The 72,089-nt window shown below is 38.9% G+C and overlaps 1 pseudogene; it reads left to right on the top strand.

Annotated features, from left to right (window-relative positions):
- The first annotated feature begins 10,836 nt into the window (after positions 1–10,836).
- Positions 10,837–59,690, top strand: LOC144578842 (uncharacterized; annotated as a pseudogene).
- The last annotated feature ends 12,399 nt before the right edge of the window (positions 59,691–72,089 follow it).

Raw genomic sequence — 72,089 nt, forward strand, 5'->3', positions numbered from 1 at the left:
CAAGAAAATCCTTAATCAGTAACACTGTCATCCAAAAAAAGCACCTTCTCGTAACTGCCTGTTTGACAGATTCTGGAGGACAAAGAGAGCCTGCAGACAGGAACCTGTCAATCCTGCTGCACAGAACATCAGAGAACCCCCGCCCCGAATACGGTGAGTGAGCCTGAGTATGCAACTATATGTGTATGTGTGTATGATGTGGTGTGTTTGCAGAGTGTATATTCATTTTCCCTTTTGCTTCTTACCCTTTGTCCTTGAGGATTCTTTCCTCTCATTCTCTAAAACAGATTGACAATACTGCCCGCCCCCGCTCCTCCCCGCCCCACGTTTGCTCCATTGCACTTTCTCTTCTTTCTCTTCTCAATGCCTTCTGCTCACTGTTTTCCCCAGAAGGTTTTAGTCATCCTCACGGTCAGCTTCCAAGGGAGCCATTTTATTTATTCTTAAGCCATGGTTTCTTTCCAGTATGCCCTTCCACCCTGTCTTCATCTAATCTCAGAATAGAAGCTTCGACACCAGGTGCATAGGTTGAGAAGTAGTTAGAGGCCGCCTGCCTTGCCCAGATACCCGCAGCCAGGACCCGTACTGGCTAACAGGTCAGATTTTAATTGGTCTCTTGCTGATTCCTGCCATATCTCTCCTCCTCACCAGCCAGGCAAGATGGCAGGTAGTTCACCAGACACACACAAATCATTCACCTCTGCTGGCTTGCAATCCACTATTCTATATCAACAGCCATTTCTTGTTCCCTCCTCACTTCTGTCAGCTCACAGTCTTAAAAAGTAACCTAGTGATTTGGAATTTTAATTTTGAAAGTTTATACTAACACTGGAGCTAAGCCGTCAAGATGGGAGTGGCCGTGATGGAGAGGGGAGCATGGGCAAAAATTGAAAGATCATGAGTGGCAAAAGAGGCGGGAAATAGCTCTCGGTCACCCATGAGGGCATTAGAACAATGAAATGAGACTGAGAGAAAGAAAATACAAGGCTTGTTGCAAGAGAAGAGTTCCTAACCAAGAGTCAATACGACTGTGGAATGGCTTCCTTGGGGAAATGGCCAGAATTGCAGTAGCAGTCATTGAAACTGAACCCAGAATAAACTAGAAGAAACATTCTACATGAAGAGTCCAATTTTTTCAGCACATGGTAATGACAGACTTCTCAGTTTGAACATCTGGCATTGTTAGACTTTAACCGGAGGAAAAACTGCAATTCGTTCCCTGTACATTTGAGGAAGAATCCCTGATACTTGTGAGAGGTGAAATGTTTCTTGCTACCGTCTTCCAAAAATATATTTTTAAGATAAAGTCTTGGTTTATCACAGAATCAGAGGTCTTTGCTGGTTCTTCGCTTTATTTGAACTCATAAGACACTTGACAGTTAATCATACTGTGGCTTGTACCATCTTTTCAGTAACAAATATTTTACATTATATTGTTGGTTATTTGTATTTCTTAGCTCTTTCGCAAGTTAGTAAGTTCTCTGAAGACAGAGGGCACTTTAATTCCTCAAAACTTTCAGCACTGACATTTTTGTATAGCAGCCAATCACAAATATATTCATAAAATCAGCATCATCAAATGCTGTTGTGAATCAAAATAAATACACCTTATTGTCCATGTGCTGTATATCAGATACTGTGCTAAGAAATTTATGTCAATGTAATAGGTTTTATTGTTGCCATATTATTTTTTTAAAAGAAGGCCAACCTATAGAACTAAGAAAAAAAATTACTTAGGATCACCCAGTTAGTCAGTACAAGATCCATAATTTAAACCCATCTAAGGCCATTGTTTCAACTCCAAAGGTCAGAGAGTACAAACTTTATAATTTTGTGGCACCTACTAATAGCTAACTTTTTTGAATGTTATGCAAGAGGCATTGGGCTAAGTGCTTCACATGTATTAATTAGTACATGATGCAAGCACTATTATTAAATGAACTACATCCATTTATAGATGAGGAAACTGATGCACAGAGACATTGAAGAACAAGGCCATACAGGTAGTAAGGAGTAGAGCTGGGATTCGCACCTTGGTGTTCTCCTTCTGGTGCTCAGACTCTTCGCCATTTGGTATACCACCGCTCAGATGAAGGGACTGAAAATTCAAGAGGAAAACCCTCTGCCTTCAGGCATCCAACCCCATGCCATGTTCACAACAGTATTATTTATTGATTCAATCGCTGTTTAGAAGTGGCTTTCCCTTGAATCTCATTTAATATCTGCCCCTGAGTCCAGAAAAGCCTCACCCAACCTTGTCAAAACAAATCAACATTGTACCCGTACTTTTTGAATTCCAAGGTAGAAACATTAGAAGTGGCCTTTGATGAGGACCAGCAGCAATGCTGCAGCCCAAGTATTCCTTCCAGGAATTGGTGGTGAGCCTGGTGAGGCCATTCCTGAAGCCCTGGTCAGGTTGCATGAGAGGAGGTGGAATGAAGAGTGCATAAACTGAAAGACTGTGTTTGAAGGGTCTAGTTACAAACTAAATCTATAATTCAAAAAAGCACGAAGCCTATTTTCCAATGTTTCTTACCATTTCCTTTATTGAGTCATATCATGAATTAATATTGAATCCTTACAGAGAAAACTTTAAAAATAATACTCTGTAGAAAGAGTATTCCATTGAACAAAAACCAAGCCACAAACTCCTTCAGGGAAGGCATCATGTTCTCTGGTTCTCTTTTGCACCCGTGAGAGTCTGGGCATAGCAATAAACACATAGAAAATGCTTGACCAATAAAGACTGCATTTAGCTGAATCTTTCAGGAGTCTTTTTCTGACTCTCTCACCAGATAAGCAGGCAATAAGGAACTCATGGGACTCAGTGGAGGCAAAAGGACCTGAGGCCCAGGATAAAGGAGGACATACTCCTCTTCAATTCATGCAAGGAGATCACAAATCTATTGGTACTAGCATTGGCTATAGCCTGAATAAATAATTTGTTTCATATATGTTTTATGATCATTTTTCTTGAAGATAATATGGATGTGGGAATAAATAAAATTCAGATGCATTTGGCAACATCACTAAAATTCACAGTTGCTTTTTGTAGTTATGAATTTTTTTTTTTTTTTGAGAAATAGTCTCTCTCTGTTGCCCAGGCTGGAGTGCAGTGGTAGAATCTCTGCTCACTGCAGCTTCAACCTCCCAGGCTCAGGTGATTCTCCCACCTCAGCTGCCCAAGTACCTGGGACTACAGGTGCGTGCCACCATGCCTGGCTAATTTTTGTATTTTTAGTAGAGACAGTTTCACCATGTTGCCCAGGCTGGATGTTGCCTAGGCTGGTCTCCAACTCCTAGACTCAAGTGATCCTCCCACCTTGGCCTCCCAAAGTGCTGAATTTACAAGCATGAGCCACAGTGCCTGGCCATAATTATGAACTTTTAAATCAGTGAATGCAACTGTTATGTGGGGAATCTGGGACATTTTGTGGCATTTTTACAGAAGCTTCATATTGGAATATTGGACTAGACAACTCATATGGTTCTTTTCTATTCTAAACTTCTTTTTTAATGATTCTCTGGCTTAAAGTAGGATGAAATGATTTGACAGTGCTTTCCACAAGTCAGATTCTTAGAAATTGCCATGCCGTGGTGACAAACTCTGCAACTTACCATCAAAACATCAGGAATTTTTCATATTTCGGTATCTGGTTCTTTAAACGTTTTCTGAAAATTTCCTGAATTAGAAAAATAATTATGATCTTTAATTAGATTTCCTTGTCTTCTTCCAAAAGAGCTAGGTCTCTGAAAGGATACAATGAGGTTTTCAACAGTGGATGTAAATTTATCAGTACCATCTGTCATTATCTTCCTCTACACATTATTTGCTCTTATCACACAAAACCATTGTTTTTCTTTTTTCTTGCAATTGCCATTCACCTTCACACTCCTGCTGATCCATTAGCTGGGGATACACCTTCCCCTCTTCTCAGCCCGACCTCATTGCCCTTGATTTTTTTCCCATCGCAGCACCACTATTAGCCACTCTTTCCCATGGCTCAGTGGTGTGTGTCTCACCAAGGTGCCAGGTGTTTTAGTTCTTCCTTTGTACGGCTCTGCAATCTCTGGCCTGAAAGCCACTTGAGCACTAGAACTGTCTCTCATGTATCTTCTTTCCTCCAGATAACCAGGTTAAGGTGATCTCTAAGTGCTCATTAAATGTCCTGAATGAATGAAATGATAGATGCAGTCACCATGGAAGGCAAATATCTTTGATTAGGAAAATACTACATTTGAATTCAAAAAGTTTAAATTGGTTTCCAACTGGTACCTGACATGGTTTAAAATAACTTTAAATGTAAAAAAAAAAAAAAATCTTAACCTCCTACTCCTAATTATCTGATGTTCTTTACACTTTATCAAAAGGAAAGTGAAAGGAAATAGATTCTTTCTCCAGAGTTTCTAGGCCCTGCTTCTATACTCTACAGAAAGAATTAATAAACCAACATTATTCCTGGAACTGGAATGATATAAATTGATGGCTCCAGTACCCAGTCCAGGATGTGCTGGTAGGATAAGACTCTGAGAGCATACATTTTTGCTAAAGAGAGAAACTACCTTAACTCTATCACCACATAGAACAAACTAAAAATATTTTAAAAATAGAAAAGAAAGAAAATTACATTTCCTTTGTGGGGGTGAGTGTAGACAAGGGAGAAAAAATGTATTTGTTCTTTTATTTCTAAACTAAGTAGAAGAAATTAAAATATGCATACAAGAATGAAGACATTTGCTAAAACAAAGGATATTGCATTGTTTGTTCTCCTTGAGAAATTTTTTCTTCTCTAACCTGCAGAGGGATAGTACACCATTCAGCAGAGAGCCCAGGACATAGGGTTGATAACTGCTAACATGGACAGATTACTTCATCTTGGTCAGGTACTGTGCTAAGCTCTTTACCTGCTTATAATATTTAATCCTTACAATACTGCTATGAGCTGTAAATTGAGTACTCTTATTATCTCTATTTTACAGGCGATGCTTAATAAGATTAGTTTGCCCAAGACGTCAGAGTTACTAAGCAGTGAAGCCAGGATTCAGACTCAAGTAGTCCGATTTCAAAGTCCTAACCACTTTTTGTTTCTAGTGTGGCTAGAGAATAGAAAATGTGAAATCTAATCTCAATTTTATATTTAATCTAGATTTTGAATATTAGGCAGAATATTGACAAAACTGGATGAAGGATAAGATTTTCTAGCTTGAGAGACCAATGTCTTCATAGATGTGTGTATTGTGTGTGTATTTTCAAATTTTCTATGTATTATAATATGTTGATATTTTTATGAAAAATTTCTGGTTGAGGAAGAGACTGCCCATCCAGGAGCCCACCAACTATTACAGATAACAAAGCATCAAACAATTATGGACCACCTCCGAAGCCCACAGGTGCACAGTGCAAACTGTCAGTGGATCTACCATTCTGGGATCAGGAGGACAGTGACCCTCTTCTCACAGCCCCACCAGGCAGTGCCCCAGTAGGGACTTCGTGTTGGGGCTCCAACCCCACATTTCTCTTCTGCATTGCCCTAACAGAGGTTCTTCATGAGAGCCCTACCCCTGAGACTTCTGCCTGAGCATCCAGGCATTTGTATACATCCTCTGAAATCTGAGTGGAAGTTCCCAAACCTCAAATCTTGACGTCTATGCACTTGCAGGCTCAATATCACATGGAAGCTCCCAAGGCTTGGGGCTTGCACCCTCTGAAGCCATGACCCAAACTCTATGTTGACCCCTTGCAGCCATGTCTGGAGTGGCTAGGACGCAGGACACCGAGTCCCTAGGCTGCACACAGCATGAGCACCCTGGGCCTAGCCCACCACACCATTTTCTTGTCCTAGGCCTCTGCACCTGTGATGGGAGGGACTGCCATGAAGACCTCTGACATGCCTTGGAGACATTTTCCCCACTGTGTTGGGTATTAATATTTGGCTTCTCACTACTTATGCAAATTTCTATAGCCAACTTGAATTTCTCCTTAGAAAATGGGATTTTCTTTTTTATCACATTGTCAGGCTGCAGATTTTCTGAACTTTCATGCTCTCCTTCCCTTTTAAAACTGGATGCTTTTAACAGCACCTAAGTCATCTCTTGAATGCTTTGCTGCTTTGAAATTTCTTCTGCCAGATTTCCTAAATCATCTTCCTCAAATTCAAAGTTCCACACACCTCCAGGGCAGGGGAAAAATGCTGCCAGTCTCTGCTAAAACATAACAAGAGTCTCCTTTGTTCCAGTTCCCAACAAGTTTCCCATCTCTATCTGAGAGCACCTCCGCCTGGATTTCATTGTCCATATCATTACCAGCATTTTGGTCAAAGCCATTCAACAAGTCTCTAGAGAGTTCCAAACATTCCCACATTTTCCTGCCTTCTTCTGAGTCCTCCAAACTGTTCCAAACCTCTTCCTGTTACCCCGTTCCAAGGTTGCTTCCACATTTTGGGGTATCTTTCAGCAGTACCCCACTACTGGTACTAATCTACTGTATTAGTCCATTTTCATGCTGCTTATCAAGACAAACCCATTTAATGGATTTACAGTTCCACATGGCTGGGGAGGCCTCACAATTATGGCAGAAGGTGAAAGGCATGTTTCACATAGCAACAGGCAAAAGAAGAGAGCTTGTGCAGAGAAACTCCTCATTATAATAACCATCAGATCTTGTGAGACTTACTCACTATCACAAGAACAGCATGGGAAAGACCTGCTCCTGTGAGTCAATTACTTCCAACCCAGTCCCTCCCATGACACATGGGAATTGAAGATGAGATTTGGGTGGGAACACAGCTAAGCCATATCAGTAGGTAAAAGCTTCAGCTTTGAATTCTAATGTTATATCTTTAAAACCTAGTCTGCTTTATCTATTGCTTTAGCATTCTGTGCCTTTTAATGCAGATACTTCTATTCTTTTTCAAAAAAAAAAGGAACTGAAATGAAGGAGAAAGGAAGAGAGTAAGAGAGGGAGGTAGGGAGGGAAGAAGGAAGGAGAAAAGGAGAAAGAAAGGAAAGAAGGAAGAAGGGAATGAAGGGAAGGAAGGAAGAGAGAAAGAGAGAGAGAGAGATGCCCTTGAGAATGTATCTCTCCATTGGCAATGAAAAACTGTCAGGGAGTTGGTCATTTATCCTTCTCTGAAGATCTTTATTTGTGTCATACTTACTTTGAATAAAATAGTAAAAGATTATCTTTTTAACTAGCTCAGCAAGTCCCAACAGTTTTCAAATCTGGGTTTCTGAAAAATCTTTGTCCTTCTCTTTTTCTAAAACATTTAAATTATTTGAACAGAGTAGCCAGAAACCAGAGTTTTTTAGGAAACTTAAAACCTGGAAAATTAAGCCGTTCTTATATAGTTGGCAGGGCCCCTGTATGGAGTGTTGAGAATTACAGATCATGTTCTTCTACTATTTTCTTAGCCACGGACAGGCTAAGCACACAGGAGGCCAGCCACAATACCTTGTGGAATAAGGCATGCTCTATGTTAGAGGGTGATACATCAACCCAACCAGACAGTCTCTGTTGGTGGTTGCCCTGATGTCATGAGGAGTCCTGCAGTGGATGAGCTACTTTTCTTGGGGCATAGAATTCCTGGAACTCAGAGTGGCTCCACTCCCCCTGAGTCAGTTGTCTTGCTTTCCCACTTCCACAGATGGAGAAAATGGCAAAATGAACCTGGTGAAATAACCAGGGAGAGAACCTGAATTTTGATCCTTCCTCCATCATTCAACCTGTGAGATCTTGAGTGAGTCAAAAGCCCTCACAGTCTCTAATTGTTCACATAGGAGATATGAATAATAACAGTTCTGTCACATACATCACAGGTGGCATTGGAGGTCAAGTGGAAATATATACATTCCAGGCTTTAGAAATTGCCAAATATAGGATAAATGAAAATAAAGGATATAAACATTAGTATGCAAAATGATATGGTTTGGCTACATCCCCACCCAAATCTCATCCTGAATTGTAGTTCACATAACCTCCATGTGTTGTGAAATGGACTTGGTGGGACGTAATCAAATCATGGGGGCAGGTTTTTCCCATGCTGTTCTCATGATAGTGAATAAGTCTCAGTAGCTCTGATGGTTTTGTAAAGTGCAATTCCCCTGCACACGCTCTCTTGCCTATCACCATGTAAGACGTGCTTTTGTTTCTCCTTCACCTTTTGCCATGATTGGGAGGCATCCCCAGTTATGTGGAACTGTGAGTCTATTAAACCTCTTTTTCTTTATTAATTACCCAATCTCAGGTATGTCTTTATTAGCAGAATAAGAATGAACTAATACACGGAATAAATGTGACTGCATTCATATTGCCAGAGTAAATGTTCTTGGCTGCAGAAGAACGAGCCCTCATGCCAGTCCAGATTGATGAAGAGTTTACTTTGTGATAATTTCGAGTTTCATGAGGGTGTTGAAGATGAGAGAAAGAGAAAGCATTCTAGGCTACAAGAAAGATGTGGAAATAAACATGGAAGCCAAAATGTTTGATGTATGTTTAAGGAGCAGTAAGTAAACTAGATTACTGGCTGGAGCAGACTAAGTGTGTTGGCAAAGTTGTGGGACATGAATATGGAAAAGGTAAGTTGAAGACACACCATTGGAGGCCTTGAATGCCAGGTTTAAATGTTTCAATTATTCAGAAAAAACATCCCAGTGATTTTAGACTAATGACTTGGCAATACTGTGCAAGCTACATCGAGGAGAGCAGCCAGACCCTACTAGGAATCATTGCTTTCATCCATGATGAAAGGGACAGGATAAGGAACTAAGCTAAGCTATAGTTGTGCTGGCTGCTCTGAAGGACCTGGTGCTGAAGAAGCTATAAAGCGAGAATGAAGACCCTCTTCTTCTGAGTTTGGCTTGTGTAAGGAAATGAGATACTGCTGTTGGAAATGGGGAACATATAAAAAGGAATATTCATCCTGGGAGGAAAAGTTAACTCACTTTTCAGCCTCAGTGTTAGAAGGGAGGAACATATGGGGCTTGAAAGGATTCTAATTCACCACACAGAACAGGGCTTTAGGAAGGAAGGGGAATGAGGGGCTTGGACCCCTCCCTCCACCTCCCAGACAAAGGCAGGAGGCTACCATTGCCAAACATTGATAGACTGAGAAGGCTCCCCAAAACATGGCTTCAGGAAGGCTTAGAGAACTCCAGCAATGAGGGAGACAGCTTGCAGAGGAACTGAATAAGGGAAAAGAAAGGTTGAACTCTCACATTGAAGCCCTTGGTGGTCTGAACCCAACCTTCCTGGTAGGTCTCCCACACAGAGGAAAACTGCAATTCAAGACAAATGTTTCTGAACCAGGCAAATGGGGAGTCAAACACCAAGGAGTGCTCATTTGTATTTAAATACAACACTTTTATTACTTTTATAGAAATTTGACACCAACCCTCATTTTAAACTAGACAAAGCAGCATAAATTTTTTCTTTCAAAATGATTGACACTCAAAAGGTAATACCCTTTAAATTCCTCCAATTAAAGCAAATTTAATTTTAAGTTTAATTAAAGGAAACTTTAATTAGAAAGAAGATTAAATTTTAATTAAATTTCTCTAAAATCTTCATACCGGCCTTTACAGCTAATATTTCTGTCAGAAACCAAATCCCTTCTTAATATTCTGAAATTCTTTTCTAGCATTTTCCTTCGTATTAAAACAGCATCTCACCAGCTGTACCTGCCACTGTGAAAATTATTCCCATCTTAAAATACTGGAAATACAACGGAGAAAACAACGTCTCCCTGGGCAGAGAAGGAAAAACAACAGATTCTATTATTGATGAGATTTTTATTTTCCATCTCCTCCCAGTCCTTTCTGAGGCGATTAGGTGTGATGGACCTGCTGTGAGCCAGTTGTACTGCATCCACAGCATCAACAAATATTTGTGGAACACCTACTGTGTGCATGACCCTGCACTAAGTTTCCTGTCTAGCAGGGAAACATTGTTAAAATACGAGCTCAGTCGGAGATGCCAGCCAACAGCGCCTGGACGACAAGCTACGCTTCGTGGGTTCTTGGCGGCTGCTCCGTTCCGAGGGTAAGGAGGAGAAACGCCATCTCCTCACAACAGGTCCAGCATCTTCCCCCTGCCCCACTCTGCTTGATGCTAGCGAGAAAGGCCTTGAGTTAAGAGACATAAGTTTCAGATTCTAGACCTAAATTGCCACTAGATAACAATATTATCTTTGGGAAAACCCTAAACTCTCCATTTCTCACATTTCTCCTGTGTAAAATGAGGTAATAAAACCCAAGGATGTCATAAGGATCAAATGAATTAACGTCGATAGAAAAAGTTTCTGAGAACGGCCAAGTGCTGATTAGTGTAATGTATGAGGATATTATTGCTGACTTGCCTTCCCCTTTCCCCAGCGGGTTCTGCCTGCTTTGAATTCTCTAGCTGGGTCCCCCGCCCTCCCTGGTTGCCTTCCAGTTCATCGCTTGCTGTTCTCACATTCACCATGTGGAAAGGTGGTTCTGTTAAGCTTCCTTCCCACAATTACCTCCTGTTGCCACATTGCGTGTCCTCATTCCGTTCCTCTCAAGACCTCTTTCCTGCTCACTCTCAACCCATAACCAAGCTCAGCTCCTACCAGAAGCCAGCACTGAGCAGAGCCCCAGACAGGGAATATTCCCTTGCTCCTGATACTCCTTTACACATGCATCCTCCCTAGGACTGCTCTGTGCTCTGGATACTGACATATAGCAGAGCCTCTGCCTCCAGACATACGGAACATACCTCAAGATCCCCTGCAGAAGACTGAACTTAAAATAAAGTGAGAATAAAGAATTTCATTAAGGCCTCCCACGGTGGGGACGCTGGGGCTTGGCCGTGGGCTGCGGCAGCTCAAGGCAGCACTGAGTACCCGCGGCTCCACTCAGCTCCCTCTTGGCACCCAGATGCCTAAGAAGACTGGTGCGATGAACAAGGGTAAAAGTCTGATCACGAAACCAGAGAGACTACTTCCTCCCTTAGATCCTATGGCAGTTAATCCTAAAGGTTGTGTCACCATAGCCATCCATTCCAAACCTGGCTCCAAACAACAAAATACTGTCACAGATTTGACAGCAGAGGTGGTAAATGTGGCTATTGCAGCACCTCGAACAGAGGGGGAGGCTAATGCTGAACATTAGAGGTATTTTTCTAAGGTCTTAGAACTCAGGAAGAATAATGTGGTTTTGGATAAGGGTGGTACATCTCAAGAAAAGGTAGTGAAGCTTTTAGCTTCCACAAATCCAGAAGAGATCTTGAGGAAATTTTTTTAAAAAGCTGAAAAAAAAGCAAGAAATGGAAAATACACCCTTGAGAAACTTTATTTATTGCTAATGATGAAGAGGCTGTTAAATAGAAAAATATGCTTATATGCAGAGAAGAACATGGGGAATATATATACATACACGTGTGTGTGTGTGTGTGTGTGTGTGTGTGTGTGTGTATGACACCAAAAAAATAGACATTTAAGAAGTATTATATGTTGAATACAGGTTCTAAAATATCTGACCCCAAACAGCCTGGAACATGTTACTCTGATTTCATGGCATTATAAAATAACAGAGCTGGAAAGAATATTCAAGATGACCTGATTTAACACCTTTCATTCTGTGGTGGGACTTCTGCTATCTAGGAGTTGACAGACTTACTCAAGATTGTACCATGCTGGCACGTGCCTGTAGTCCCAGCTACTCAGGAAGCTGAGGCAGAAGAATTCCTTGAACCTGGGAGGCAGAGGTTGCAGTGAGCCAAGATAGCGCCACTGCACTCCAGCCAGGCACCTGGCGATGGAGTGAGACTCTGTCTCCCCCCACCCAAAATGAAAAGATTTTACCATGCAAGATGGCAACCAGAACCCAAAGCCCTTGACTTTTTGTTATCCAGACTGTAGATTAAAATTACCATTTGTCCTCAACAATTCTGGAATTCTAGGGATTGCCTTCTAATCCCATTTACAAGTGACAGAAAATCTGTTATACTGCTTTGTAGTGTTACCTTATATTTTAAAACACTTATTTAAATGCGAAAATAATTTTTTACGTCTTAGACTATATTGACCATTTTGTAAAAATAAGTAATAAAAATTATGACTTGTAATTAAATGTGAATTATAACTTTTGAGAAAAAATTCATTAAATGAAAGCTACCATGAATTTTCTTGACAGAAAGAAAATCTTTTCTTCACATGTTTCTAGGTTGAGTTTGCAATCCCTGTAAAGGAGCTGTGCTGAGCTACCCTGTACTCCACAGGTCAGTCACATACCCCATTTCCTTGAGTTCTAATACCACCAAGGGCCTGTGCTGCTTGCTCTAGGCAGACGTTCTCTAACTTTATGTGTTTTTATTCCCTAACAAACTAGATGCCTCCTCTCCAGGGTGCTTTTGTCCTGGACCTGGAACACCGCTGTCTCCTAAATCCTCTGCTGACCCAGTCTTCAAAATCTCAACCAAACACAACCTTCTCAAAGTGTCTGACTCCTCAGCCCTTTCTTAGAAATTCTTGTATTCCTAAGGTTTGGTAACACAGGATGAGGTATTTGATACAGGATTTGGTGTTGTTCTTTGCTATACCCTGTGTGTCAGAACTGTCCCCTCACCTCCCTACAGCTTTTCCAAGGAAGGATCTGTGTCTTTTGCTCTTTCTGGAGCTCTTGCTATGCTGAGGCTGCTGCTGCAGTCATACTAGGGAACCAAGAAACACTTCTTCATTAACCATTTTTTAAAAGGGAATAGAAGCCCTATTCTATTTTGTCAGGCGCAGGGTATACCAGAGACATAGTAATTCTCACAAAGCAGCAGAGACACTGATTACATGAGCCTAGTAGCAAGCAAAAACAAGCGATAGACATAAACAGAAAACGGAAGATCAGCGAAGGGTGCTTAAGGAGTTTGGCAAGAGATAGAAGTGAAAATACGGAGGATGACTTCTAGGAGTGTGGGGGAGTTTGAGAGACCCCCAAAGTGAGATAAATAAGTCAAGGGCAGAGACCACAGAGAAGATTGTGTTTCCACGGCCAGCTCTCTGCCTAGAGCCCCATCATTCAACTGTGAAATGGGTACAATGTCATTCTCACACTCCTCTTTAAGGACTTTTGGAAGACCTAAGTATTTATTATTCATAAAGAGCTTTGAACTCTTCACATGAAAGACACCACGGGAAATTCAAAGGATGAGTCAGTACTATTATTAGCTGCAGTTCAACGAAAGTAAGAGGAAAAAATATGACCATTTCCAGTGCACCTGTCAGCTTGGTCTTTTTTATCATTTGTAGAATTTTTGTGGCTAAATCAGAATTTCTCTTCATTACTTTTTCACTGACAATTAAAAAAAGATCAAAATGGGACTTGTAACAAGGAATCTGAATGCTAATTTTTGCTCTCTATAAAAAGGTAAAACATACGTCTCAGAAATATCTCGGGAATATTTTTCGCTTTAGACTAACTGCAAGAATTTCAGGGAATAGGTGACTTTACTCTTCTGCCTCAGAAAAACTGGAGCTCAGAGAAATGGAGGAAGAAGCGAAAACTCGCTAGTTTTAAATGTTGATTCTTTTTCTTTTTTACAACAGTTACCAAACCTCCAAACTGCCAAAATGATGAAACACTTTTTTAAGCTGAAGCTCTGAATGAAGCTCTCATTCTCATTATCAAAATGCTGCCAACAATAAGTCCTGACATATACTCTCTCTATATATCCAACACCCCTGTCCCTGCCAACAGCAGTCTTTGGGAGGTGAGTTTCTCAAGGTTCCAATGACACTGGAGTTTGATCATTTTCTTTGCTGTTCTGGCTCAAGCTTTCTTTGGGGTTTGTTTTCCATCATGGGCTGATGTCTGCGGGTCATGTCCTTCTCTTGCTGAGGTCTCTGTTTGCCTCTGGCTTTCTTTATTTCTTGCCTTTTTCTCGACCTGTTTGCTTTCAGGAATATCTTTACTGAGATTCTTTTCACTTAGATCTTTAACAAAGCGAGAATGAGGACCAACCACATTCATTGCTCTCACTCTTTTCTAGCATTCCTCCTTTCTGACTTAAATTACTTAATTCACCAAAATGAACGTGCATGTTGGAGTTGCAGATGGAGATCAGAGGTGTGCAAAAGGTTTCAACTACTCAAACGCCCTATTTCCTTCTCTGTCTTGGATTAATCCTTCCTGGAAACCTGAATATGCATTTTTAAATAATGCTTAAAGATGAGAAGTGAAGAATAAGTTGGCTTGAAAATAAACTGCCAAACTAGAACGCTTTCTGCTTTGCCCGCCAAAACTGTGAGTTGAGAGGGCTCAGCACATGAACCTCCTTCCGCAGTAGCGGAGGCTGAGTAAGCAGCAAAAGGAGGTGACGCGGCCCACCTGTATGCAGTGCTAGGCAATCCACATTGTCCCTGATCCAAAGAGTCATAGGATCTTGAACTGTGCTGTGGGCATAGTAGCAATTCTCCAGAGGTTTTGTGTCCATATTCAGGGTATTCACAAGCATTATTTAAGGGGCTTTTATCCCATAGCAATAATTGGGTACCACATGACTACTCAATCTAAAATATGTTGAATATGGGTTTAGTAATTCTTCTCTTTCTATAAATTATTTCTCCAGAATTTGTTGCTGGTTTTTTTTTTTGTTATTGTTGCCAGGGGTGTATGTTATGTAACATAATTAGCAAAAAAAAACCCTCCATTTCAATAATACTTCCTTATGACATAATAATTTAAAAACAACTCTTAAAGCTCAGAGAGATACCAGGGATAGGAACAATGAGAAATGAACCTTTTAAAAGACTCCTTGATATTCTTCTTTCTCTACTCCTTGGCTCATAATTCTATTTCTAAGAGAATCTATAACTTAATTTTCCACTTTAAACACACATACATATACAAATACCTCTTCCACTCTCACACCCTATACACAGATAAACATGGTACTTCTTGCTAGCTTCACTTCCAATACCAGTCCTTATTTTCAAATTTCCTCAGACATAATTTGTTCTCTTACAAAACACTATACTCATCTCTGACTTATTATCCATAGCCAAAAAGTTGAAACAAAAATTACTCAACCATTGTATCCAGCACTAGAGAGGAGATAGGTGACCTACATTCTGATCCCAACTTTGCAAATAATTAGTTTTGTGACCCAGAATAATTTACTCTCACTAAGTCTAATTTCTTCATCAGTAAAATACAGAACGTAACTGTCTTGTCTATTTTACAAGGTTGTTGTGAGAAATACTTGAAAACTGAATATGAACTTGAAGTAGAATGCTTATTATTGTCCGTATCTAACTTATGGTGTCTCTGCTTCTGCCATCCTCTCTGATAGCATCTCTGCTGATTGCCACTTCACCCATTTATTATTCACTCTTTCATTTATTCAACACACATTTATCATATACCAACTATTGGCCAGGCAGTGGAAACAAAGATGCACGGAGAAGGCTGGCATCTCAGCAGAATATGGGACCCTTGTGTAAGAGGCACCCAAAATTCTGGAGGGCAACTACCCCAGAGGATGAAAACATAAAAGGATTCGAAGCAGTTCACCAGGATATATATGGAACAGATATGTGTCTTACTGTACTTTCCATCTCAGTCACTTACCATTCATTCTTCTTTCCTAATAGGATCTTCTTTTGAGGAATTTTCTCTTTCTTCATTGGCCAAGCAGCAGACTTGACCAATGCTGACTGGGTTCTCCTTCCCTGACCTGACACACAAAATGTGTTCTATGGTGGTAGAGAGCCTTTAAATAGTAGTAACTTACTGATTATTGACATGGCCTTTGACCAGCTTTCTCTGACATAAGACTGTTGCAGTCAATACAGGTCTTGCTCCTCCAGAACAGGCTCCATTTCTACCCTCTTCGCACCCTGGTTCTCCACCTTTTATGTTAGCAACATACTCCATGAAATATGATTTTTTCTTTTAGTTAGCTGGATTTGTCTACAACACAATAAAACTATATGTTAAAACAAACCTATATGCTAAATGTACTGTGTCTTTTTTAATATATCTGAAATATACAAGCCTAAGGGCTCAATCCATATTTATTCATTCAACCAACAAATATTCATTGAGCACAAACTATGCATCAGGTACTGTAGCAACTCACAGTGAGGAGAGGGGGACAAACAGTTAACAGGTAATTAATTAGAAGGATAATGTGTGGGGAAAAAAAAGAAGCTCCTACTGAAGATTGTGGTGGCAAACTGGAACTGAGAGAAGGCTTTCCATGAAGAAGTTATATTTTTTCTTTGACATGGGGGATGAGAAGGAGTCCGCTGGACAGGGGGAATGGGGATAGAGTTCTGAAGCGAGGAAACAGTATGTCCCCAGGGTAGAAAAGCATTCACACAGCTTGCTCCTCTTTGTTTCCCTGCGGCACCAAGATGCAGAGCAAAGGGATAGCAAGAGGAAGCCAGGAAGCAGAGTGTTATTCCTAGTCCTACAGCTAATTCACTCTGTGAACTTGAAAAGACAATTTTTTTTTTATTTCAATAGTTTGGGGATACAGGTGGTTTTTAGTTACACGAATAATTTCCTTAGTGGTGATTTCTGATATTTTATTGCACCTGTCACCTGAGTAGTGTCCACTCTACCCAGTATGTAGTCTTTTATCCCGCAAACCCTCCCAACCTTCCCCTGCTGAGTCCCCAAAGTCCATAACATCACTTTTATACCTTTGCATCCTCACAGCTTAGCTCCCACTCATAAGTGAGAACATAAGTACTTGGTTTTCCATTCCTGAATTACTTCACTTAGAATGACTTCTAGCTCCACCTAAGTTGCTATAAAAGACATTGTTTTGTTCCTTTTTGTGGCTGAGTAGTATTCCATTGTGTCTAGATACCACATTTTCTTTATCCATTCGTTGGTCAATGGGCACTTAGGTTGGTTTCATATCTTTGCAATTGCAAATTACATGCGTGTGCATGTGTCTTTTCATAATGACTTCATGTGGGTAAATACTCAATAGTGGGATTGCTGGATCAAATGATAGTTCCATTTTTCATTCTTTGAGGAATGTCTATACTGTTTTCCGTAGTGGTCATACTAATTGACATTCCCACTAGCAGTGGAAAAGTGTTCTCTTTTACCACACCCAATAGACAACATCTATTGTCTTTCGACTTTCTAATTACGATCATTCTTGCAGGAGTAAAATGGTATTTCATTGTGGTTTAATTTGCATTTCCCTGATGATTAGTGGTGTTGAGCAGTTTTTCATATATTTGTTAACTGTTTGTAATCTTCTTATGAGACATATCTATTCATGTCCTTTGCCTGCTTTTTGATAGTATTATTTTGTTTTGTTTGTTTTGCTGATTTGTTTGAGTTTCTTGTAGATTCTGGGCACTAGTCCTTTGTCTAATGCATAGTTTGTAAACATTTTCTCTCATTCTGTGGGGTGTCTGTTTACTGTGCTGATTATTTATTTTGCTATGCAGGAGCTTTTTAGTTTAATTTGTCCCCATGTATTTATTGCTGTTTTTGTTGTATTTGCTTTTGGGGTCTTAGTCATCAATTCTTTACCTAAGCCAATGTCCAGAACAGTTTTTCCAATGTTATTTTCTAGAATTTTTTTTTTAAGATGGTGTTTCACCATGTTGGTCAAGGCTGGTCTCAAACCCTCAACCTCAGATGATTCGCCCGCCTCAGCCTCCCAAAGTGCTGGTATTACAAGCATGAGCCACCGCACCCAGATTTTCTAGAATTTTTATGGTTTCAGGTCTTTGATTAAAGACTTAAATCTAAGACCTGAAACCATAAAAATTCTAGAAAATAACATTGAATTAAAGATGAGAGATGGGGATCCAGTTTTATTCTTCTACATGTGGCTTGAAAAGGCAGTTGCTTTTGTATGCCTGTTTCCTTGTCTGTGAAATTAGGGTGGTGAGAAATATGGATGGTTTCTACTGTCTTATAATTTTGTATATTTGTAATGTCTAGTATTAGGTGAATAAAGGGTGGGGCATCATCTCCTTTCTGCTGCTCCCTATGACATGAGAAGGGAGTGTAGGTACAGAAAATTTGCAGAAGTAATAAGAGGGCACAAAGGTTTGGAAGGGTGGAGTGTAAAAGGAAGAAAGGAAGAAAGTTGCCAAAGTTGCCTGCACTGGTTTTTGGCTCATCAATAAACCAAAACCCTACATAGTATTTGTTTCTTTCTTGCTTGTTCTTCATTTTAAGACAGCACCACTTTCATATTGCTTACACAATGCGTTATTTCTGTGTGCAGTGTGTATGTGTGTTTGTACTCCTGTGTTTCTCTTACCACTAATTTTAAAGGTGGAATGCAGTGGCAGGGTGTGGTGGCTCACGCCTGCAATCCCAGTACTTTGGGAGGCCAAGGCAGGTGGATCACCTGAAGTTGGGAGTTTGAGAGCAGCCTGACCAACATGGAGAAACCCCCATCTCTACTAAAAATACAAAATTAGCCAGGTGTCATGGCACATGCCTGCAATCCCAGCTACTCAGGAGGCTGAGGCAGGAGAATCACTTGAACCTGGGAGGCAGAGGCTGCAGTGAGCCAAGATCGCCCCATTACACTCCAGCCTGGGCAACAGGAGTAAAACTCTGTCTCAAAAAAAAAAAAAAAAAAAAAAATGGAGCACAGTTCTAAGTTGACCGAATGCCTCAAATCCTCAGAATGGCAGAATTGGTGATGCAGCATAACTCTTGTGATCCCATTGGATGAACTAACTACCGAAAACCCTACCTACCTGTTTAGAGAGGAATTCCCTGGGAAGTAGGGGGAATTCAGCCAAGAAACCTACCTATTTGTCATCAGGGAGGATGTGCATTTTCTCTGTTCATAGTCCTTTGCCCCTAACACCATTCTCTTCTGAATGACTAAAGAGATCTGAGCAAGTGACAGGCCAGAGCTGGGAGATGAGATAAATACACCCCTGGGAGGACAGCCCTGTGACCAGAGAAGAAGGAGAATCATCAGAAAAGAAACCATTCCAATAAGGTCTCAACTTCCTTAGAGTTCCCAGACATCAGAAATCTTTGCAAATCACTTACCCTATAAAAAATGTAAGCACAAAGCTGTAAGCAAGTCTCCTTTTCATTAAAGTTTACTGAAAGAAAAAATGAATATTTAAAAAGCTTTGTTGAGAGCGATGTACTCTTCCCAGGTGTAAGAAGTAAAATAGAATTTAAACCTGAGGTGAGCTTAGTTTCTACAAGGAGTTGATGTAACCTCAGTAGTGTTAGGAAACACAACTTCTGAGACATGCAGGAAAAATACCTCACCAGAAATCAGAAAAGCAGGTCCTCTCCAGGCAGACTGTGGTGCACTCAAGTCTGGGAAGCAGGATCTGTGAAATCTGAAATGTAGCTTCATTCTCACTGCTCTCATTCTCAGGGTTGTTCTCCTGATACACAACATACATCACCATTGTTAAATCAATATACATCACCATCGTTAAATCTCAGCCCAACCTTTCCCTACATACTGGAACTCCCTCTCCTTTTCTCCCCACTTGACTATGTACTACCCATACAAAAGTCAAGTTGATGTTTGGTTGGCAACCACTGGGAAGCTTTTCCCATTCAAACTAACCCTGTGTGCATGTTTTCAGCTAAATTCCTATGACAACCACTGTATGCGTCACTCATTTGGCCCTTAAAGCATTCTTAGTTTATTATTTTGAGTTAAATCAGATAATTAATATAAAAATTCACTGAAAGTTGTAAAGTGATAACCCAGCATTTTAAAAGCATATTCCTCAATAAAACAATTATTACATTTTCAAAAAGGATTCTCTAGTGTGAGGAACAGGCAAAACTATTTATGGGAACGGAAATCAAATTTGTGATTGTCTGTAGGAAGGGAAGTAACAGGGAAGAGGATTGACTGGCAAGGATTATGAGAAAACTTTTGAAAGTGATAGAAATATTCCATATATTGTTTGGGGTTTTGGCTATAAAAGCGTATCCATTGGTCAAAACTCACCAAACTGTGTCTTTTTCTGTATGTAATTATATCTCAGTGAAAAAGTGAAAAAGTTCTTATTCACAAAACTTCAGAAAGCTTCTATTAGGTTGTTATAAATTGTAAATCTCCAGAAAGAGGATACGGCATCTTATTTGTCCAAAGCACCCTTCTTTTCTAAAGTGTTCTTGAGACAGCAGTTATCTATGAAAAGCTCCATTCTATTGTATAACATCATTTTCTATTACTATACTTGATTCTCCAGGACAGAGACTGATTTCATGGCTCTCTGTACCCACAATCCCTGGCACAAGATCCCATGGACATTCAGTAAATGTCCCTCGTTTCTGCTCTTGCTGAAGATAATGATGCAGATGATGATTTAAGGTGTTACACGATAAAGGTAAAGGTAACTTGCACCAGGTCACATCCCCAAGACCACAGTAATCTTAGCCCCAGGGAGCATGAGCAGATTCTCTTGCTACAGAAGCAGAATGGCAGGGGGGATATTTTGGTATGAGGGTGCTAATAGTGGCTCTCAGGTCTCAGGATGTGACTGCATTCTCTAATCATATAGAAGGTCAGGCTGCCAGTTTCTGAGAACTAATTCTCTCATAAGACACCCATGAGGCCGGGCGCGGTAGCTCAAGCCTGTATCCCAGCACTTTGGGAGGCCGAGGCGGGTGGATCACGAGGTCAGGAGATCGAGACCATCCTGGTTAACATGGTGAAACCCCGTCTCTACTAAAAATACAAAAAATTAGCTGGGCATGGTGGCGTGTGCCTGTAATCCCAGCTACTCAGGAGGCTGAGGCAGGAGAATTGCCTGAACCCAGGAGGCGGAGGTTGCAGTGAGCCGAGATTGCGCCATTGCACTCCAGCCTGGGTAACAAGAGCGAAACTCCGTCTCAAAAAAAAAAAAAAGACACCCATGAAACATTCTGAAGCTGGGCACTAGGGATTACACAATGAATAAAACGCAGCATTTGCCCTCAAAAAGCTCATGGTCTAGTCGGGGAGTGAGATAAAGAGATAACTTAAATTTCAGTTGAGCAGAAGCAAGGGCTATGTGAGCACAGGGCGGGCGTAACTCATTTAGCCCTGGGAGGACATAAGATACTGATATTTTCCAATTGGAGATGGTGGTGGAAGTCATTCCAAACTAAGAGATAAAAATAAAAATAATAAGGTGATACATTTGGAAAGTACTTTACATGTCAAATGAGTGTAATTAATACACTTTATCATCTTACACAGGTTATTTACCTTTAGCTACCTCATGCCAAAATAAACATAACAGTGGCTGGTTTGTGTCTAGTAAAGCTGGAACATAGAGTTTCTGGGGCATGAAGGAGATAAGGTTGGATGAGCTGGGACCAGGATAGGAAGCTCTTGTGGATCATGTAAAGAAGACTGAACTTTCCCCCAGGACAACTTAAAGAGAGTGGCGTGACCACATACATATTTAGAATGTCACTAAAGTCTGGATCATACAGCTAACTTTATATAGATTTGTGTTCTTCAAGTGTTGTTTTTTTCTTTCCTTTTTTCAGCATATTAGTCTCATTTTCTCAAATACATGGTAAACTATTTGAGGGCAAGATTTCTTTTTTTTTTGACAGGGTCTCTCACTCTGTCACCCAGCCTAGAGTGCAGTGGTGCGATAATGTCTCACTGCAGCCTCAATCTCCTGGACTCAAGCAAATCCTCTCATCTCAGTCTTCCTGTTAGCTGGGACCACAGGCACATACCACCATGCCCAACTTATTTTTAAACTTTTTTTCTAGAGATGAGGTCTCACTATGTTACCGAGGCTGGTCTCAAACTCTTGGGCACAAGCACGCCTCTCACCTCGGCCTCCCAAAATGCTGGGATTATAGGCACCAGCCACCACACCTGGCCAGGGCGAGGAGCAAGCAGCGACATACTGAGGCCACACAAAATGTGCTTGATATCTATGTTTTAATTAATGATAATACTATTATCTGGCTTATTTCTCCACATCTTAATAACATTTATAAAGTTTAATACTGCCATATTATAAAGCATAAAATAAAAATCCTAGAGCACAGGATTTTGTATTTTATCCATTTTACAAACAGAAATTGTTTTTATGTTCTGAAAGCCTTTATATTTATCCTGAAAACATGTAAGTGGCTGTCTGTCGGAGAAGACTAGGCAATGAGTGAGAAGGGCTGCTAATCAAAAGACCAAGGTAGAACTGGGGAAGAGGAACCACTTAAGTGCAAGAGATCTCAAGAAAATGTTATTACAAGGCAAGGGGAAACAGGAATGTGGTGAGAGACTAAAAGTGGGCAAAGGGAAAGAATAGGTAGAAGTGATTAAGAAAATCTTGGTTAAATATCTACATACTAACGAGTACAAATTCTTCTTAGGAGACCACTAGATTTAGTGTTCAAAGGAAAAAACAAATACACAACTAAATTGAGAGAAATCAATGATGACTTTGTAGACCATTTAAGTCTTGACTTGAGTGAGTTATTTTGTTTTGTTTTCTTTTGTTAATCTTTGACCATAAGCAGAAAAATACAATGCAAAGCACACTTGGATTCTGATGCACCTCGGCCCCTCTTAACATTCAGAAGCCCTGTATATTGCCCTCTAGGCCACAAAATCCTTCTTCTCTCTCACAAAGATAAATTTCATATCAGCCCAGCAGTCAGCCATCATCTATTCTCAGGGGAAGAGTATATAGCATGACCTCCCTTGAAATATTAGCTCTATTTACATGGGTTTGGGTGGACCACATTACTTATGAGTCACCAAGGGGAAACAGGGCCTCCGGTAGATAAAGCGATCAGCACAAACCTCTGTAAATAAATCGGAAATTTCAATGAAGGTCATGCCAGGCCTGATTTATTCCTCAGCGCCCTATGAAATAATGTTGACCAGGTAAGTGCTTTTCATTTTTTTCCTCCATCCACATAAGGGAGAACTTTTTAGCTCGAAGGAGCTTGTCTTTTGTGTTACAATGAGCATCTGGCTAGAGACATAATATACCCTGAAGGAAATAACCTTTTATTATTATATTAGATTCTCAATAGTGAAAGGCCAGATCATCTAGCAAGAATTTTGTTAATTCAGTCTGGTGGTACAAGTTCTCATAACAGAACTTTATGGAGGATCTATTGCTCAACAACAGCTGGTTTTTATTCAATAAACAGAGGTGGAACACCTTCCTTTAGGAGGCATGTGCAGAGCATGAGGTTAAGCAATGTAAGGGAGATGAAGACAGCTATGCCACAGTCCTGAAAGCCTCCCCAGGTCTCCATTGGAAACCCCCAACTATTCTGAAACATTAAGAAAATATCTATGACATGTTGATAAACCAATTTGGTAAATAAATAATCATTCGATCAACCTACATGTACTGAGCATTTTCTGAGCACAAGACTTTATGTTAAATATTGGGACAAGGAGACAGGAGATGTGAAATAAAAACTGAAAGAATAATTTCTAACATTCAGAATACTACCAAACAGCCAAGTTTTATTATATAAATAATCATTCCAGTGAGAAGAAATACCCAATTAAATTAGGTGCTGTTTTTGTTTTTGTTTTTAATTTTGAAGCTGAAAAGCCATATATATTTTTTAAACTGAATTTTCTACTTTTCCATCTGTCTTATTACGCATATCCCATATGTAGCAAAGAGACTTCAGGACTCCAAAAAATTGCCTTCTAAGCAGGGAAAAATAAATTCTTGAGAGAATTGTTGAGAAAGGTAAAGAGAAGGTTTGAAAAATCAAAGATGAGAACCAGACATTAATTAGTTCTTCACAGAAGAAGATAAGATGCCAATAATGCCAAAAGTATGCATCAGGAATTCACATTCTGCACATGACTCTTCCAGGTTTGCTTGGAATTGACAGCATTAATGGTAACAGCTCCTGCTTTGATTTATACCTAGAATCATCATAAAAGACATCTCTTCAGTATGTGAGGTTACCATTAGAAACTACAGCTTAAGAGAAAAGGAAGATGTCTGTCCATCCAGTGTGAATAGAAACACGAATCAGATTCATTTTAAGAAAGGATTCTCTGGTTCCCTTTTAAATCCCATTTATAGGCAAACAATCGATAAGTTCCTTGGAAGATGCTTCTATCTGTTCATAAAACCTCGTCATATTAAGAAGCTCATTGTGTACCCAGGAATGAAAAATGTGGATTTTGTTCTTATTTGTACAGATTTCCTTATCTTCACCCTCTCTTACAGTTTTTTTCCTAACTTCGTGCAGCTTCATGTTTCTCCTAACAAACATCTCTTCTGTTGGGGCATGGCCTCACACCCTGTAGAGAAAAGCACAAAATGTTGGTCTTTCTATCTGTAGCAACTCTGATCTCCAGGAGGGTGTGAGCACCCATTGTGTGTGTGTGTGTGTGTGTGTGTGTGTGTGTGTGTATGAATGATAATTTTGTTGGATTTTCAGTCCCAGCTTACAAAGGTTTCGGAACATTTTAACTGGTTAGGACATTAGCAGAAACCTGAGGGCTGCTAGTTGTCATGCTGTGGCACTTGCCTGTATCTTCTGCCTTTTTTTCCATTCGATCAGGCTTTATGTGTGCTTTGATCCAGGGAAAACATAACAAAGATATTTCAGTTTCAAAACTCCAACTATATATCCACCGAGGGCAAAGCTGAAAACCATCATTAGGCAACAATGATGCTTTGAAATTCTGGCTGTAGAATTTTGTGGAGCATACTCTCCTTCCCTTTTATGTGAATAAAACTCTTTATAATGCTTCAAATTCACGATGCCTCCCGGTTCCCCTGCAATGCAGACTCGCTTTGTTATTCCCTCCTTGCTGCTAAAGAAACAGAGGACAAGAGTGGCTAAATAACTCGCCCAAAGTTATTCACACGGATTAAATGAAAATATTAAAACTATTGTAAAGAACAAAGTGAATGTTCTCTGCAGTCACAGATTCTTCCTATGGCAATGCTAATACCTATTGCCTGAAATAAGTATTAGCATCAACTGCCACCTGCCAGTTCAAACCTCATGCCTTCTCTAAGACTAGCTCAGGTTCCACTTCCACAAGGTCCACTTCTTCCAAATCGGACTTTGATGAACCTCTCTAAGACGTACTAATGTCACAGTTGAGCTCTTGAGTCTTTACTATGTCTCTTTCTATACAGTCCAAACTGGAAAAGTCTTAAAGTTAGTAATATATCCTCTATTTCTTTCATTGTTTACAATGATATCCATTCTGCATTATGGTAACAGTAGTAGCTCAATAATTATTCCATTGATTAACAAAAAGCACTAGATTTAAAGTGAAAAAAAAGATATGGACTTGTGTTGTCATTGATAAATTCTTTTGTACAAGTCTAAGTTTCAATTTTCCAATCTATAAAATAAAAATGTTAAATAATATGCTTTCCAATAGTGATCCTAAAACTAAATTTCTATGATTGTATTGTTTTACTTGCACATACCCTCTGGAAGTGCCCAAAGGATGTGAAGTTTTCTTTTTATTTATTTATTTTATTATACTTTAAGTTCTGCGGTACATGTGTAGAACATGCAGGTTTGTTACATAGGTATACACATGCCATGGCAATTTGCTGCATCTATCACCCGATCAACTACATTACATATTTCTCCTAATGCTATCCCTGCCCTATACCCTCTCCCCTTACTATCCCTCCACTAGCCCCACACCCCCCAACAAGACCTGGTGTGTGATATTCCCCTCCCTGTGTCCATGTGTTCTCACTGTTCAACACTCACTTATGAGTGAGAATATGCAGTGTTTTGTTTTCTGTTCTTGTGTCAATTTGCTGAGAATGATGGTTTCCAGCTTTATCCATGTCCCTGCAAAGGATATGAACTCATCCTTTTTTATGGCTGCATAGTATTCCATGGTGTATATGTGCCACATTTTCTTTATTCAGTCTATCATTGATGGACTTTTGGATTGGTTCCAGGTCTTTGCTATTGTGAACAATGCTGCAATAACATACATGTGCATGTGTCTCTATAATAGAATGATTTATAATCCTGTGGGTATATACCCAGTAATGGGATTGATGGGCCAAATGGTATTTCTATTTCTAGATCCTTGAGGAATCTCCACACTGTGTTCCACAATGGTTTAACTAATTTACCCTCCCACCAACAGTGTAAAAGTGTTCCTATTTCTCCACATCCTCTCCAGCATCTGTTGTCTCCTGATTGTTTAATGATCACCATTCTAACTGGCATGAGATGGTATCTCAATGTGGTTTTGATTTGCATTTCTCTAATGACCAGTGATGGCAAGCATTTTTTCATGTTTGTTGGCTGGATAAATGTCTTCTTTTGAAAAGTGTCTCTTCCTGTCCTTTGCCCACTTTTTGATAGGGTTGTTTCATTTTTTCTTGTAAATTCCTTTAAGTTTTTTGTAGATTCTGGATATTAGCCCTTTGTCAGATGGGTAGATTGCAAAAATTTTTTCCCATTCTGTTGGTTGCTGGTTCACTCTAATGACAGTTTCTTTTTCTGTGCAGGAGCTCTTTAGTTTAATTAGATCCCATTTATGTTGTCCTATTTCTTGCCCTTCTGCATTCCACATGTTCCTTCAACCCTAATTCAGCTAACTCACCACTTCCAGAAGGGCTAAGAGAGGAGTTACTGAAGGACTACTAACTAGACTACTTCTAGTGTATTTAACTTGTCTACATTTTTAAAACACATATTTCCAGATATATTGAAACAAAGCTGAAGACTCTAAAGATGGACTCATCAGCTATATGTTACTCCCTGACTCCAGTATATGGAGAAGAAGCAGAAGCAAATACATTTTTATAGAATCTGGAAATAAAAATAGGGTCAACAGAGACTTTTTAAAATACATTGAAATTGCATATAAAAGCCTTCAGTCATTGAAGGAGGAAGTTTGTCCCTGACATTGGTTATTTCATGATAGACAATGTGCACTCAATTTGACATCATGAGATCTGAATTCTTGCTCAACTTCTGCTGTTGAAACAGATATTTTACAAATTGAAAATAGTCTTTCATGTCCCTTCTAGCACTAACATTGTAGCATTTGAGAGGTCTGATGGGGCCTCCTCTATCTTCAATAAGAAACTCCATACCTAAGTTCCTAAGACCCTCTTTTCCTCCTGGGTTGTGTTCTTTTCCTCCAAACCATGCCCTCCTAAAACAGCTTCTAAAGGATGAACATATTCTACCAGATTTCATCTATATCAGTGTTACACGCATGTGCCTCAGCTCTTCAAAAACTTGCTACTGATGTGAAATATTTGAGCGTGAAGTAAGTTTATGCTGTCCATTCAATTGCATATGTGAGAATACAGATCTCCATGAAATTCGTCCAGCATGGCAAAAGAAGCAACTGTTGAACACAGGAAAGAGTCATCCATGTTCCCTCTCTGTTGACCGATATCATCAATTTTCAGCTTATATCTGTTTTGCCTTATAATCTGATATGTTAAGCATGTTGTACCAGAATTAAGGAAATCAACCTCACAAAACATTTTGCCAATAATTTTCTATCAGTTAAAACTCTCATCTTCCATATGAAAGTGATAACATGGGCCAGTTGCAGTGGCTCATGCCTGTAATCTCAACTTTGGGAGGCCAAGGCAGGTGGATTGCTAGAACTTGGGAGTTCAAGACCAGCCTGGCCAACATGGCAAAACCTCATCTCTAAAAAAAAATACAAAAAATTAGGCACGGTGGTAGTCCCAGCTACTCAGGAGGCTGAGGCAGGAGGATCACTTGATCCCAGGAGGCAGAGATTGGGGTAAGCCAAGATCGTGCCACTGCACTTCACCATGAGCAATAGAGTGAGATTATGTCTCAAAAAAACAAAAAATAAAAGAAAAAGAAAGTGACAACATAACATAATGAATGGAGTCACAGAGACCCAAAGCACAAAGTACCTTTCCTGGACTCAGTTTCTTCATCTATACAGTGAAATGGCTGTGTATGTCAAAAATTACAGAAATCATTTAGTAACTTAAGGTGAATCAAGACAATAGACTATCATGCAGCCATTAAAATAAAAATTACAAAAACTGTGTAATAACATGAATAAACATTTCTAAGTCAATGTTACATAATGGTAGAAAAATATTTTACTGCATTTTTGCTTCAGTAACCATACAAATAAAAATTCATACACTACATAAAAGGTGAGAATAGCTATTTCAGAGTAGTTTAATAATGGGAGATTCATATAACTGATAGCAGCTTGAAAAATCAGTCTTTTCAATGAACAATGGAGTGGTTAGAATGATTGCCGTGATCTCATCCAGCTATGGAGTTCTATGATCCTTTGATAAACACATTCATGTTAATGTGTTCAAAAAGTATAAATGAGATAAGGAGCTCTTCATCAAGATAAAAGATCCATTTAAAAAGTCTGGAGAAAGCGCCTTCATGAAAAAGCATGACTGTATAGATTTGTTTATTTCATATAGTTTTAAAATAAGAGAAAGATCATATGTCCCTTCACCAAAGTTTTTCCTAAATCCAGGAAGGATTAGGCACATAGCTTCTCTGTGTATCTTTGGTATAGACAGCACTTACCACAAGGCACAGGGACTATTTGTTTGCATGTCTGACCTTCTTTGGAAACTGTGACCCCCATGAAAGTAAACATAGGACTTTATTCAATTTTGACTCTCCAGAACCCACCACAGTGCCTGGCATACAGATGAGGCCAAATTCAATGTTAGCTTTAAGAAATGAATAAATGAATGAGAAAAAATGAGTATAGGTGAATTAGCATCCTTCCTTTCAAGATAGATATACCACAGGTGCTCAAGGGCTTGGGTCCTATCCCATGGCTGGTGGTTTTCTTTCTGTTTGTTTTCCCCTCAAGCCATTTTCATGTACATTGGCCACCAGGGAATCTTCCTGTTGCCAGAGAAACATGATTTACACTTCACCTCACAGGCTGCAGATTTGGCAGACCAGACTCATTAAACTTGAGAGTATTCCATGTTCCCCTTCCTTTCTCACTGTTTTAGTCAGCATTGCTAATAAACCACCATTGCTCCTATTGATTTATTCTCTAGCTGGGCTCATCTTTACAGAGTATGCTAGAAGGTTCTCTAAAAACCTCTTTAATTCCCATAGAAAGGACGATGAATATTTGGGGGGCTGTGATGTTCCCCTGATCCTCTTCAGAGAGAGAAACTATGTTCCCTAAAACACATTAATAAAGCATTTCTATCAGTCCCTCCGGGGCACCCAAAGAAGTTGTCCTAGACAGGAGTTCAGTCAGGTTTCTGGGTTCAGAGGCATATATAAAAACAATTTGTTTTTTCTTTTATTAAGAGTTTTTATTTCATAATCTTTTTTTATCACTCAGAATACTCCCCCTCCATTCTCTATTTTTAAAAGTTCTACTTGTGCTGGGAATAGCAGCTCATGCCTGTAGTTTGTGTTCGGGGAGGCTGAAACAGGAGAATTGTTTGGGGCCAGAAGTTTATGACCAGCCTGGGAAATATGATAAGACCCCAATTTCTACAAAACAAAAATTTAATAAAAAGTCAGGCACAGTGGCACATGGCTGTAGTCCCAGCTAGTCGGGAGGCTGAGGTGGGAGGACTGCTTGAGCTAAAGAAAATTTGAGGCTGCTGTGAGACATGATCATACCACTGTACTCCAGCCTGAATGACAGAGTGAGACCCTGTCTCTGAAATTAATTAATTGATTAGGCTGGGCACTGTGGCTCAGGCCTGTAATCCCAACACTTTGGGAGACAGAGGCGGATGGATCACCTGACGTCAGGAGTTTGAGACCAACCTAACCAACATAAAGAAACCCCATCTCTACTAAAAATACAAAATTAGCCAGGGATGGTGGGGCATGCCTGTAATCCCAGCTACTCGGGAGACTGAGGCAAAAGAATTGCTTGAACACAGGAGGCAGAAGTTGCGGTAAGCTGAGATCGCACCATTGCACTCCAGCCTGGGCAACAAGAGCGAAACTCCAACTTAAAAACTATATTAATTAATTAATTAATTTAATTTAATAAGAAGTTATAAATAAATAATAAAAGCCCGCTCGTTACTGGCTTTTCTAATTAGCATTAAATATCCCCAAATCTGTTTTTTCTAGATACCTCTTTGTCTCTCTCTTACTACACAACTAAGCATCTTGAAAGTGTTTTCCACAATCACTGTCTTTATTTCCTCTCAGTTTTCATCTTCCATTCCCTCTTTAACTCACTGCAATACTGAAACTGCTTTCCCAAAGGCCAGTGATGAGCTCTGCCAGTAAATCCAGTGAAGCTTTTACTCCACAGCTATTATGTGACGTCTGCATCTATGGACATTATCCCCACTCTCTCATTGAAACACTTGTGTTCTCTTTCCTTGGCTTCTTGGAAACTCTAGTCATCTGTTTTGTTGTTGTTGTTGTTGTTGTTTTTCTACCTCTCTTGCCATTTCTTCAGGGACTTTTCTTTTACCCACACCTTAAATATCAAGGTATATTTAAGTTCTATTTTCCTTGTCCTTTGTCTTCCTGGGTAAGTTCATCTATTCCCATGACTTCAGAAATTCCTATGTGCTGAGGATTTCCAGCCCAATCTTTTTCCTGAGCTCTAAAACCATTATACGATATTGTGAACACCTCCATTTGAACATCCTAGAGGTAACTCAAATTCAATATGTCAGAAACAAACCCATTATTCTATTTTCATGGACATGTACCCCTTTCACATTCTTCTTTCTCTCTGTGAATGGTCAGACCAACTACCCTCCTACTTGGACTAGGAATCTAGTAGTCATCTCCAATTCTGTCTTTTCCTGCTCCTTTTCCTCTCCTACATCCAACCAATCACCAAATCCTGTTACTTCACCTCCTCAGTAGCTCAGATCCATTCATTCTCCCTCTTCCCACTGCTGATAGCATACTTCAGGTGACCCTCTCCTTTCACGTGTACAATTTTGTTTATTTTACCTCTAAGATTAAAAGATATAGTATAATAAGACACATATTACAAAAATTACCTTCTCCTTATAGCCAAATTTTCTATCAGCCTAAATGCAACACAGTTCTGCATCATTACTGTATCTTGATCTTCACATTGGTTACAGACTTTAAAATGTGGTCTTTCCTAGAAAAGCATTGTATCTTCAACTATTCAATACATAGACTAGATACTCAAGAATGTCATAACAGTGCAATGGTTTTCTCTACTCCCTGCTACCCTTAACTTTGCAATTGGAATTCACTTTCTGTCTCAATCACAATTTCAGCTCCAACATGGTATTAGTCAACCAGGACTCAGAAGTACATAGTATTACAAGTGCGGGCTCTAGAATCTATATGCTTAAGTTAGAATATTTACTGCATGACTCAGGGTAAAATGTTTAACATTTCTGAGTCGAGTTTACCCATCAGTAATATAAGAATATTAATAGTATCTCTCTCAAAAGATTGTTAGGAGGATAAAATCTGTTACAAATGAGCACAATACAAGTAAAGGAATTAGGTAAATGCCTGGCACTCAGCAAACTCTGTTGGCCTTTTCTATAATTTTTTTGATTGGTTTATTTCTTCCCCTCCAGTTTTCCTGAGCCCACTGCTCATGCCCACAACTAAATTGCCCTCCTTCTATCACTAGGAACACATTTTCTGGCATACCCTCTTATCTCCAGGCCAGCCTCACATCTGTACCCAAAGGTAGGTTTTATGATCTTCCTTTTAGAAAGGAATAGCAAAGAGTTCAGGCACAAATGTGATCCTAACAGTGAAAGAGCCAGTAAATGTCAGTGATATGGTTTGGATTTGTGTCCCCGCCCAAGTCTTATGTCTAATTGTAATCCCCAGTGTTGCAGCCAGGGCCTAATGCGAGATAATTGAGATAACTGGGTCATGGAAGCAGATATTCCCCTTGGTACTCTCATGGCAACAGTGAGTGGGTTCTCACAAGAACTGGTTGTTTAAAAGTCTGTAGCACCTCTCGCCCTTTTTTCTGCTCTGGCCATGTGATGTGCCTACTCCCCTTTCACCTTCTGCAGTGATTGAGTTTCCTGAGGCCTCCCTAGAAGTCAAGCAGATGCATCAGCTTCCTGTACAGCCTGCAGCACCATGAACCAGTGAACGTCATTTCTTCATAAATTACCCAGTCTCTGGTATTTCTTTATAGCAGTGTGAGAACAGACTGATACAGTCAGAGCCAGGACCAGATCCCAGTAGCTCAGAAATTTGCATTTAGGGCTCTTCTCAGCTCCTGGAAGAGATTTTTCTTTTTTGTTGAATAGGGCATACTTCCACGTGCGCTGCATGAAGCAGTATTTCTAGACGAGAGAAAAAGATGGCTGTCAAATTACGGCTCCGTCCTGCCATGGTGCCTACAATTCTCATCATTAAAGAGGCTTCCTATTCCTAAAATATCCTGGAGAAACTTTCTCGAGGGAAGTCATTCTTACTATCTTCCTTCCATGCCACTTTTTTCTTTTGTTACCTCAGCATACCTTATTTATATTTTCATGAAAACTCAGCACATTTTGTTATAGTGAGTTGTTTTTATATTCTCCCTAAACCCCACCCAATAGATTGTGAGCTGAGAAGGGAAACACATCTCACTAATCTTTAAGTTCCTAGTATCTATCTTGAGGTCTATCTCGTGAAATATAATTCAATAAAAGTGTATTTTATGATTTAGTAAATATGTTCTCAAACTGAATCAAAACACAAAGTATTTGGAAAATGGCAATATCTCAAGGGAATGTTTTAGATGCTGCTTCACAAACCAGAATACATCAGAACTCTCATGAGATTAAATCTAGACCAGCTGATTTTGATGGCAGGACACGTTCAGCTGCAAATAACAGAATACCCAATTAAAAGTGGCTCAAATTTTAAGGGTGCTACATATTGCTTATTTCTCAAGACATTCGGAGGCAGATGGTCCCCAGGTATCAGTGAACCAAAGGAGAGATGACAAGGGTACAGAAAGATCAACTATTTTTTTTCTGCGAAGCATAGTCCAAATTGCCTTGCCAGCTTTTTCTCTTCTCCTTTTAAATTTTTGAGAGGCTCCATCTAATACTATTTGTCCATAACTTGCTTCTGTTTTATGTCCATAGCTCATCTTCCCAAGTGGATGTTCAACTGGTCAAGAGGAAGAATAGTGTCTTATATGTATTTGTATCTGCCCCTGTAATAAATATAGCAACCAAGACTAAGCTATTCTGCCTTGGTTGGCATGTATAGCTTGGTCATCATTTGAGTAATTGATTGATTCAAAGTTTTACTCATGTCCTGCACACAGGGATTTCCACAATAAATAATTCATGTTCCTTATTATGGAACACAGGAATGAGGTGGTGAGGGGCCAAGTATGCACATGCTCAACCCAAACCCATTTTTATTTTCTTGATTCTCTGAGGAGTTAGTGGATGAGCCTCTAGTGAGGATGCATTTCTGGTGCGTTCCGCAGAGCATGCCTTTATGCTGCCAACATTGCCACAATTTTATCTGGATTGAGTTGAAGCCTTGTTGATTTAATCCAGAAATTTATTTCTGACAGACAGCTGTGTAGCATTTGTCACTGAGCTTTGAATCTAAAGTCAAAGAGATTGAGAGTCGGTGTCATCACTGTTTGGGTGGTGGTGAACCACAAACATGGTTTATTTCCATCATAAATTGTTATTTGTTGTTTTTTACAATACACATAAACCCATAGGCTAAACCACAAAAATACTTTATATATTTTACAAATAAAGACGTGAATGCTCTGGAATGAATACTACCTTTTATCCAAGTTTGGGTGCTTCATTCAGATAACCCGTTCTCCTTAATCTAAATATTTTTCCCACTTATATCAGTCAGTGGTGCAAAAATTAAATATATGTGCCATCAAAACACCCCCCATCTCTTGGCACATATTTAGTAGAGGACACTGCTCTTGGCCTCACATCTCACAGATTCCCTGACAGCCTCAGCAGGGAAGATATGTGAGACTATCCATAAAAAATGTGAGGTTAGTGTAGACATTCTGTCAATGAACAGAAAAGTAATTCAGAGCTCCTGCCAGAATTCCGCTTTCTATAATATTTACCAACTGAAGTCAATTTGGAAGTGAAACTCCCATGCAGAGAAGCCAGGAACCCTAACCACATGAGCACATGATTCTTCAAATAATTAGATATTTCCTAACGCATCTCAACAACCACCCATTATTCAGGGGGAAGGCAAACCAAATATGTTTTATCTCACCTTAAACATTAATGAACTTGAATCTCAAGTTCAATCTCAAGGAGAGAGATTTTAAATTTGTAATTTTCCAGTACTCTTATGAGCTTGATGTCCATATGTAGAGTCAAGCAATTGTTACAGCAAATAAAATCTAGAAAAACCAAACTGAGATTAGTCATTTGCGTAATTATTTGTTTCTGTACCTGTTTGTCGTTAGAAGGATTTAAAGCGGAATTAAAAAGTATTATAGTATAATACAGTGCATTTATTTGAAGAAGAAACACAAATTTGTCTCTATGCTTTCAGAGAACTGCACCAACAAAAAAGAAGCTAGCAATCACATCATTTAGTGTTTGGAAGATAAAATCCAAGCCAGATGCACAGGAGAAGTGTGATATTTTGGTACCAAGAGCAGAGGAAAAACAGTCTCATGCAGTGAACATCTCCTTAAAAAATGCATCCATATTATGACTGCATTAATGATTTTACTAGGGTGATTTCTTAGAAAGTCTGTGTGGTCATTGACATGACGATGAAGTTAAACATACTAGTAGCATTTTCTGCTGTTAATTGTATAGATAAGTTAGGCATCTGATTAGGAAATTAGCAAGTGAGGACATTTGTTTATCACCTGTCAGGGTAGCCTGCTGTGTAATTTGCATTACAGCTTAGATGTGGGCATAAAAATCGAAAGCAATTTTTCTTTTTAAAAAAATACTCTAAAATTAAGAGACAGATGGGCTGTTACTGACTGTGCTGTGGCTTTTTGAAAAGCTTCCTAAGATATCTTGGACCCAGAGGCTGTACCTATCTAAGAATCCTAAAGTAGAGATATAATTATTCAGAATTTTTGGCAGGAGGGAAAAAAAGGAACTTTTCACTAAAATGGCAGTTGCATCTAAATTTATATATTCTGGCTATGTCATCAACCAGATCACTACATAGCTTTCTTAAATTTCTAGCCCCTCTGCCAATGCATTAGCTTCTCCCAGGGCATCAATTACTGCAAGCCATTTTTTGTAAGATATTCAGAGACAGCTATCCTAGCAGTTCAGTAAACTGTAACCATCACCCAGTGCAATCTGTTATTTCTATAACCCCTACATGTGTACTAAATTTCACTGAAATCTAGCAAATATTACAGAAGATATGCCTGTTTGATAAGTTTGCTCAGTTTCCATTTTGTCTTAAGATGAATGACTCTGATAAAATACATCTTGATATGCTATCATACAGTACTCAATTTCAGCAGAATAGGTCAATGTAGAACAAACTCATACTAAAACAAAAAGCTTCATGAAATTCAAAGAAACCAATATTTCAGCAGAGTGAAAAATCCCATGAACTGCCTACTGATAGAACGTTACACCTTTTAGTAAAACTCCAATGAGATTGTGCACTCAAAACTCTCTGGGCTCAGGTCAATCTTCTGTACTGTGGAAAAGTCCATATTGCCCTTTCTGTAACCTACACAAACTTCTTACTGTTCCCAGGGAAAAGCCTATGGTAGGGTATATTTTCCAAGACAGCTGCAGCAATGTCCCCCATCTTTTTGTTCTTTCACAGTTCGATTTTGACCCTCCACAACAAGAAGTGGGGTCTATTTCTCCACTGTCTTAAACCTCGTAGGCTCTATGGTGGCTTTGGTTAATAGAATAGGACAAAGTCATGCTGTGCCCCTTCCTGGTATAACCTTTAACTGGCCAAGCATCTTCCTGCCTTCTATCTCCTGCCTCCTGGAGCCCTTGTAAGAAGCCGTTGACAGATAAGCACTTGGAGAAATACTGAGTCTCCTGACACATGAGTGAAATGTTCACCTTCTCAGACATCCTGTTCCATTGAGCTTTCAGGTGATGTAGCCCCAGCTATTCTGAGTACAACTGTGTAAGACATCCCAGCAGAGCCACACCAACTCAAAAAACTATGACAGATCATTCTAAACTGTTTTTAAGCCACCAAGTTTGAGATCATTTGAAACCAGCCAAATTGTCTGGCTCTGTGCTTCTTCTCATGCCTGGTCCAACTGCTAGCAACTATATTCCTCCTTATTTCTGTCTTTTAAAATCTCACCCACTCATCAAAAGTTAACTAACTCAATTCCCTTAGCCAGACGTAACCACTCTCTCCTGTCTAGGCCCATAACCATTTGTTCATATTTCTCTTCTATGGGTTTTCACTGACAGGAGATAAAACTCTTTATTCATGGATTCATTCATTTCAAAGTGTTTATGGAGTGCCTCCTAAGTGCTAAGCAAAAATAAATACAATACAGTGCATGACATCAAAGAAATTCCTAAGAGGGGTGACACAGATATGCAAGATGGCGGTTCAGTGGCTGTGGTATATACAGAGAGCTTCACATTAAGGAACTTTGAGAAGGGAAGGCAGGAAGAGAAGTAGGGAAATCCCGCAGGAAATGAGTAAGCCAAGCAAGAAAGGACAGAGCATTCCCTATAAAAAGGACCATATGTGCAAGTGAATTTCCCAGAGGTAGAGGCAGTGCGCTGCTTCTGGGCAACTGTAGGCATTTCAGCACTACTCAGGTGCAAAACAGGAATCAGAGTGAAGCAAGAGGACTACAAACAAACCTCTCAAACACCGAACAGGGAAGAAAGTGGTAATTCCATTCAGCTGGGGGCTGTGGCATGCATGGATGCCTCAACAACAAAGCTCCCCAACAAAGAAAACCCTGGCCCTTTTAAAGGCTTACAGTCTAAGAGGTGCACATATGAGTGTCAAGAGTGTGGGGAACGTGACTTAGGTGAGGGGTCTAATCGTGATCAAGCAAGAACAGTACCTTCTGGGAAATATTCTTCCATATCATATCCGTGATCAGTAGAGAGGACTGTGCTTAGCAGTAGGGGGGTTAATCCTTTGGACCTGACCAGTGGAGCCAACCCGTCCCTCTTCTGGTTGACTTTTAACTTACCATTTTGAGATGTAATGTAGAAGCCTAAAGGGGATACTGCCTTAGAAGCTCGGGAGGAGCGGGTCTCCTTCCTCAAGAGTTGTTGGAAGACCAGAGAGGAAGGGCATGTAATGATAGAGAGCCTCCTATCCCATGTTAAAGAACTGAGATTTTTGTCCCCAAGGAGACACCCTAAGGAGACCTTCAAGAGTTGCTAGAAGAATGCCATGGTCAGATTAGTTTTATACTTTATTTTCTTAGCATGTATATGAAGAGTGAAGTTGAAGAGAGTAAGTCTGAGAGAGGAGAGAGTTAAATTAGTCATCCCTGGCAATAAGCCATTGCAGATATGACATGAGACTGTTCTAGAGCAATGATTATGATGGTGGGTAAGAGAGTTAATCAAACCCAACTCATGCATTTGTAAAAGAAAAGAACAAAACTCTGGAAAAATAAGAACATTTCCTCATACTCTGGCAACAATTTGGGATTTTTTTTTTTTTTTTTTAAAGACAGAGTCTTATTCTGTCACACAGGTTGGAGTGTACAATCAGGACTCACTGAAGCCCCAAATTCCCAGACTCAAGCAATCCTCTCACCTCAACCTCTTCAATAGCTGGGACTACAGGCACCCACCATTACAACTGGCTAATTTTTTGTATTTTTTGTAGAGACAGGGTTTTGCCTTGTTACATAGGCTGGTCTCAAACTCCTGGCTCAAGCTATCCACCTGCCTCAGCCTCCTAAAGTGCTGAGATTACAAGCATGAGCCACCGTGCCTGGCAATGGAGCAAAATTTAAAATAAAATTCAGGTTAAGTGATTCCTCACTTTTTCCATAATTATATTTTAAATTTAAAAATATTTTTAAACTTGATTTAAAAATATATTGAATAAATTTAAAGTTAAAAACAATTTTAACACTAAAATTTTAAATTATATTTCTTTTAATTTTAATTTCAATCGCTCTAGGGGTACAAGTGGTTTTTGGTTACATGGATGAATTATATAGCAGTGAAGTTATATTTCTCACCTTCTAGATTATTTACTGTTTAAGTGACCAAGCACTACTCAACTTTATATTTCTCATAATGTGAAATAAATAGTGGGTGCTTAAAAGTGTTTATTGGCTTTAATTGATGGTTACTTCACATTCTAGTGACAATGATTCATTGACATGTACTATCACATAGTATAATTATGTACTATAATAATATTCTTCCCCAAAACAAAAAACTATGAATGTATATCAATTTCAAAAGACATAATTCTGATGTGAAGGTGAAATTTTTGGGGACAGAACTGTGTCGTGGTGTTTTCTAATTTATTTATTTATTTTGAAAAATAAAAAATGAATGAATATGTATAACATGATGTTTTGAAATATCTATACATTGTGAAATGATCAGATCAAGCTAATCACTATGTATATTGCTATACATATTTATTGTTTGTGTTGAGAACACGTAAAATCTATTCTTAGTGATTTTCAAAAATATAATACATTGTTGCTAACTGTGGTTACCATATTATAAATAGATCCCTTAGACAGATTCCTCTTATCTTACTGAAAATTTATGTTTTGGCCAACATCTCTCCAGCTGTGCTCCTCCACCCATGCCCATTACCAGCCCCTTCCTAATATCCACCATTCTATTCTGCTTCTGTGAGCTTATTTATTTATTTTTTTTCTTCAGACAGATTCTCACTCTATTGCCCAGGCTGGAGTGCAGTGACACCATCTTGGCTCACTGCAACTTCTGCCTCCCAGATTCAAGTGATGCTCGTGCCTCAGCTTCCCAAGTAGCTGGGTTTACAGGTGTGTACCATTAAGCCTAATTTTTGTATTTTTAGTAGAGTTGGGGTTTCACCATGTTAGCCAGCTGGTCTCAAAATCCTGACCTCAGGTGATCCACCTGCCTTGGCCTCCCAAAGTGTTGGGATTACAGGCGTAAGCCACTGTGCTCAGCCTGCGAGCTTAACTTTTATTTATTGTAGCATTATTGTAAATAATTGTAAATTACATAATTGTAAATATTGTAAATGATGCTGCAATGAACATGGGAGTGCAGTCCTCTCTTCAACACAGTGGTTTGACTTTTTTTTTTTTTTTTTTTTGAGATGGAGTTTCGCTCTTGTTACCCAGGCTGGAGTGCAATGGCACCATCTCGGCTCACCACAACTTCCTCCTCCTGGGTTCAAGCAATTCTCCTGCCTCAGCCTCCGGAGTAGCTAGGACTACAGGCGTGCGCCACCATGCCCTGTTAATTTTCGTATTTTTAGTAGAGACCGGGGTTTCACCTTGTTGACCAGGATGGTCTCGATCTTGACCTCGTGATCCACCCGCCTTGGCCTCCCAAAGCGCTGGGATTATAGGCATGAGCCACCACTCCCGGCCTTGATTTTTTTTTTTTTTTAATATACCCAATAGTGAAATTGCTGGATCATGTGGCAGTTCAATTTTGAGGTTTCTGAGGCACTTTCATACTATTTTCCATAATGGCTACACTAACTTACATTCCCATCAACAGTAAGCAAGAGTTCTCTTTTCTCCCCATTCTTGCCCACACTTGTTATCCTTGTTATATTTATTTTGATAGGTGCTAGTTGACATCTAATTGTGGATTTCCCTGATGATTAGTGATGTTAAACATCTTTTTATATACTTGTTGGCCTTTTGTATGTCTTCTTTTGAAAAATACTGATTCTGGTACTTTTCCCATTTTTAATTGGATTATCTGTTTGCTTGCTATTGAATTGTAGGAGTTTCATAGATACATTGTATATTAACTTCTTACCAAGTGTATGATTTGCAAATATTTTCTCCCATTTTTTTGGTTGTCTCTTCACTCTGTTGTTTCCCTTACTATATAGGAGCATTTTCGTTTGATGTAATACCATTTTCTCATGGTATTTTTAAGTAAAGTGTTTATTAATGCATATTGCCTCTATCAGTAAATACAAATCCTCTTCCTTTGCCAAGAACCAGCTCAGCACTAACTTTACCAACCAAGTCCACAGTCACCTCTCACTTCCTGAGCTCCCATAATACCAAATATCTAGGATACTTTATTACTTTATTAATTCTTTCTCATATTTTTCCACAATGGTTTCATGTATGTTGATCTTGTTTCCTCAATGAAATTGTAAGCTTTTTGTGAGTAATAAGGATAGCAAGCATTTTTTTGTACTCCTTTCATTGCACAAAGTGAGATCACAAAATATAGTTAGAAATACTTGACCAGGGCCGGGCGCGGGGGTCAAGCCTGTAATCCCAGCACTTTGGGAGGCCGAGGCGGGTGGATCACGAGGTCAGGAGATCGAGACCATCCTGATCAACATGGTGAAACCCCGTCTCTACTAAAAATTACAAAAAATTAGCTGGGCACGGTGGCACGTGCCTGTAATCTCAGTTACTCAGGAAGCTGAGGCAGGAGAATTGCCTGAACCCAGGGGGCGGAGGTTGCAGTGAGCCGAGATTGCACCATTGCATTCCAGCCTGGGTAACAAGAGTGAAACTCCGTCTCAAAAAAAAAGAAAAAAAAAAAAAAAACTTGACCAGGAAGTTTGCAAAAGAGTAGTGACTTTATCCTTGCTTTTAAGGTATTTGTAAACAAAGGCACATGAAAAAATACTGAGCAATGTCTAAGTGAAAAAGGTGGCCTGGGATGGTGGCTCATTCTTTTTTTTCTCTTTTTCTTTTTTTTTTTTGTATCCTGATTCTAATTCATTAACTCGTACCTTGTTCCCACTGGGACAGGAAATAAAGAGTAGATCAAGAGAGATCCCCTCTTTAAGTGAAGAAATACCTAATGTCCTTCACAAATTTTCTACTGTACATCTCTACAGCAACCATTTTGCCACATCAGCACTTAGCAGAAGCTACTTAAAAGACATTGCTACTTATCCCATGCTGATGGCTATTCCTAAAAGTTATATTTTACTAAATATAGTTTTAAAAATTCAAGGGGCTACCAAAGAGTGTTTTTCCATTCAGAATTTTATAAATATACCTAACAATAGAAACAGCTCTATATTTTTTTAAGTCAAACCAATATTTTCAGAGGCCATAAAAAGCACATCAATGATCGCAAATCTCAAATGACAGGCACTAATGGCATGTTTGTCCCCACAGATTACTAATTTCATTAATGAGACTTTCTTTTTTTTTTTTTTTGCACAATTGTAGAAGATTTTTTTATTTTTTCTTTTTTTTCTTTTTTTTTTTTTAGAGAAGGAAAGAAAGAAAAGGCATGAAGGAGTGGAAGAAAGAGGAAGAAAAAGAGGGAGAGAAAATGGAAATGTTGCTTTATTCTAAAAAATGGGTATTAATAATGGCCAATCAATATTTCATTTAAACATATGAGTAGGTGTGATGTGGTATTGACAAGAATGTACATTTTGTGTATTTAAAGTGGAGAGCTCTATAAATATTTATTAAGTTTACTTGTTCCGGATCTGAGTTTGAGTCCTGGATATCCTTATTAATTTTCTGTCTCATGGAGTCTAAATCTCTATGTATCTGGGTGTTAGAATTGTTAGCTCTTATTGTTGCATTGATCCTTTTACCACTATATCTTTGTTGCTTTAAAATCTATTTTATCAGATGCGAGAATTGCAACTCCTGCTTTTCATTTATTTATTTATTTTTGCTCTCCATTTGATTGGTAAATCTTTCTCCATCCCTTTGTTTTGAGTCTTTATATATCCTTGCATGTGAAATGGGTCTGGATGTAGCATACAGTTGGGTTTTGGCTGTATCTTTTGATTGAGGGATTTAGTCGATTTAAATTTAGGATTACTGCCATTTGATGTTAACTGGCTGTTTTATCCATTCATTGATGTAAATTCTTCTTTATGTTGATGCTCTTTATTTTTTGGTATATTTTTAGAAAGGCTAATACTGGTTGTTTCTTTCTATATGTAATGCTTCTTTCAGAAGCTCTTGTAAAGCAGGCCTGGTGGTAATAAAATCTCTGAGTACTTGCTTGTTCACAAAAGATTTTATTTTTACTTCAGTTGTGAAGCTTAGTTTGGCTGGATATGAAATTCTGGGCTGAAAGTTCTGTTCTTTAAGGATGTTGAATATTGGCCCCCACTCTCTTCTGGCTTGTAGGGTTTCTGCTGAGAGATCTGCTGTAAGTCTGATAGGCTTCCCTTTGTGGGTAACTGACCTTTCTCTCTGGCTGCCCTTAGTATTTTCTCCTTCGTTTCAACCCTGGTGAATCTAACAATTATGTGCCTTGAGGTTGCTCTTCTTGAAGAATATCTTTGTGGTGTTCTCTGTATTACCTGGGGTTGAATATTGACCTGCTTTGCTAGTTCAGGAAAATTTTCCTGAATAATATCCTGAATAATATTTTCCAGCTTGGATTCATTCTCTCTGTCGCATTCAGGTACACCTATCAAACGTAAATTAGGTCTTTTCACATAGTCCCACATTTCTTGGAGGCTTTGCTCATTCCTTTTTATCCTTTTTTCTCTAATCTTGTCTTCTCATTTTATTTCATTAAGTTGGTCTTCGACCTCTGATATCCTTTCTTCTGCTTGATCAATTCGAGTGTTTAAACCTGTGCATACTTCTCGAAGTTCCCATATTGTATTCTTCAGTTCCATTAATTCACTTATATTCCTCTCTAAATTGTCTATTCTCATTAGGATTTAGTCAAACCTTTTCTCAAAGTTCTTAGTTTCTTTACGTTGGACTACAACATGTTCTTTTAACTCACAGAAGTTTCTTATTATCCACCTTCTGAAGCCTAATTCTGTTATTGGAATGCACTCGTTCTCCATCAAGCCTTGTTCCCTTGTTGATGAGGAACTGTGATCCTCTTTAGAGGGAGAAGCATTCTGATTTTGAGTATTCTCAGCCTTTTTATGCTGGTTTCTTCCCATCATTGTAAATTTATCCAGCTGTCATCTTTGTAATTACCGACTTTCAAATAAGGTCTCTGAGTGGACGTCCAAGTTGTTAATTCCCAGGGCCGAAATATGAGCGACCCACTGCATGGCCAAAACAGTGGCGTTGAAACTGATGGTGCTTTTCTGCCTGGGAATCTCCAGTCTGGCTTCCTTGCTGAGTCCGTAATAGGCGACTCTGCCTTCCTGGAGCTCCAAATGTCGGTCAGAAGGGGAACCAGTCCCGTTTACTCTGCACCAAGAGCTGCCACACCAAGGTGCCGGCAAAACCGCTGCGCCAGCCACAAGAGTCGTGCTGGCGACTCGTGGGGCTCCTCCACTGGGAATCTTCTGCTCCGTGAGCGACAAAAATTTGTCTGAAAGTGTGGCGTCCTCTCGTTCTCTGCGCTTTCATTGGGAGCTGCAATCCCAAGATGTTAGTTATTAGCCATCTTGGATCATTCCCATGGTGGCTCATTCTTATAATCTTAACACTTAGGGAGGTGGAAATGGGAGGATCCCTTGAGGCCACGAGTTTGTGATCAGCCTGTGCAACATAGCAAAACCCTATCTCTATAAGAAATTTAAAAATTAAAAATTAAAGGAAAAGGCATAATGTCAAAATGGGAGGGAATAGTGAACAAATTAATATGCTTTATTGTATTGATACTCTAAATGATAATAACAGTCTGTGCAATTTGAATGTTTATAAGGTGTCATATAGTCTACAAAGCCATTGCATAAACATTAACTTATTTACCTTAGAAAAAGATATACCAAAGAACACAGAGCAAAAAACTGTTGGAGCTGTATTATCAAGCAATGAGTTCCCAACTTCATCTTAATCAGTCAAGGAAGGCTTCAGAAGTAATTGTATGCCAAAATGAAGTTTTGTAGAGTTAAAGTGATATTATTTTATTGTCTTTGCCTGTGAGATCCCTAAAGGATTCTATCTTTTCCAAGAGAATAAGCTGGATCTTGAAGATTTCAGAAAATGATTGCAAACCTGGAAGGGAATTCTGAAAGGCAACTAAAAGTAAAATGAAGACACAAAAGGTTTTCTTCAGTGCTACTGCCCTCTGAATCTAGAAGAAAATTGTTGTGTCCTTTTCAACAAATAATTAAATTTGATTTCTTAGAAAGAGAATATTATGGAACTTGTAAGACTCGGTCAGTTCCATTGTTTTTCTTTCCCCTTACTCTTTCTTGGTGACTCATGAAATGGGCAAATAATTATTTTTCTTCCCTTAGGACTTTCTCTGCAAGAATTTGAGAGCTCGTATAGCTAACCACTGGGGATGGCCAAAGAAAACAAATCAGATAGAAGAAGCAGAGAACCAGATGGATCACAAAAACACATCACAGGACTTTTATTATGACAATATTTTAAAATAATAGATTGTGTTCTAGTTCCTTAGTCCCCTCTCTACCACAAAAACAAGGATTGCCTCTTGTGCACAGAGTCTAATAAAAATCAGGTAGTAGATTTCCAGTATATGAAATATACTCTACTATATTTTCCATGTTTTTTAATTCCATTTTTATGAGTTTCTGTAGGCTGAGGGAAATATGGCTAAAGGAACAGAGTTTTGGATGTTTTGACTGCATGCTGATATATGCTCATAGAATTACAGAGATGGAATGGACCTTGGGAATCAAGTCACCCAATCTTGTTTCATAGGAAACTGAGATCTAAAGCAATACTCCCCAACCATGTTCATGTCATGACAACACAGAAAGTACCACATTTAATGGCACACTGAGACAATCTATAAAGGCTTGGCCACCAAGGAGGTTATAGGGATCAATATCTTGGCACAAACACCTATTCACAATATTTAAGCATATCAAGGACACATCAAGCGGAAGCTCTGGTCTAGAGTGCCCACATTAGAATAGTAGATTTACAAAAGAAACAGGAGTAACATATAAATTTCACACTCTCCACAAAGTGCTTGTATTATCTTGGCCGAGTGGTCAGGTACAGCGGTTACAAGTAGAATGATCCAGAATAGAGGAGAGTTTGTGGGATGCTTAATGTCACAGTTTTTCAAATCCTTCTAAGATCATGGACCTTAGAAACTGGCAAATCAAAGTCATTGCGCTAGCCCACTCTCCCAGCTGCACCCACTAAACTTCTTTCTTTCTTTCTTTCTTTTTTTTGAGATGGAGTTTCGCTCTTGTTACCCAGGCTGGAGTGCAATGGCGCGAGTTCGGTTCACTGCAACTTCCGCCTCCTGGGTTCAGGCACTTCTCCTGCCTCAGCCTCCTGAGTAGCTGGAATTACAGGCACGCGCCACCATGACCAGCTAATTTTTTGAATTTTTAGTAGAGACGGGGTTTCACCATGTTAACTAGGATGATCTCGATCTCTTGACCTCGTGATTCACCTGCCTCGGCCTCCCAAAGTGCTGGGATTAGGCGTGAGCCACCACGCCCGGCCCTTAATTTATTTCTTATACATATAGCAGAGGAAGATGAACTGGGATAAATAGTCTTTCTACTGATATTACAGTCTCTGTGATTAGAGCCATTCATGTTGCCTCAATTTATCCTACCTGAATGCAACAGTCAATTAACTAACATATTCATTACAATGAGCTTTTAGTCTTTGTACTAATGTTTACCCAAATAATCTGTTTTAGGAATTTCCAACTGAAGTACAAAAGCGTATTAAGGTTAAAGATCACAACAATAATTGACTTCATTCTTTTTCATAATTATACAGAATCATAATTTTTAGAATAGAAATAAATTAACCTGAATAACTGCTACAAATTTCATACACACACAGGTGCATACACAAGCATTCATAAAAGTTCATCTTGAAAAATTAACATCCTATGATGTTGCAAGCCTCATATTTATTCTAATTTGTAAAAATGTATTTCACTGTGCTGTTTTCTTGAACACTTATGCAGAGACAGTTTGCTTACTAAGTCCATGGACGGTCAGATCTCAGCCTTAGTAACCTTCTCTAAGCTCGTCTCAAAAAACTGACAGGCTCAAAAAATCTGAATTATTGATAAACTTTGTGCCTCACCAGATTAAAACCTATATGAACCATACTTCACTTTTACATGGTGCTGTGGCAGTGCCAAAATTAAAAATTCCAAGGCAACTGGGCACTGGTGTTATAAACATTCTGTTCATCAACCTTCCTTTTCTGCCATAACTGTGTCCATATTGAGTTCTTTTCTGACATTGTAAAACATGAGAGACAGAGAGAGAGACAGAGACAGAGAGACACACAGAGAGAATACACCTGCTTCTGGAATGTCTTCCTGTATGTTACATATACTTGAGACTGTAACAAAATCCTTACCATTCTGTTAAAAATTATTACCTTAGCACATAGACACAGGGAGGGAGCACTACACACTGGGGTCTGTTGGGGGGAAATAGGGGAAGGACAGCGGAGGGTGGGGAGTTGGGGAGAGATAGCATGGGGAGAAATGCCAGATATAGGCAAAGGGGAGGAAGGCAGCAAATCACACTGCCACATGTGTACCTATGCAATGATCTTGAATGTTCTTCACATGTACCCCAAAACGTAAAATGCAATTAAAAAAAATTGCTACCTTAGTAAATTTCAGGTTCAAAATCAAATGACCACAGAATGGTTTTTTTAAGTATTTGGAAACCTTGCATTTTAAATAACTCCACTTCCATTGCACAAAGACTCGACTATTTATTCATTTCATTTGACTACTTTTTAATCTCAGTTTTTATGAAGACACTAATGACCCTCACAGATTGTTACCCTCCAGTGAAATAACAGAGCTTTGGCAGCGGCTGGATTCCAGTTGAAGAGTTCTGAAACTCATTGTAAATCTTCCTGTTTTGTTGTTCTTCAAACTAGGCTTTGCCATCTGCCTTATGAATTGAATTTTTGTTGCGGTATTTCACATGATCTAAAATATGGTTATTGCCATCCATAAACTGAGGTTCCTGGAGAGTATTAATTAAGTCCAAAATATTGCACCAATGTGCACAGTGAAATACAACACGAATGTCATGGTGTGACCATTATTATAATCCTGTCTGCATTCCATGATGGCTGTTCTTTCAAAACCCAGAGACAATTTGGTTGCAGCAGCCAACAAAGTTAAATCTGAAGCTTAAATTCAGGTGGATAAGATAGATTGAAACAGATCTTATTGCTCCCAAACACTCTCTTGGAAATAATGGCATCTTGACATTTTATCAGTCACTCAAGCGGTCATTCTCAGCGGTACCAGTCGGAGCTTGAAGGATAGAGCTGTAAAGACAGGACTGTCAGCCATAAACATTCCTCAAAACCATGAAAACCACAAATGAGAGCTTAAGTAATGGAGGACACAATACCCTTGATATTTCAACAATTACCTGCAACGACAGCCTTTGTTCAGAACCATGGTCATTTTTTCAAAAGCCTTACTTGTCAAGCCTGGACTGGGAGAGCAGAAAAGAGATGGAGAAAAAAAAGAGAAGAGCAGGGAGAAGAAGAGGGAGAAGGTCCAATTTGATGCCCTTAGGTTAAAAAGTGAACTTGAGTTGGCTGCATATTTAAGAAAGCTTATGGAAATTTTTCAAGAACAGCAACAAAAAACCCACTAAAGATTGATCCAAGATATTTATATTATTAGGCTCGAAGAGACGCTTTAAGATCATTAGAAAGGCATTTACACTGCTCAGTTGTTTCCTTTGTGGCCATTCCTGATGTCAAATTACACAGGAGAAAAATAGCAGAGAATGCAGTGCAGGGAAGAGAAAGTAGTAATGGATAGGAATGTAAGTGTGGGAAGGCAAAATGAATTTAACTGCATTACACCTCAGGAACATATTGCTGTGTTGTGAAATGAGAAAGACTGATTTTAAAAGGCCTTGGTGCTATTATCTTGGCAATTGGGACCCAGGAAAACTAAGTGAAATTGAGTATACACCAAAACCAAGTCACCCAAACTCAAGAGACAGCAAACGTGGAAAGGTTAAATGCCCTAGAAATTGCATTTGTAGAGTTTCTCAACACAAGAGATTAATGGTTACTCAAAGCAATGGATAAATATTAGCTGAAGACCATTAGCCGAGGAAAACACATCAGTGCATCACTGTTCTCGGGCTTATCAGATCAATTTTAAATAGGTTTATCTTGGACTTTTCTCACATTTAATGAGGAACAAATTGTTTTTTTTCTTCTGTTTCCTCTATCCATGTTGACTTTTTGATATTACCTAGGAGAGAACAATTAAAATAAATGGGTCTGTGACAAAGTGTTAATTTGGTTGTCTCAGAAGCAATTGCAAAAGGGTCATTTTATTATTGTTTCCTCCTATTACACAGTTTATCATAAGTATTTAGATTGAATAGTGGATTTTTTAAATGAGAAGAGAGTTTGAATTGTCATTTGGTTCATTCCTCAGCCTTCAAGCAGCACCCACCTACACAATCTCAGCTCTCAGTCCATATCAATCAGAATCAGACTGTCAGTCCATTCTATTTATATTTAATATTTAATAGTAACAAATGAAAACAAACACAAACTATATATTGTTGAGTATCTGACTAATGCCAATCATTATTCTAGTCATGGTGGGGGATTCAAAAAACAAAGAAGACCGAGTGCTTATCCTCAAGAAGCTTAACACGTAGTAAACCTAATTCACTCATTTTATATAAGTCCATATCTTCTATCTCTAGGAAAAATTGATGAGGGAAAGCACAATTATTTTTACCCATAGCTTCTGGATTGCATCCAAGAAGCTTCCTGATTAGGCTTTAAGAAGAAAAAAAATAAAATAACAAACAAAACAGGAAGTAGTGTCTGAGGACTGTAGAGATCTCATGGCCTTGCGTTCTGTCTCAGTTAGTCCCTCTTTTTTCTCTAGCTTAACCCCAAATTATGACTTTGTTCCCCCACCAATAAAGGGGCCTGTTTGACAATTTTTTTAATTATAAAGACTTCTAAAAAAATTATATCTTAAAATGTACATATATATGTGTATGTATTTTTCTTTCTTTTCCTATGGTCATCCCCACAAATTCAGCTCAGGACTTTGGAATAGCTTTCAATAGGCAGCAAATAAAGCAACACAAATGTTCAGTCAAATGGTCCAATTTTCAAAGTAGCAAGTGACATTTCTGCTTCCTTCAATGAACCATGCATTTTGTCTTCATTAAAAGAATAGTTTCTTTTTATTCGATGTCAGTATCTGATAATAAGGCATCAATAGAGTGGTGCTGATACACTATGGCTTGCCTGACCTGTAAAACAACTTCTCTCGACCTCAATATTTCCCTTTGTGAACAATACAGCATGAAATAGCCTACTTCTACCCATATAGAAGGCTGCGATGTCACAACAAACAAAATAGCACAGTAGAAGACCATGCTCACTTTTCATATATTGAGAACTCTTCATAGATTTGAATCTGAGTACATCTGTGGTCTGAAAACACAGGTCATGAGTAAAGGGACCTTTGAGGAAACTATTTCATGAGCAAACAAAAGACAAGTTCCCTCCAGTGGTCAGAAAAGAGAAAAGAAGTATGTCCTCTCTTGGTATTAAATAAATGGATATTCTGAGTCTTAGAAATAGTGACATTGTTGTTAACAGTGGAAGCTTTGCATAAAAGAATTTGATTGGGGTAGGAGGATACTGAGATAAAGAATAACTTTTTTTTTTTTACTCTATACATTTCTCCCATTGCCACCCTCCCTCTCACACACAAACACACACACACACAGTGTATCTATATATAGTTGTTTGATCTTGTTACAATGAGTTCGCATAATTTGGTGTTTTTGGAAAAGTTTAAAAGAGGACAAAAGCCTCATTTAGCTTCTAATACATAGTTTGCTTTCAATAAACATTTTTTAAATGTATACTTTTCACAAGGAAGGGTGGCCAGTATCTATTCTGTCATGTACCTTTTCAGCTAAGACATAAATCTTCTTTGTCTTGCTCATAACAAAAAACAAAAGCAAACACACAAAAATTATGAAAAACAATGAGTATCCTCAAAGTTGCTTGGCATCCATAATAATCCTCTTTTCCCTCCCAGCTAGGTCATCTAAGTTGCATTTCCTCATTTGTCTCATTTCAGCATTTTCACCTCCATAACCTAATTCAAAACTTGCCTCTGATCTACCTTGGTTCAGATAACCCTCTGCCCTCCCAGTCCAGACTTTTGTATTTCTGCTATTCCATACTGTTTTTGTTTTTCTTAGAGCTCTTAATTATCCCCAGACCAGAACCTATAGTTCTGGTCCCCAATTCTAGTCCCCAATTCTAGGGAACCTTATCACCAAAAGATCTAACTGCTGAAATCTTCTTCTTACCCATCCAAAGAACATAAATCTAGCAAGCTGGAAAGAAGAACAGTCAAAATAATAACAATAACTGTTATTTGTTTTTAAAGAAAATGAGAAAATGAAGTCTCAAGGATAGTTACCAAGAATGTCTTCAAAATCCAAAACCTGGTATTATTATGTAACTCAGAGAAAGAAGCTGAGATCCACAGTTACAGGCTAAGAAATAAATAAATAAATAGAAAACACAGAACGGAAAATCTAGAATTCAAAGGAGGTTGCAGCCAGATAACATAATTCATTCTTGGAAACGTCCAAAGTTTTGGAAATCTCAGGGAGGGCACTGGACTTTAACACAAGGCATGAAACAGTAGTGTAGGCCAACCTAGATCTAAAGAAGAAACAAGATCAAAGCATACATCTAGGTTCTCCATGTAACTAATCATATGAGGCAATGTATATTTCAACTAAACAGACACACAAAAATACTTAAGAGAAAGGAGCAATCAGAACAGAGTGTCAAGAAAGGATTTTAGAGAAAGTAGAGTTAAGAACACAAGCTTCATCTTGATCTCACTAGATAATGTAAAATATGGCCACTTATATTGATGTAATGTTATTTGAAAGCTGTGCCCTGGTTTCAGAGGCTTTATAAAGACATCCAAACCCCATGGACACTGGTTACATGCAATCCCAAACCTAATACTTGGGGTAAACAATTTTTTTTTCAAAGCATCACCCAGGAGAACTCTAGTTTTCTTTGATCTTTTTACCCAGGGTCTAATGTTAGAATCTTTCCTGTGGATTCTCCACACAGGAAATGAAGAATACAGTCTTAGTATTGCCCACTTCTTAACTGGGAAAAGTAACATTTTTTTTTTATATTGACAACTAGTGCAACCCTGAAAAAAATCATTTGACTCTTCTGAGCCCCAATATTACCATCTGTAAAGTGGGAATGAGAGCAACTACTTAATACTGTGGTTAATAAGAATTACATGAGTCCTTGAAAATAAAGCACTTGACACAGTGACTGACACATAGTTACATGTCCAATAAATTGAAGCCCCTTTTCTTGTCATAAACCACTACCACATAACATTATTTTCTTTCAAATGTGTATTCATTAATTTCTGAAAATATTTTACTTTTGGGTTTTGATTCAGTATATTAAGACCAAACAATTTCAAAACTGTCCAACAATGTATAACTTCTCATTCACTCTTTCTTCCTTCCTTTCTCGCTCTCTCTTCCTTTCTTTCTCTTCTTCTTTCTTCCTTTCTTTCTCTTTCTTCCTTCCTTCAGCTCACCCTTTCCTTCCTTCCTTCCTTCCTTCCTTCCTTCCTTCCTTCTTTCCTTCCTTCCTTCCTTCTTTCTTTCTCCCCTTATTGTGTCATTGCTCTGCAGTGCTGCTTCACAAACCTTAATATGCACAAGAATTTCCAGAGACTTTATTAAAATGCAGATTCTGATTCAATAGGTCTGGCTAGATGAGGCTGAAATTCTGCATTTATAAGACATCCCAGACACAATGCTACCAGCCAATGGAGAACACTTTGAGTAGCAAGGTACTAGTGGTTCTCAAACCTTTACAGTGCTTCAGTTCTAAGTATTTCTTTAAACAGCTAGATATAACTGGGGAGGCAGAAGAGGGAAAACTATAAGAAAAATTGTTGCCTGCTTCAATTTGTTGACCATCTTGTAACAAAGGTTAGCAATTACTAAGAACTCTTTTTGACAGGCACTGTTCAATGTGCACTGCATTTTTTAAAATCTGATTTCATCCTTGCAACAACACTGTAAGGTAGGGACTATTCTTCCTATTTTAAGATAAGAAAACTGAGCCCAGGAGACACTGAATAATTTGTTCAAGGCCCCATCAACTAATTAATTGAAGGTCAAGAGAGGAACTGAACAAAAACTGTGCAGCATAGAGTCTAACTCTTCCCATTCACTATCTTACATCTTTTTATACTCTATCTACATTGCAAACTATAACTACATTACTTCTAAGGAAGTAGATTAATCTCTTGTTCATGTATTGTACTTACAGCTGGATTTGCTGAACAGCTTCCTCCCATCTACCAGGGAAGAGTGAGATACAGGTGATTTATCAAAGATCCCCCTCCCCAACAACCTGCACTTTATCTTGGAGAATATTTACTAGTTAAAGTGTAAATTTTCTAGGTAATCCACTACCACCCACTAGTTATTAGCCATCATCAGCTGATTCCTTCCTTTGTTTCTCCCATTTCTGTCCCCTGTACTTGTTCCCTATTCATTTGGCTCCATACTCAGACTCTGAAAGCCAACTCTGCCCAGTTATGAGACCTCACCCTCAGACTCATCTCCCAAGACTACTCTTCTCCCACTAATCAAGAAGGGAAGCTTGGATATCAAACCCATTTATGAGTCATGAAAATAAATTCAGGCTTATTAATTTGTAGTCGGGAAAGGCTTTAACAAATAAGGGATCATTTTGCTTAAGTGACCCCATCTTCTATTTGTATTCTTAATGGAGAAACTGAAATTGTCAAATCAGTGGAAGATGTTGCCTCCTTTTGCACACAAATAATTTATTTTAAAACTTTTCATGGCTTCAGGGTTCTCTTTTCTGGGTCACAAATGATAAAGCATACAAAATTTTATTAATTTCTATCATGGTTCTGGGGATGTTAAAAATCACTGTCTGCTTTTAATAGCTTCTCTATCAATACAGATAGCAACCTCTTACTCAGCCTCCCGTTTCTAACTGCTGTTCATGCCAGTCTGTCTTAACTGTGGAAACAATTCTCTTGTGTGAGCTCTTATTTATTAAGTACCGACTACATCTAAGTGCTTTACAGAATATACACAGCATTAGCACTCTGTAGGATTCACTGTAGTTTTGTAAGTTGATGACAGTAATAATACCTTACATTTATGTAGTTTTTTATATTAAAAGGCTTTTTGTGTTTATTTTCTTATTCAATCCAAAACTATTTTTGAGGCTGGGTATGGTGGTTCATACTTGTAATCCTACCACTTTGGGAGGCAAAGGTGAGAGGATCACTTGAGGCCAGGAGTTCAAGGCTGCAGTGAGCTATGATAGTGCACCCTTAGTCTAGCCTGGGCAACAAAGTGAGACCTGATTCTCTTAAAAAAAAAAAAGAAAAGAAAATACAAACTATTTTTTGAGAGAAGTAGAATGAGTATTATTCTGCCAATTTTATAGACTTGAAAAAACAGGATCTGAGAGGTTACGCGACTTGTTCTGAGTTACACAAGTTTTGTTGGTGGGATGTTGGAACCTGGAATCCCCCAGTTCATTGTGTTTCTAGTTTTCAATTTATATGCAGAAAAAAAAAACTATGTGCTAATTACCCACAAATGCTATCATTTACAAGGAAGAAAGGAAAGGAAGGAAGGAGGCAGGGAAGGAAGGAAGGAAGGAAGGAAGGAAGGAAGGAAGGAAGGAAGGAAGGAAGGAAGGAAGGAAGGGAGGGAGGGAGGGAGGGAGGGAGGGAGGGAGGGAGGGAGGGAGGGAGGGAGGAAGGAAGGAGGGAAGGAAGGAAGGAAGAAGGAAGGGAGGGAGGGAGGGAGAGGGCAAGGACATGGCTTAATGGCATTTCTGGCTGGTTGGTTCACAAAGGAGATGAAATTTTATCTCACTCCAGAAGGACAGCTGAAATGTCAGTGACTGGTAGGAGAAGGAATTGGCATAAACAAAACTGTAGCTTTGTGGCTATCTGTGAAAGTGTAAGTTGAGTTTACGAAGTAATAGGGACAAAAGTTTGACCAGAACAGAAGATCCAAGAAGGAGAATTAGTAAGAAGCAAACTGAGATTAAGCGGTAGAGAGTTTTGAAAACTAAGCAAGGGCTAGGGAGTTCAAATCTATTCATACTGCATAACTGAATGCTATGCTCGTGTTCACATAGCTTATTATACTTTTCATCAATCCGCTAATCTCAACAATACTACCAGGTTCAGTGTTTAGCAAAGTGCAAAGGGTATCAGCAAGGAGATCTTTGCATCCAAGGTCCCACTCCCGCCCATAAACACTTCTTGCCTAACCTTTGATCTGAATCTTCATGGTCGTACACAAACAGTGCAAGTTTAGAGTATGACACTTTCAATGCCTGAACATCATTTGTTAAGAAATTTTTCAAGAAGGCTATGGTGGTAATACCTCTAATAAGTAAAAATCCATTTCCCTGGTTCCTTCAATTAGCCAGCTTGTTTTTATTGCAATCTAAAATTGAACTTAAATATTAGGGAAATACAAAAAAAAGAGAGAGAGCGCAAAACATGTTATGGTCATTTTTATTTAAACACTGTTTTTATTGAAAACTACATACTGTGGGACCCATTTACATTTAGCCCAACTCCAGCATCTTGTTCCCCATTTCCCATTCTTGGTGATAGGAACTCAAGTGGAGAAAAAAGTGGCAACATTCTGTAGAAAATTCCTTGGTAAAAATATATAGAATTATGCTCCCTGGAGCTTACTGATTTGAAGAAATGTTTATCAACCTGAACAATCAGAACTTTAGGCCTAATAATTATTTGTTGTGGGAGGCAGCGGTGGGGGAGGGGGGTCTTTTCTGTACATCACAGGCTGTATGGCAGAATCCATGGCCTCTACCCACTAGATGCCAGTAGCAAAAATATCTCCTGGGATTGCCAATTGTCTCCTAGCTGGCAAAACTCCCCCTGATTTAGAATCACTGGGCTACAGCACAAAAATAAACTCAACTTAGAGAATTATAACAATTGGTTTGAAACAAAATTAAGAAAAATAAATTAACTGGGCTCTAGTCTGTTTCCCTTGGCTTCCCAGCACATCAAAGTTTACTATATAATCTCATTTGCTCAGGTAAAACCTATCCAGACTCATAATAGAAAAATTTAGCAACAAAAACAAAAATAACGGACAACAGAAAATAAATCCCAGCTATGAACTAGTTAACTAATATTCCACAGGAAGTTATAGACAATTTCCCTTAAGAAATTAAATTCCTGTGCAAAAGTACCCTGAGGACTTTAACACAAATCACTCTTCTTACTTGAGACTATTTATCATTTTTTAGAGCTTATAAATTATATATACCAAGCAGCAATTTTATACACCAACAACCATAATAATCCTGACACAAAGCAGAGCAGTTGAAGGGTACGCGGTTCCAACAAAGAGAGGAAGAAGTGGAAGGAGAGGGGCACGAAAGGAGCAAATAGTGCTTTCCTCTAGAGCACTCTTCCCAGGGACATAGCTTTTCTTTTCTGTCCTCACTGTCTTAATAGATTTCATCTTCCTTTAAAAGACAAGTCACAATCTGTCCCTGAAGACAACGTTATCATTAAAATGCTCCACTGGGGGCAGAGGGGCAACATTACTCAGCGTGCAATAGGGCATTCAAGAAGACGGGTGACACTTTTCCTTCAGGGCCAGCATTTTGGAGAACAGAGAAACTGAGACAGGACTCTCGGAGGTCAAGTCCTCCTCCTCCTGCCTCTGGTTGAGGCTGCAATCTACGCCATTCAAGAAGAAAAGGAGTCAATTCTTTCCATTTACATTTCCAGGATGCAGTAGTTTTTTTGTTTTTTATTTCAGAATAATTAAAAGAGCGAGGAGTCCTGCTAGAGAAATAACGTTTCTCTCCCAGTTATCATCTATGCTCACCTCAGCTATCCTGATCTAAACATCACTTATAATGATCAAGAATCAGGTGCCAGATATTCATCTGTGCAGCATACAGAAAATACATCACTCCTGCCCTCCGATGTTGGAGGTGAAAAGAAACATGATGAAGGACACACAGTGGTCAAGTTTCATTGCAGTGTTCTTATCTCCCTGTAATTTTTAGTAGTCACCTACATATCATAATTAAGCTACTCACCATCTACAGAACTGAATAGACAGAAAATAAAGTAATTACAGTATTTAAAACTGGAAGGCACCTTGAAAAATCTCTGTATTCAAACTCATTTTATAAAAAGGGAAAACCATATGAATAAGCTCTGGAGATAACATGTACAGCATGGTGGCTATGGAACATAATACTGGGCTGTGTACTTGAAATTTGCAAAAACGGAGAACTATAAGTGTACTCACCAAAAAGAAAAGAAAAAGGTAACTATGTAAGGTGGTAGATATGCTAGTTATCTTGATTGTTGTGATTAGTTCATAATGTATATATATCAAAACATCAGTTGTATATCTTAAACCTATATAACTAAAACAAAGGGGGGAGAAAGAAGCTGTAACCAGAGAAGTAAAATGACACTGCTCAAAGTCATTCCGTTTATCCATAATCTGTAACAAGAGAGCATGCCCGCTAATACTGCTTCTCAGGAGCAATGACAAAAAAATCCAGCTCAAATTATCACCAGAAACAAGAAAACCCCCAAAAATCTTTAAGACACATCAGAAAGAGTATTTGTTGTTGTTTTTATTTTGAGGGGGCCCAGCAGCGGTTCCCCTTCCTAGTAGCATCCCAAATTCCTTTTAGGATACTACCCTGCCCCCACTCTCAACTATGTACTTTGGGTGGATTTGGCTTCACCAACAGCTCAGGCATCTTTCTTTAGTATTCACGAGAAGCTGCATTTAGTTGCAAAGGCTTCAAGGTAAATCAATTTATCAGATTGCTTTTGTATTAGTCCAATCTAACGTTGCTATAAGGACATACCCAAGACTGGGTAATTTATAAAAGAAAGAGGTTTGATTAACTCACAATTCCACATGGCTGGGAAAGCCTCAGGAAACTTACAGTCATGGTGGAAGGCAAGAGAGAGAATGGGTGCCTGCAGAGGAAGTGCCAGACATTTGTAAAACCATCAGATCTCGTGAGAACTCACTTACTATCATGAGAATAGCATGGGGGAAACCACCCCATGATTCAGTTACCTCCTACGAGGTTCCTCCCAGGACACATGAGGATTATGGGAACTAAAATTCAAGGCAAGATTTAGGTGGGAACACAGCTAAACCATATTGGATTTTCTCCCAATGAAGAGCATGATTGACAAAACAATAGACAAATTGAAGGCATGATTGGAATTGGCAACCCCAAATATACACTTATCTGGGGGGATCTGCCCCTAAGCATAGTTTCTATTTTTATATCCCCCATGAGACTTAATATAGCCCAAGAGCATGGAAGATCAAGACTGCTCACCAGAGGTCACAGGACAATAACTGCAGAACAGAGCTCCAATTTACTACTCAATGTTCTCCTGATTCTACCAGAAATTAACAAAAAAGGTCTCAGAACTCTAATAAAACACAGGACATTATGATTACATTCCAAGTCACTACAAGGAGATCCTCTAAGCTTAAATGAAACCCATTTGTGCTGAAGGCCAATGACTCCTTCTGTTACTGGTTACAGTTTGATGGTGCTCTGGTTGTTAATGAAAAGAAGAATAGGTCTCTTTTTATATCTTTGTTTTTAAAAATATTCACCAAATAATAACAATAATCATTCCTTTTAGTTTTTTAATTATAAAGGCCATATTTGACTATCATTTTTAGCTTTTCAAAACCCGGTAAATACTGTCCCATTTGATACTCACAAGGCATTGCATATCCCTATTTTACAGATAAGGAAAACTAAACCCCAGGTTCAAGGGGATTATCCGGGATTACACAGTGTGAGCATGTTAAAGCCAGGACACATGGCACAGCATTAAAAAATATATATATTTTTATAAAGTGCAAAGTATAGGGATCCCTCTGTTCATTTTCCTTAAAATGTCTCCAATTATATAATTCTTTTCTGTCTTTAGAGTTTTAAAGGTTTATCTAATCTCCATAAAGAGATAGGTAGATCCTAAAGCAGACCACAAAGAAAATGCTTTTGAAGTAATAAGACATCGTGAGAATAGAGGACTCTATATAGTAATATGTGTATGTTTGTTTTGTGTGTGTATGTGTGTGTGTGTAGGTGTGTGCATGCATGCACACACAGGCATACCAATGTGAAATAACGTGAGGGTAATGTGTAATGGATCATGCAATGAAATGAAAGATGATCACATTTATTTTTTGTGTGACACTATTGATTTTAGACTGGGATTCATTGTTTATATATCCACTTAGGTCATGTGAAATGCACAGTGACTCCTTACCTATGAAATTTACACTAAGATTCTTACTCTCTCCTTCTACTGAAAATATAAATAAGTAAATAACATTGTAGGCTATAATAATGACATTGTGACTATGAATCCAGTGATACTTTTTAAATGCCCATGTTCTGGGAAGCAGCACTAAGTCCATCAGAGGTGTTTGACTCTGTCATCCAGATATTCATTCACGTGGATCTTCTTCTTATGTTTGTTTATAAAACATCTTCATCTAAGATGAAGAAGTTCAGCCATTCCATTGAAGTTTCAGAAGACTGAGTGGGAGATATTGAAAGCATTCTTTTCCAATTCATGCTGGAAAGATCAAAACAGGCAGCAAAGGTGAACAGCAGCCAAGTCCTAGAGTATGGAACTGGAAAAGCTGTCTCAGGTATTGTCATGGCAAGAAGAAAAGCTGGGAGCTGAAGAGAGGTACAGTGGACACCTCCTCTCAACCCACCTGTGCTTTAGACAGGGCTGCTCCACATCTATTTGTATTATACATTGGAATTTTGCTGAAAATTTAATGTGTCAAATTCTAGTTCAACAGACACATCCAAAAATGTTTGAAAAATTTTAGGGCCACTCAGGCAACATCACTTGGCCCTTATCACCTAGTCAGAGAAACACAGATTCTGGGCCAAATCATCTATATCCCAGTACAGGTTCTGTAAATGAATCCATCTCCTCTTGACTTCCTACCTCTAACCTCATTTAATCCTCATGGCAACCAGGAAAAGTAGGCATTAATAGCTTTATTTTATAAATGCAAAAGCTGAAGCCCAGGGCTCCAGAGGATCTTGACTAGAGTTGTAATACCTACATCTCCTGGCTACAAACTCCATGTTGTTTGCACTACATGTATCATGTCTCAGTGCAAAAGACAGTGTATTTTTTAAAAATACGTGAGTCATACTAACTCTCCTTTCTATTTTAATTGAAATTGCCTTCTTCAGACACCACCTTGTCTCTTCTGAAATGTTCTTTGTCCTTTAGCTTCAAGTCTGTTTCTTCTCTGTGAAACTGATTGTGTCTGTGGTGCCCTTCCAAGATGACCTCTGCCTGGCACGGAAAGACATCCAACAGGCTATTTGTCACACCTCATCTCTTTCCTTTTATGAAAGGGACAAAAGGCTGTCTTTGAGCCCCCTTTGGAAGTGTTTTCATGCTAATCCAAGAATTACTGTTGTGTTTGTTTTCTGGTCGGTGCAGTGTGAAGCCATTCATGGGGCCGCATGGACCTTGTCTAGTCACATTCCAGGCCATTCTTGGAACATTTTGGGGAAACGCATCATCGCTCTGCTGGTGGGAGACAAGTCTGTGTCCCTGCCTGAGGCTGGCAGCCAGTGCATCTATGTCCTTGATTACGCATGAAAACATCTCCTGCCATCTCTGCCAGGCAGCCCACTACACACACAGGGAGAGGGGAAAAGCAGAATTAAATGTTCATCCAAAAGAGATAAAAATCAGGAAGAAAACAACAAACTCCTAAATAGTTATCTCTGGAAAATATGGAAAGAAAGTGAGCTGAGCACTTTAGACAAAAAAAGGTAGACTTTTTCTATACCTCCTAAGCAGTTACGGGTAACAGAAGCAGACCCAGAACAGGAATCAAGAGGTATGAATATTAATTCTGATCCTGCCTATGAGCAGGATGAGATATCGGGACATGGTTTTATTTTGCCTTATATTAGTCCCTAATATTTCAACCACCATGGGACACTGATTAAAAATTAAGGGAAATGCTGTTTATTGATACACAAGGTAAACAATAAAGACCAAATAGTCATTACTATTGCACCTGCCTTCCGGACCTCAGTCTCTTCACCTATAAAATGAAAATACTGGGATAGATCAATATCCCCAAAGCCAGATCAGCATCAGAAATACCATATGAGCTTTTTAAAAATCTAAATTAAGGGCCTCACTAAAACCTTGAAGGTTAGGGTCCACAATTATGTTTTCATTTTAATTTCCCAAGTTATTTATATACAGCCTGACCTGAAATGGTTTTTAGGATCTCTTAAACTATCCACTGAAGGTTACCAGCCCAATGTTTAGTGATTCTCAAAAAAGACAAAATCGCTGATATAAGCTGAGGTTGCCTGTCATTTTACAATTAAAAATACAGTTCTACCCAGGAGACGGAGGTTGCGGTGAGCCAAGATCATGCCATTGCACTCCAGCCTGGGTAACAACAGCGAAACTCTGTCTCAAAAAAAAAAAAAAAAAGGTTCTAAATTATTAGAAGCTCATTTTCAAAAGTTCTCTACTGAAAGAAAACATCCTTAATAGGGGCAACATCCTAATTTGCCACAGCTTATTTGCTGATTCTCGACAACTGTACTAACTGATTAAAAGCATGCTTAACACAGTGGAACACAAGAAATAGTTGTGTATGTTGTGAGTAGGATTTTCTACAACCATCTCTTTATTTTCAGATATGGACATTGGCCCCAGATAATTTATAAGTATAGTTACCACATAATATTTAACCAAAACAGTATACTTTTGAAAGTGAGAAGAAAATTGTTGATGGTTACTTTAGATATAAAGCAGGACTCTCCAGGGACACAGAGATAAGTGTTTACCATAGTTAAAAGTGACTTGTCTGCGTTACAAAAAATGTTAATATTAAAAAGAGGAGGCTAGGGCCTGACCGGATGTGCTGACTCATACCTGTAATTTCAGCACTTTGGGAGGCTGAGGTAGGTGGATCACCTGAGGTCAGGAGTTCAAGACCAGCCTGAGCCACATGGTGAAACCCCTTCTCTACTAAAAAAAATATAAAAAATAGCTGGGCATGGTGGAGGGCACCTGTAATCCCAGCTATTTGGGAGGCTGAAGCAGGAGAATCACTTGAACCTGGGAGGCAGAGGTTACAGTGAACCAAGACTGTGCCACTGTACTTTAGCCTGGGTGACAGAGTGAGACTCTGTCTCAAAAAGAAAAAAAAAGAAGAGAGAAAAGAGTGGGCCTAAAAATATCAATTAATGGGACTAGAACTTCAGCCTCCAGGCTTCTTCTTTATCAACCAGAGGCACAGCCTGTGTGATTCAAATTCACTTTACTGTTGATCCATGTTCACCCTTATGTCTCAGAATCAACCTAAGAATATTTATCTTTTTTTCTGTACTTATTTCCTATCACCATATTCTAGATGGCCAATCTTGGGGCTTGGACCAAACCACACTAGTAATAATTCATAGATTCAGTACCCTAACACATTGGGGGTGTCTTCCCTTTAAATGGGCAAAGATGCCTCCTATGCAGGTGTAACAGAAGCTCATGTGAATATCAGAGACTGCACGTGGACCCTTAGAAACCTTCCCGACTAAAGAGGAATGTTCCTGAGGTTATCTGATGACCCTGACAGTTCTGTAGTTATCTGTAGAGAGATGCTGTGTTTTCCCCTTCTGACATCTGTCAGTGTTCCCATAGCTAAAACCAAGCTGCCAATCTGTCAATAACCATCAGGCAGCAGGAAAAATGTCTCATCCCAATATTAGATTTTCTAATGCTGCTTGCCTCACAACTTATTTTATTTTTGGCTTTATTTTCGAGAGATGATTCCTGGGCTGGTAATGAGCCTTTTCTTAGACCTCTATTCTTGGTCACTCATATTAAAAGGTACCAAACACCAGACTTGAGATTAAAAAAATAAAAATAACCTGGTTTCCAGGCCACTTTCATGCCTGAAAGGAAATTTGTAAATTGTCAAGTTGACTTAATTTTTCCTTTGGACTCACACCTATTTGCTGTAATAAGAATTTCCCCCCTGGGTTTCACTCATCTGCAGCATGTGGCAGAAAAAAGGGATTAGGATTGTATTTGTCATCTTTTTGGAGCGGATTTTCTTTGAGCAAGTCTGCTATCAATTCTGTCTGCCAAAATAGCATTTTAATGTGTTACCTGCCAGTCAAGTATGTTCTGTTAAGTTGACTTCTGCCTCTGCTGTGTTTTCTGATGCTGTTTACCATTAATTTTTCCTCCCATTTTTGCTGCACTTATTATTTTTAATACAAATGTGGATTGTGCTATTTTGATCGTGTGTCTAGCTCTGCAAAACATTAGTTTAAATGAAAAAAGAGAAGGGTATGGGGAGGGTAGCAAATGGGGCTTTCTCTTGCTGGAAAGACTATTTTAATGAGTTTTATTCTGTAGTTGGGGAGATGCTCTTAACCTCCTTGGCCCAGTAAGATGTGATTTCTTGACACTGAGCACATTGCAAATGCATTTTTATCAGAGCTGTGTAAAGTGGACACAGAGGGGATTTCTCCAGTATTTAACAAAGCCATCTATTTGCAACACAAAGTAATGCTTTGTTTACTCTTCCTCTTTGTCCTGGATATGGTATTATTCCAGAGGCATTGCTTCTCCCTTGCAAACTGTCAATGGCCAAGGATACTTTTCAGCGTGTTTTGGATCATAATTGGCAAAAATGTCTGCTCAGTAGTGGAGAAGAGGTAAAGGTCAGACATGACCCGATGAGGGCCATTCTCCAGTTTGCATGACACAGACACTAAAGTGCCTTGCCCATTCTCCAAAGTTACAAACCCTTCTCCATATTCCAGGGACACGCAGCCTTTCCTCCCTGCCAGATAATTAGCAACAGTGGCAAGCCTAGCTGACTTGTCATTGGGCACTCAATGGCGCTCCTTTCCTCCAAGCTCATTTCCTTGGAAGGTGAGAGCCATTATCGTAAAGAGGGATATTGTAAAATTCTGTTCCTTCTGCTAAAACCATGGCTCTGAACAGAGATATTTGTGTTTTCTGCCAGAGAGAAGAATAACATTTATTTAATGGATGCTGAGCAAAAGGTATTCACATTTCATGCTTCGGGGCTTAAGCCTATCTGAGATCAGAAGGGAACTTTTCCAGTCTCCAAATTGTACAACTGGGTAAGTGCTTAGTGCTAACAACCATTCTGTCCCCATCAGGCATGGTCTGAGGTCACCATCTCAGCAGTGACCCCGCATCCCCTCAGCTCCTGAATTTGTCCACAAACTATGTTTTATACCCCTTCTCCCACCAGCTTCTCCTACCAACTTAAACCTAGCAGCAGTACTTCTTATAGATGTGGCTACGCTGAATTCCATTTCTGCTTCACCAGTATCCAATTCCTTTCAAGGGAATTCTCTTCAATTTCAGAGTTGTAATACATAAGTGTTTCCTCTCTCAGTAATGGGAACAGGAGAATGGAAGAAGCTTGGGGTAGTAGAAAGAACACAGCTTTCAGGCTAGAAAGATTGAGCCAAGTTCAACTCATTCTCGAACCCTAAATAGATGGTTAATCATGAATTGCCTATTCATTCATATTCAATTTCTTCATCTGTAAAAGATAAAAAATAATAATAAAGCTTACCTTGCAGGACTGTTGTAAAGGCCAAGTGAAATTACATGTTAAGTGTGTGGTCCATAGAGTAGAGAAGCTGAATCACACCTTCCTTTTCTTGGGCAGAAATCAAGTCTGGTTGTAACACTAACTGGCTGAGTACCTTCTGGAAAGTCATTCAGATTTTCTGTGAGTTCATCTACAAAATGAGTGAAAGAAAAACCTCTATCCCACCTTCTTTTAAAACAGAAATTTTACAATCCAAAAAAGGAAAAACCATTGCCAAACAATAAGATGTTATTATTATGCTGATGCTTGCTCTTATTATCTTTAAGTTCTAGAAATATTTTATTAAAATATTATCCACAATTAACTAGGCCTATTTAAAAACATGTCTGTACCTTTCAATCACAGGTAGATATTAGTCATCATGCACTGATGGCAGAAAAGCTGACATAGTCTTGTGTCTTAAAAATAGATCTGCTCCCAGAGCTGGGACAAAAAAATTCCTAGTGTCTTGTTCTATACATAAAGTGGGTAAGTGTTTGGAAATGTTATTGTATTATAATTTGGACAAAGCCTTGAGTGTGAACATGTGAAGCACATAACAGATGCTCATTAAATGTCATAAATCTCTGCACATTTTCTTGATTTGAGATTTCAAGTATCCAAGGTGTGTCTGTTAGCCTTGACTTTTCCAGTCACCCTCAGCTGATGGCCTCTTGACCCTCTCCACTCTCTCCTCCCGTATACTCCACCCCTCCCCAGTTCCCATCTTATCTGGACAAGGAAAAGGTAATAACCAAGAATTTTCAGTTATACACTCAACCCTTGCTGCTAGACTTCCTTGGGCATAAGTTTCCAGTCTCCTGGTGAAGGTTCTGCTCGTATCCTTGATTCTACTAAGGGGATTTTTGCCTAAGAACAAGGCATTGCCTTTGTTCAGGAGTCAGTGTATCTGCCACAGCTGTTCTTCCAGTACCTGCAAATCTCATCAGGCACGTTTACTGCTACAATGGACTATTTAAAGAGACAAAGTGCTTGGCATGAAAATGGAAGGAGGGCTTCTAGGCCTGTACTCTTTTCTTGTGTCAAAGTCAGTTAGTGGGGTTTCAAATCCATATTTCTTGTGGTTTCTGTGTTAAGTTTAAGAGGAATCACCTTTTCTGTCTTTTATTTGTGGCCTTTGGCATAATTCTAAGCATGAGGCTTTGCCACTGGGTCAAAGGCATTGTGCCTAGCTTCTTTTTCTCCTCATGTAAATTTTCTCCCAAGAACCCACTCAACTTTCCTGCAAATGTCTTCTGACATGTCCTCAAATCCAGCTGTTGGGGAGGCATAGTCATATAGGAATCTCATCTTAAACTGGGATCTCACCACCATCAGAATTAAAGAGAAGTAACTGGACTAGTGGTGAAACTAAAGCTTAAGTTTAAATAAGGATTTTCCTCACCAACAAGAGCATCCACATCATCACTCTCTGCCAGTCTCATTACCTGAACTGGTCAACTTTGTTTTTGGAAGCAGTCTCTGACAAAGAGGAGCTCGTACCCAAACAATTTTTTTTAGTACTTCACAATAGATCTGCCAGACATGGGAGCAGTTTGAAACTGGTTATATTTCCAGTTTCGCTCCAATTCAAAGCTGGTACACTGATAATTTCTAAGGGAAAGGAAGATGGTGTATTGGTTGAGATTGGGACAGGGAAGGAGGGAGAGGCTGAAGTTGAAGAGCTGCAGTAAAATACTGCAAAATGTTTATGTCACTGGAAGCCTCATCCTGATCTCCTTCTCCCTGAATCCCCTGGAAGAACTGACAACTGCCTGGCCTTTACAAAATGAAATTGACATTTACAGGCTTAGGTTCAACAGAAACTGAAAGGGAGGGTTGGGAGGTGCTATAAGCAAAGCCTGAGCCCAGTTCCCTGGATCCAGGGCAGCAGGCCCATAACTCTGCTGTGAGTGATGGGTCAATATCCAATAACTCGAAATCAAAAGCTGAAGTCTTCTTGAGTCAGCAGAGCTGAAGCCTCCTTCAGGGGATAAGAATACAGCACCAGCCCTTCTGACAGAGCCAGAGTTGCCAGTAGCCTTTAATCTAAGGAAACCACAGGCAAAGGAAACTTGGCATATAACTTTTGCTACATTAATTAGCACCCTTCAGTTTAAAGGGGGAAAAATAATAACACTCTTGGGAGAGCTGTTAGAGCTCAAACTCAACTCATTCGGATTCTGCACACAAAGACTCTGGGGAGGGGGATGATGGGGTGGAGAAGAGAGCACAGTCTGGGAGAGGGAAAAGAGATTATTTTCAGGTCAACTGAACAGTGGCTTTCAGAAGCAGGCCATTGTTTGAATTGTGTTTCATGATATTGATTACGAACCTCCTCAGCAGTTCTTTATCTTTTTGGTCAGGCTTTGCCTGTCCTATTGGAAATGGGAGGCAGTGTGTCCTGGAGCTACACTGTGTTTTTTTCTTAAATGCAATGAGTCCATTGGGAGGACAAAGTCTGATATGGTCTGAAAACATATTTTTAATAGGTCATCTTCTAGTTAAGGGGAATTAGCTGAATATTTATATCTCTGCAGACTAAAAATCAAAAGCAAATCAGAGTGAAAAAATGATAGAATAATGTGTACTGTGTACTATTTATATGAATGTTAAAGACATATAAAAACTAATGATTTTTTAAAATTAGCTGAGGATACCCACACATCAAACTCACAGCTGTGATTTCCTCTGGTAAAAAGACAAAGGACTAGAATTGAAACTGGTAGTCAAAGATGAAAGTAAGCTTTTTCTTATTATTCTAATTTTCCTTTCTATAAAGAAGAATTGAAATTCACAAATCACTTATGGTTTTTTTTTAAAGATAGTAATCAATGTAGCCTTCTGTCTTTTGCCACTTTTTTTTTTACCTTCCAAAATTACAAAGAGGAGTTGGCATGAGGTATTTATTGTTTCAATCCACTTTATATCTGCATATGACATTCAAGAACTATTCTTCAATAAAACATACAGGCTCTTGATTCTGAGGTTGTAGCTAAATGCACCCTGTTTCAATGTGGAAACAGGTTTGAGCCTGCCTTCCCCATTTCTGCTAATGAGGCAGCAGAAGTCTGGCTTTATTTAGGGATCTATGGCTTCTTCTTCAAGTCCACCCACAGCCAAAGAGCCCATTGGCCTGTATCCATCCACTGTGGCTCAACTTCCTTTTATTTTTGAGTTTTTCATTTACCTTTAATCACAAGCAGCATATTTTAAAACAACAATTTAAAAATATCTTTTAATGTTGCAGACATTCAAAAATAAAAGCAACAATTTAAAATTATATATTATTCTCCAGTTACAAAGTATGTTTACATTCATTTTTTTATTTCATTTCATTATCATCATACACTTTAAAATGTACTAAGGTCAGCATTACTTTACCCATTTTGCAAACAAAAAAAAAATGAGGTTCCAAAACATTCAGTAACTTCTTCTAATCATATCCATAGTAGTAAGGACTAGAGTTCAAATCTTCCAATTCTAAACTGTCCATTCATTCATTGAACAAATATTTATTAAGCTCCTTCTCCATAGATTCTTTTCTAGAATTCTTTTCAGTGTTTCTGGTAATTGTGTTTCCCTAAGTCTTTATTTTGTCCACAGAAGCCACAGTTATAGGCTATGTGATTCATTGTTGTTTCACTTAGTGTGTCTCATCCTTCACCCCACCTGCTCAATTATAAGGTCCTTGAGTAATTCCATAGTTTCAAGACATAAACATTTTTTACATCCCACATGGTTTAACACAGTCTGGATACATGAAGAAAGTCACCGTTTCTTGTTTAACCAACTTACTGATTATTCTACAGATAGAAAAGCCTAGATGTTAAAAGAATAACCCCACAGAGCCCCAATTATGATATGGAGATAGAACCGAACACCATATATGTCCCATCTGCTCCAGTAATGCAGAGCAGATACTAGAACCCAGAGCTGGACAAAAGCTTCAGAAAACATCCTCAGTGCCTATATTACCCCAGGAACTATTCTAAGTTTCTCAGTTTCATTCCTATGTAGGGCTTGTTATATAACATTTAAAACATAATCAGAGAAGACCTTTGGATTAGGGGGAAAAAGTTAAAGAACACATCATTGTCATTTATCAACTGGTTTTAGTGAGCCCTTATTACATGCACAATATATTAGATGATACCATGAATTAACAAAGTAAAGTGCATGGATGCCTTTCTTCTTCTCAATGTAAATTGCACTTTACAGTTTATATGTTATCTCATTTCAAACTTTATAGTCCAGCATGGCAGGTATATGCCTGAGTTCTGAATCAGACATTCTAAATTTAAATCCTGGCTCTACCACTTTCCAGCTGCGTGACCTTAGGCAATTTGCTTAATCTCACCAAGCCTCAATTTCTTCATTTGTACAACAATGATAATGGGGTTCCAGGGAATATTAAAAGAGATAATTCATGTAAAGCACTTAACACAGTATCTGGCACAGAGAAAGCCCTCAATAAATGTTAGCTATTTCTATTATCAACTTTAAAACTATGCTTCCAGGTAAATAAAGCACACATTATTTATACCTTAAAGAGAAAATCTGGGCTGAGAGAAACTATGTTAGTTGCAAAGGGTAACAGTGCTAGGAAAGGCTATCAACTCCAGGCAGTCTCACTTGCTTGGTGCTGGCCCCATATCACACAGTCCCCTAACAGCATAAGTAAGGAAAAAACACACAAATGTGTGGAAATGTACAAATATTGAAGATGATTGAAGGACATATGGCTGTCCTTGCTAGCTGAGAATGCCTCTGCTGTAATCAACATCTGATCCGCTACTTTAACAACAGATGAAAACACACTTAGCATTAGGAAGCTGTCTCTATTTAAGTTTGTTTTTTCATCTATGCCAGTTATCTGTATTTTAATTTCATACAAAGTTTCACTGTTGGCTTTTTGACAATCTGTGTTTTCAGAGTGAAGCAAATAATACAAACACATATTCAAGGAATATATGTTGATTCGTGGATGTGCCCAGAAGAATTGTGAAAAAAGCTAAATTTATCTCCAGACCCACGACATACCCTAGGCTTAGTCATCAAACTTTACGGAGCATCACAATGACAAATTGTTGGGCCCATCCCTTAGGTTCTGATTTAGTAAGTTTAAGATGGATCCTGAGAATTTGTACTTCTAACAGGTTTCCAGATGGCCCTGCTGGTCTAGAGAACATGCTTTGAGTACTGTCATAGGTCAGTGTCTCCCAATACAGTCCTCAGAGAATCTAGGGAATTCAATCATTTTGGGTGATTATCAAAATTCAGCTTATGATGTCTCACTCCTGACTTATTGAGTATGATTCGTTGGATGGGTTCTAGGAATCTGTATTGTCACAAGTATCCCAGGTGAGTTCTGAATCAGACATTCTAAATTTTAAGAATCCATAAAATTTTGAGAATCCTAGGCTGGGCATGGTGGCTCACACCTGTAATCCCAGCACTTTGGGAGGCTGAGGTGGGCAGATCACTCGAAATCAGGAGTTCAAGACCAGCCTGGCCAACATGGTGAAACCCCATCTCTACCAAAAGTATAAAAAATTAGCCGGGTGTGGTAGTGCGCCCCTGTAATCTCCACTACTCGGGAGGCGGGGGCAGGAGAATTGCTTGAACCCAGGAGGGGGAGGTTGCAGTGAGCCTAGATCATGCCATTTGCACTCCAGCCTGAGTGACAGGGTGAGACTCTGTCTAAAAAAAAGAAAAAACACGCAAAACAGTTTGAGAATCCCTCATTTAAATTCTGAGGGTATCCATGATCTAAATCTTATTATTGTATGGCCAGAAACTAATAGAGTGGCCAGTAGTTACTCAATAAATATTTTCATTTAAATATATTCCTTTATGCATGTCCTGTTCCCTCCCCATTTAAAGACCTCCCTTCTCCCACCTGGCCCCTCTTTTAAAGTGTTACGGGCAGCTCCCTCCCTTAAAAAAAACTCAGAAACCCACTCAATCAACACACACAATACATTGCTTAAAACAGCTTTTAATTTTAATTATTTCTCACATTGTCATTAAACCTCGTACAAAACTGTTTAATTAATGAGATTATAATCTCCCTGAGCAGAGTGACCAGGCCCCCTTGCCTCTTCCATTCACAGAACTCCAATCTCAGTCAATACATCATTTTCACCCCAAAATAAAATACTCATTTCGTTTTATATTTTACTTTATTGAACTGGAAACCTATATTTTTATTTGTTGAATAGTTTAATTCAGTACCTATTAGGTACCAGACACTTAGAAAGATATCAGTCTATCAATTAACATAAAAGAAAATAATCAGTGAATGAATGAGTGAATATTTAGCAAATACTAATCCTCTTTCTCAGTCTCCCCTATCACAAAACACACACACTTCTAAAGGGATGGAAATATTCACTGGAAGCTGAAAGGGGGCAAAGCTCTGATAACAAGTGATTTCACAGGAAAGACCAACAAGTTTATCTCAATGAATATCTATGCAATTCTCATACCTACCTCACCCCAGAGAAAGAAGAAAGCCACTCTTTTTGCCCCCTCCAATCTGATGACAGACACTTTCATATCCTCTCTATTCAATCAATGTTTTATCATATCAAACTACATTGTTTTTTTTCCACTGTGTGGCAGGGAAATGCTATAATCAGTTTTATGGAAGGCTCTCCCAGAATCAAGTAGCTGTAGGCAAGACTGGCTGGCAGGATGGCTTAGACATTTACAGATGTGGATCTAGCCATGAGGAAGGAAAAAGCAATTTAAAAAGACATTGTCAAATTTGAGAGGCATAGATATTTCATCTTCAGTTTAGTAATTAGTAGCTTGAAAAGTACCAAATTAGAAATATTTTCATAAACAACTTAGGCAAAAAGTTGGAGATTTTTTAACCTGTGAAGCTGTTATCCAAATGATAAAGCTGAGGAAAGCTAAAGTGCCATTAGTAACTGCCTTCAAATAAACGTGTTTATTGCTGGAAGAGTCCTTAAAGATTAAGCAATGCACACTCCCTGCATGCCCCATCCCTGCCACTCGACCTTATGATGAAGCCAAGGTTCCGAGAGACAAGATTTATCAAAACTCAGGAACCACCCTGATCAGCACGGTATGTGTTGCACTGATTAGCTAAAATTTCAATGACAAGAACTCTTAGAAACCTTAGACAGATCGTATACTTTACAGCTGAGACAACTGGAGCAACCGATAATCCAGGATCACACAGCCAGATCCCTTCTCTTGTAGCCTGGCCTTTTCCTACCCCCTTTATTGCCTCCCAGAAGAGATGTTCCACAAGCACCAACCAACTTAGGAAAAAAGCAGTCTATGTACACAAAGGATTTAGACTGGATCTAAAAACCCTATTTTACGTGATAAATATAGCTACAAGGAGTCTCTCCTTCTACACCCCTTCCTATTTTTCTGATGCAGTACCACATTTGTACTTTGGCAGATACCTGTGATGTACAACTTATAAGAACTTAAAAAGCACCCTTGTACCTTGAACTCTCCCTGTCGTTTGCCTACCATGGTGTCTAAAGTTCTCAGCATTAGGAAATGATTCCCAAAACAATAAAATTTAAAGCATTGTATCTTCAGAAAATCCCAGCACAATGGCTACTTCTAGGAAAGCTAACACATGAATCAAATAGCAGTCATTAATACATTAACATAGCAAGACACTGAGGGATTAAATGAGACATAGAGCCCATGAAAGGAAGAGTAGAGTCTGAAGCCACGGGTGCTGACCAAGGAGGGAAAGCATAAAGGTCGCTTAAAGGTGGATCTGAATTGAGCCAGATTACAATTTGAGGAGAGCAAGTAGCTGAGTTTTTTAGGAAAATAAATAAAAGAAGAAAGAAAAAACCATAAAGAAAGAAAGAAAGGAAAGAGAAAGAAAAGAAAAAGAGAGAAAAGAATTACCTATTTCACAATTTGAGCTATTATTAACTTTGAATGATTACCAAGAAAAGCACAGGCTAACATAAGCCTAATTGACTCATTTAGCAAGAATTTATTGCACACTGATGTGGTTTGGCTCTGTGTCTTCACCCAAATCTCATCTCGTAGCTCCCATAATTCCCATGTGTTGTGGGAGGGACTGGTGGGAGAATCATGGGGGTGGTCTTTCTCTTGCTGTTCTCACGATAGTGAATGGTCCTCATAAGATCTGATGGTTTTAAAAACAGTAGTTTCTCTGCACAAGCTCTCCCTTTGCCTACTGACATCCACGTAAGATGTGACTTGCTCTTCCTTGCCTTTCACCATGATTGTGTGTCTTTTCCAGCCATGTGGAATTGTATATCCAATAAACCTTTTTCTTGTATAAATTATCCAGTCTCGTGTATGTCTTTATCAGCCGCATGAAAACAGACCAATATACACACCTACTCTGTGTTAAA

Source organism: Callithrix jacchus, chromosome 13 (genome assembly GCF_049354715.1).
Source record: "Callithrix jacchus isolate 240 chromosome 13, calJac240_pri, whole genome shotgun sequence".
Taxonomy (NCBI): domain Eukaryota; kingdom Metazoa; phylum Chordata; class Mammalia; order Primates; family Cebidae; genus Callithrix; species Callithrix jacchus.